The 72089-nt window shown below is 36.1% G+C and overlaps 1 protein-coding gene across 1 annotated transcript; it reads left to right on the top strand.

Moving 5' to 3' along the window:
• Window positions 1–12284: 12284 nt before the first annotated feature.
• Window positions 12285–38973, top strand: LOC139704537 (amine sulfotransferase-like). The gene is made up of 7 exons (XM_071607297.1): window positions 12285–12347; window positions 23455–23606; window positions 25214–25422; window positions 28681–28807; window positions 29627–29721; window positions 36639–36825; window positions 38811–38973. The coding sequence occupies exons 2-7, from the start codon at window positions 23465–23467 to the stop codon at window positions 38930–38932; spliced, it is 882 nt and encodes a 293-aa protein (XP_071463398.1). The 5' UTR covers window positions 12285–12347; window positions 23455–23464; the 3' UTR covers window positions 38933–38973.
• Window positions 38974–72089: the final 33116 nt, after the last annotated feature.

The following is a 72089-nucleotide window of genomic DNA, read 5'->3' as shown; positions in this document are numbered from 1 at the left end:
TTTAAGAACTGTGTCAAAGTGACATTTAAAAATACTGTCAAAAATGTATATTGTTAGGTTTTCAGGTTTCATTTTAAGTGGATTCATGTGAACTTTTGATGAAGTTACTTGTGTCAGAAGGTGGCTGATGGGTCATTCTGTTGGTTAAACTCATAATTGTTGGTTCAAGTCATCAAAAGACTTAAAAAATGGTCTATGATGATTTAATCTTACATCTAAACTTATTTTGCATTATCCTTTCTAAGTGACTGAACCTCAACCCAGTTTTCATTTTTTGGTCCAACTTTTAAAAATTTCATTTTCACAAGCACTATGGAAAGTAAGAAAGATACACACAAATTTATTTTGTTGTTGCTGATTGGGAATGTTCACTTTGAAACATCTGTTGACTAAGCTGACTTATTGAGCCAGTAAGGTGAGCAACTGATTCAGTTAACACTTGAGTGCTACTGGGTGCCAGCTGTCCTTTGTGGTAATGTGAATGTTCTTTCCCTCCCCACTGAGAAAAGAAGTAAAATAATGCAGTTTGGCCCCGTGTTTTCTGACCAGCACTTTATCCACTTGTAGCCACACCAAAATATAGGTTAGGTTCTGTAATAACCACTTTCAAAGACACTCCCCAATACACCACAAGTGAGCACACCAACATAAATGGTATTGTTTAGAGTCCTGAACCACCAAGTTAAGTGGCATTTCATTGTTTCTCAATTCTCTGATTGCAGCTAAATATTTTAGGTATATTAAGCCAACTGAGAAGAGAGCACTGGGTGGAAAAGGAGATAGGAAGGGTAAGAGAAACAGACTGATTCATACTCTAGGAAAAGTGTAGTCTCTGAAAGAGGCTAATGAGAAAAAGGGTTGTTTTCAAAGAAGTAAGAGAATTGTTTCCCATAGTTAACCAAATCTTTTCATTTCCTTAAACATTTAATTGATGTTTTAAAATAATTGTTTTGTTTTCCTGCCTATTGGCTTTTTCTATGAGGCATTTGCTCATCCTAAGCATACTTAAGAATTTGCTCTTCTACTTCCACCTCATCTCTACATTTGCAACAATTTTTCTTTGAAAGAACACTCTGGCTAGTTTTTCTGACTTTCTTTACTTGCACAGAGGTGAAGAGTATTTACTTTTGGAGATGTTTTATTGTTGAACCATTTTTATATGAAAGATGCACCCTGGGATTCATTGAAAATAAGTTGGAAACAAAGTATCTTTAGTTCTCCCCCTTTTTAAAGATAAATTATTTAACCCCCCCCCAAAAGCAGGAGGCAGGGGTGGGCCATAAACTATCTCATGATGCACTTATATGCCAATACTAAAATGAATTTTTATAGCAATAACAAAATCAGTGATTAGAAAATGGGAAACAATAGCTTTGATGAAGTTCATATTTTAAGTAAAATCATATTTGCCACTACTCTCTTTCCTTCCTATTATTAACTAATTTTATGGGATTTTGTTTGGGATAGGAAGTCTGCACATTTGTTTATATTGTGGGAAGGTTGGTGTTTTTCTGTCTATCTTCATTGGAAATCAATTGGTAATGAACTTGCATACTTTGAGCCAGTGCTGAGGGGCTTTAGCACAAGAGAAAACAAGAAATAAGAGTGAAGATTTAGTATTTAAAAAATTAATATGTTACTTCACCAGTTATGTTGGCACATTTCTTAGTGTGCAAATGTATGGTACAGTTGTTTAGAATGAGGGATTGAAATAGTCATGCACAAGTAGTGTGAATTTGAAGAAAATTCACTGAACCTGTCTGATCCTTGTCTCATCTGTAAGGGTGGGGATAATAATATTTAATGATTCATTTTTAGAAATGGAAAATAGTTGAGTTATTGGTTAGTTACAGTAAAGCTTTTCACTGGGCTTTGCCTATAAATGTTTCCTGCTGCATCTTATTCCACAAGCCCTACACAATTGAATTCCATTGCTGTATATGTCTCCATCTTCCTTTGTTATTATATCATCAAAATATCTAAACCCAGAAAAAGTCAAAAGTTTATTTAGCAGTGTGTATCTCCTTTAGTTTGCACAATGTTGCTCTGGGTTCCCACCTGTGGCAGCCAACCTGCCTCAAGTTAGAATAATTCTGAAGAGTAGAATAGGGAGCTCCTTATCTCCCTATTTGATCAACTGTGGCCTCTACTGCAACTGCATTTCAGTTCAGCTTCTCCCTTGCTCAGTCATGCTTGCTCTACTCCCACAAAAATATTGTTCCTTGGAGTTCTTCCCAGCCTATATACAAATCCGTCTCTTCCCTGGGAGAACTCAAACTAAGGCATCTTATACAATGATTTAAATTAAAGAATCATGGTGACTCAATGGCAGATGGTAGTAGATCAGACCCGGCTGAGAGCAGAATTTGGTCAGGAGGGTCTTGAGCTAGTGCCTAAGCTAATTCCCACTGACCCCAGGTTGTGCTAACAAGAGTGGTTCTGGGTGGGCAGTGGAATATGTGGGAGCATTTTTGAGTGTTTGGATACACCAAAGTGGGTAGGAGCCAGTGATACTAGACATTTTCTGATATGTATAGTCCCACAAGACAAAAAGCTCTTCCAAATGCTGCACAAATTTCTGATGTTTCTCTAGACATTTATGACAGTGGAAAAACATGTATAAAATTGAGTGTAGAACTTCATTCCATTTTACATATAAACTCAAAGTTTGTTTTGTAAACTTTTAATATCCATTGAGGGTTTTAAGAGTGTAATTGCCATAAAAATGGAGGAAAGATTACACTTTTTTGTGTTCAGAAATGTATCAAGAGCTTATCAACATTTAACAAAATAGCATTATTGATTCCAAGGCTTTATATTATACATGAATTGTCAAGACAATGTATATATTTTATACATTTGTAGTTCTTGAATTATAGTGATTCTTCTTATAAGTGTAATAATTTGCACCTTATTATGTTAGTAGTACTTGCATATTTCACATATAAATATATGTGAATCAATTTTATTACACTCGTGTTTCTGCTTTTTAGTTATGGTATTGAGTTTTTTCCAAATTGCATATATATATATATTTAGGTCATGCTATCTGTAGATTTTATCTCAGGAGAGTAAAGGAATTAGAACTTTTTGAAAAGTGTAAATGAAATCACAATAAAATACTTCAGACTCACTAGAATGATTACAAATTAAAGACAAATAATCTCAATAGGGTGGGAATGTGGAGCAATTGAAACTCTCACAAATGATTCTGGAAGTGTAAAATGGTATAATCATTTTGGAAAACAGGAGTTTCCTATAAGTAAACAATTCATTTTCTCTAGGACTTGGTGATTTTATTCTTAGGTATTTATGCAAGAGACTTAATGTCTGTCCAAAAACAAGATCTTGTTCAAGACTATTCATAGCAATTTTATTCACGAAAATCCTGAACTAGAAACAACCTAAGCTATCAATGGGTAACTGAACAATTTGTGTTATTTTCATACAAAATTCTACTCAGCAATTACAAAAGAACACCTCCTGGTATACATTAGAAAACAGAAGAGTCTCAATTTTTTTAGCAAAAGATGATTTTTATCCTTTATATGAAGTTTCAGGAAGCAAAACCTATGTTAAGAAAACTGAAATAATGCTTGTCTCCGATATGGAAACTGACTGGAAACGATTTGAGTTGGTGGAAATGTATATATTTTATAAAATCCATAATCCATGTGTTAATATATGTATTTAGTAGTATGTCTATTATACTTCCATTAAAACAGAGTATTGTGGGGAAAATAAAATTGGGAAATACTAGAGATAAGGACTTAACAGGGTGTGAATCATTGTTCTAGGACATAAAGAATTTCCACCAAGCTCCTGTCAAAGGATGAAGAAGGGCTTGGGGTAGGGTAAGGAAGTGACTCAGTGAAGACTTTTGAGATCTTAGACAAGGGAAGGTCCACTGTTCCCAATTGTAGTTGCCAATTTTACTTGAGAGATACCTTTGTTGGATGCCTAGGTGGAAGAAGACACATCTTAGTGAAGGTCAGCAAAGATCAAGGAGACAGAACACAAAATGTGGACACTAAGCTTCCATGTCCTGTGTCATTTATGGAAGGAGAAATAGAAAGGGAAGATTCATTGACAGGACAACAACCCTGACAGGGTGTTTAAATTGCCTGGATATTTACTTGAAGTCACTCTTTAACACTGATGGTGATTTGTGAGATTCAGTCTGTAGGTTGAATTTATTTTTTTAAATGATGATAATGGAGATTTAAGGATAAAATGGGTAGAAAATAACAACTACCCCACTGCTGAGTCATAGAGCTATATAATCCTTACCAAGTTGTAGGAGATTGAGAGAATAATTAAAGCGCTGGGCTTAAATTTGTATCAGTGCTGGAAGGTGCCTCCTAGGGAGCAAATCACTCAGCTAGTGAGTGAGCAGAGCCCAGCACTATTGAAGAGTCCCGTGAACACGGAAATCTTGTAGGTCCTGCAGTTACACTTCAACAATATTCATTATTTATCAAAGACAGGAACTGTGTTGAAGTAAATGCCATAAATTTATTTTTTAATATTGTTTATGATGAAAAAATAAGCACATCTTCAGTTTCTCTGACATGGTTGTGAATGAGAGAAATGAGACTAATGTGACTTTCACTCTCAATTATCATATGAGGCCAATACATTATCATCAAATAAGAAATCTTTTTGTTCATTTTTCTAAGTATAAAATGTACTCATAATAACTGTACACTGGATATATAATTAATGGTAAATTTAAATGCCTCTTTTGATCATATGAAAGACACTAAATAGAGTAAATTTTCTGGAATGGGCAGTGTTCATGAGCACCACTTACAGGTTGAAGTTTTTATTGTGTTCCAGCTGCCAGTACTATTATCTGTGACTGGCTCCTGAGAGCAAAGGGACACAAAAATAAAAAACAAAAAAGGGAAAACTTTACCCTCCCCATTCTAGATTCTTCTTTGAGTTTTGTTTCCCCTCCACAATCTTCCTGCCTTTTCTTACCTTTCTGTATCTTCAGCTACTTGTATTTTTGTTATTTGCCTAGAGTTTACAGATGTTTGACAGAGGGTCTCAAAGGGTGGTAAATTGCCATAATGGTATGGAAAATTGAATGGTATGGTTTTCGTTGTAGGGTTTTATGAATTTTTGAATAACCACATGGAGTTTTAACCTCCTGTAAGCCTGATTTATTTGAGAAAAATCCTGGTCTCTTAAGTGGGTTTCTCTCTTGTATGGTACTTTTTTTTCCCCCACAACTGGCATCTGTAGTTTTTCCTTGGATCCTGTGCTTTCTTGAATTCCCTACTTTCCCAGAATTCCTGATTTTTCCAGTTTACAGTTGTATTGAATTTAAACTTCATCTTCTTCCCCATTTATCCAAGATTCTAGAGGTAAGGGATTCCTTATTTTCTCCTTCAACTCCATTGAAAGGTGAGAAATAGATAGACTCTTGACCTTACCTTCTTTTAAATATTTTTTTTTTTTTACTTGTCAATGGACTATTTATCTTTTAAAAGAAATTGAACCCAGTGCCTCACACATGCTAGGTATGTGCTGTTCCACCGAGCTACATACAACCCCAGACCAGACCTTGACCTTATTAAGGGGTGACCTGAGAGTTTCAGACTTTCCCAGATAAGTGTAAACCAGTGTGTTTACTTTTATGATAAAATAAAATCCATATAAATGAAAATTTATATTCCTTTTCTAGATCTTTTTAAGGGTCCTGTGTATTTCAGGTTCTATACAGATGTTTGGCTTAAGAAACATTATCTACCTCATTCCCTAACAGTTACAGGGAAGATATTCTTTTTTAAATATATATATATATATATATATATATATATATATATATATATATATATATATATATATATATATATATATATTAGTTATAGGCGGACACAACATCTTTGTTTGTATGTGGTGCTGAAGATCGAACCCAGGCTGCACGCATGGCAGGTGAGCGCGCTACTGCTTGAGCCAATACCCATCCCAACATTCTTTAATCCTTGCAATGACATCCATCAAATTCAGTCTATAGGGGGCATACTTGATCCTTCCCTTCTCAAGATTCTCAAGGTTAGGAGACTTCTGCCCATTTTTGAGAGGAAACATTAAAATTAACATTTAAAATATAATCAGTCCTTATTTTCAGTGGTTCTCTAAGAGCCCAATGCTTTGTTCTCTTTCTTTTTTCCTCTGGAACTTTTTGCATCTGAGCACATCATTGAGTATTCCCTAATTTTTAAACTTTTGCTAACTATGAATTAATGTTTTGTCCATTTAATTACTGCAAGATTTTTTCTGCTCTTTGGAAATGTTTTCTTATTTATTTTATAAATCAAATAAATGTATGGTAAAAATCAGAAAAATATACAAATCCTATGTACACTGTCACACAAATATTCCCAAAAGGAACAGTACTAAGATCAAGGGAAAAGAAATAATGCTAACATCCCAGAAGTGCTCTCATTTACCTGTTAAGTTACTGCATTATTCCTTGAAGGTGAACACCCACCTTCTAAAACCATCATTAGTTGCACCTTTTTTCGAATCATATAAGAAAACATGCAATAAGTGTCTGGCATGTTTCCACTGAATATTATATTTCTAAACTTGTGTATGTTTTTCAGAGAATTGTAATTCATGCTTCTTTATAGATAATTTGTTTCATAATGTGAAATATCACAATTTACTTATTTATTTGGATGTACATGGATATTGGTTTGTGCTATGGTTTGGGTAAGTGTCCTCCAAAAGACCCCTGTGTTGAAAGCTCCATCCCTACTCCTTAGTGCTCTTGGGAAGCAGACCACCTGTCGGGTCTAGATGGAGAAAGTTAAGTCATCAGGGCCATTCCATTGGGGAATATTAGGACCCTGGACTTTTCTTCTTTCTCTCTTTTTCCTTCCCAGATGCCTTGAAGGGAGGAGCTTTACTCCACTACACACTGCCCATCATGAAATAATGTTTCACTACAGCCCATAATCCACTGAGTCAAGTGACTGTGTCTGAAAACTCTGAAACAATGATCCAAAATGGACTTTTCCTTTCTTATGAATTTATTATCTCAGGTATTTTGTTATAATAATGGAAAGCCAAGTAACACAGGTTGTTTCCATTTGATGACTTTGTATGGTGCTACCCTTAAAGGCTTATAAATCTACTAAAGTTTTATTAAATATTCAACTGTTCAATTTCTGTGATGTAATTTTATTGAGTGATACATTATGGATAGAACTTTGTTGTTGTGGTGGTAGTGTTACTGTACTGGGGAATAACCACAGGGGAGTTCTACTACTGAACTATATCCCCAAGCCTCCTTTCCTTTTCTAAAACTTTTGACACAGGGTCTCTGTATGTAGCTGAGGCTGGCTAGAACTTGCTATCCTCTTACCTCAGCTTCCTAGGTCGTGAGATTACAAGTGCATGCCATCCTGACCAGCCTAAAAAACTATTTTTTCATCTAGTGCAAACTGTGATCTGTTAAATTATTAAAAAGAAGTACCTATTTATATAGGACTTCTCCATTTATTCTATATCACATTTGAATATCCACATTGATTTCGAAACCAAAGAATTAAAATTTAAGTACAAGAATAAAATGATTTTTAATGTTTAATTGATCCTGAATTTAATTGTGGGTATTGGAAAATACACAATACAGAATTGCTGGGAGCCATTAGCCAAGTAGGTATGACAATTTCCTTGCCAGCGTACCCCATGTTGCAGTGACATTGAATGTAGGTGACCTTGCTCAAGGACCAAGGCGAATTAGGGCGTTCCCGGTTTAGGTTCCAGGTTTAAGGTTTAAGATTATTCCTGCTGGGAATAGGGCGTATCCTGCTGCCTGAGTTCCCCTTGAGTTCTCACGGGATTCAGACAGTATATTTTGGAGATAGAAGCCCAGTGGAGGTGGATTTGGGCAGAGAACGTGGATTTCCCCAGAACGTGTTTGTAGACGGCTGGTGTGAGTTTGGGAATAAAGAGCTGCTGTTTGAATCTACAAGCTGAAGGAGCCGTCAATTGGCTTGGTGTCGTGGCATTTCTGTATCCTCCTCCCTTCTGCTAGTGATGGTCTAAAATTTGGGGGCCAATGGCTTATGCTGGACCGGTAGTCAGTGACGGGTATGATCCAATTGCAGTGGTATCAACCTAAGACAGGAGGCTGACGCCTAAAGGTCAGTTTTCCGATGACGGGTAAGAACCATATGTTGAATTGGACAACCTACCAGGCACGGTCCTTAAGCCACATTAACCTCACTCCCCCACTGGCACCAAGGCCAAATTTGGGGGCCAACAGAGGTGAGGCAAAGAACCTCACCCCCCCCCCCACTGGTGCATAGACCTATCCACAAGTATGGCTGTATGCTGGACTGGTGGTCAGTTACGGGTATGATTCAATTGCAGTGGTATCAACCTAAGACAGGAGGCTGATGCCTAAAGGTCAGTTTTCCGATGACGGTTAAGAACCATATGTTGAATTGGACAACCTACCAGGCACGGTCCTTAAGCCACATTGCTTGTTGTTTAATTAATCAGAAGGGGGGAGATGCTGGGAGCCATTAGCCAAGTAGGTATGACAATTTCCTTGCCAGCATACCCCATGTTGCAGTGACATTGCATGTAGGTGACCTTGCTCAAGGACCAGGGCGGATTAGGGTGTTCCCGGTTTAGGATAATTGGGTTTAGGGCGTTCCAGGTTTAAGATTATTCCTGCTGGGAATAGGGCATATCCTGCTGCCTGAGTTCCCCTTGAGTTCTCATGGGATTCAGAGTATTTTTTGGGAGACAGAAGCCCAGTGAGAGTGGATTTGGGCAGAGAACGTGGATTTCCCCAGAACGTGTTTGTAGACGGCTGGTGTGAGTTCGGGAATAAAGAGTTGCTGTTTGAATCTACAAGCTGTGTGGTGGCTCGTGATTGTGTGCCCAGCCAGACTGCGGCAAAGAAAGAGTATTTTAAGAATCATTTCATGAAGACTCAGTTGGATGTTTAGGGAATTTCAATAATTTGAAATCCTAGATTTTTCAGTGAAAAATTTATACCATGAATGAACCAAACGTATCCTAGAACTTTCTTAGGAAACACCTGTAATATGATTTGTATGTTTAAGTTATTAAAGAAAAACATCATAGCAAGATACATATTCCACATGAGGTACATTGTCATATTTCATTTATGAAATTTAAATCGCTTGGTTATATATTTCTTCACTTTTGCCTTACCTTCTTTTCCACTCCCTCTTCTACTTTCTCTCACCAAATCCAATTTGATTTCTAAATCATGTCGATTCTGTCTTTAAGATGTGTTCGTTTCCTTTCTATCTCATTATTTCAGCCAATTATCTGCTCCAGTGAGTTAAGAACTAGAAAGAATGAATTTCATATTGCAATCTTCAGCCACACATGACCAAAGACAAGGCATCAAATATTACTCCTCTTTATTAAATGTGACATCCCTAATATCTTGTTTTTAAAATACTGCTTTTGGGCTGGGATTGTGGTTCATTGATAGTGTGCTTGCCTACCATGTGTAAAGCACTAGGTTCATTCTCAGCACCACATGTAAATTAAATAAGATAAAGGTCCGCTGACAATTAAAATATATATTTTAAAAAACACTGTTTTTTCTTTCACAACTGAATTAATGAAACTTCCTCTACCCTCTCAATAACTAGTTGCATTTTATACATAAATACTAGTGTATGTTTTTTCAAATCCCAGAATTGCAATGTGAATTTACTTTTAAGAAAAGTCTCTGTCAAAATACTTTCACATTGAAAAGAAACTCTTCTGTTCAGTGTGGATACAGGCATGAATTGCTTTTCTGGTGAATATGCTTTATTATTTCTCAAATTTTGTTTCTAATTATTTGTTCAATTAGACCTTCTGTCCCAGTGAAGTAAATTTAATAAAAATCATTTTCATTCATATGGTAAGAACCAGCTAATAGCCTTTATAAGTTCCCAGTATGTCATTTCTCTCAAAAAATATTTTAAAATCATCTTTATGCTCAAGGACTTACCACTTTATGCCATTCCCAAACAATTCTTCCTTGGTTTAGAGTGGCTCTTTCTGAGAACACTGAATTGCTGCTATAAAATTTTGTAAATTATATATTTCCTATTCAGAAACTGCATTAGGTTCTTCCATGGCCAAGATTAGAATTGTATTTTTTATTTATTTCCTCCTTTGCTAGAAAGAAACAAAATAAATATAGGCTCAATAATTGTCTATTTACTATTAACTGACCTGAGATATTATTTCTGAGTTTCTTCTTTAATGTGTATGTTTATCTTTGACCTTAAGACTGTCATAAGACATTCTGAATTTAGTTGTACAATGTTCCTGATTTCATACACCAAAGGCATGTCCTAATCTTTGTAGATATATATTAAAAATTTTATGATGTTCTGAAAAGAATCAATATAAATTCTTATAGCTTTTATTTAATTATTTTATTCTCCAGTTATTATTCTCCAATTTCTCTTCATAGGGATTATTTGATAATAGCTAATTCTTGCATCAAATATAGTATAGGTAGTGTATTGTTCACATTGGTTATATTCTCATCATTTATTGATATTTAAGGGTCTTCTAAAAATAATTCTTCCACAGTTCCATTTCATTTGAAAGTTTCATATCAAGAGTATGAAACATATAAAATTACATGATTTCTATCACAGAGAATAAAAGAATTGCCTCTGATAATGTTCACAAACAAACATTTATAGGAAGAGATGTTGGCAAGGAGTAAGGATAGCCATAAATTTTTAATATGTTGAATATTTTTAATATGCTGAGCAAACCAAAGCAAGTAAAGTTCATGTCACAGAAAGAGAGAGAGAGAGAGAGAGAGAGAGAGAGAGAGAGAGAGAGAGAGAGAATATGTCACAAGAAAATATGCAGATGCTATTGGCAACCAATGTGAAAGGCAGTTCACAAATCTTATGTTTGAAGTATATGTTGTTCTGTTGCCCAAACATCACTGTTCTTGTTCTTCAACAGGATTGTTTTGACTAGGAGATTCTTTAAAACTTTATCAACCTTGCCTAATTTTTATTTAGTGTTGAAACTCATGGAGAAGCCTCTAGACTAAAAAGATGGTTGTTTGGGGGCAATAGCAGGGTTTTTAAGTAGAGTGTTTGATTTGCTCCAGTTAGGAGCTAAGAAAATCAGACTCCAAGCCCAAAGTCTTATTTTATTTTTCAATATATTTTTAAGTTTCAATATAATGTCCATATGTGCTTTATTCATAGTTCTTCATTTATAAAACTCCCTGGATTTTGTCCTTTCCTTTGTGGGACACTTTTGGAAGTCTGAGCTTAAAGATGATGCACTAGTTTATCTGGTGAAGGAAATTTCAATACAACACAGCATTTAGATCATAGCATTGGTGTTATTGACTGATTTTGATGCATGGGATTGAAAAGCAAAAAGGAAGAGAGCACAGGGATTTGGGAAATTTTTAGCTTGACCAGAAAAGAAAGAGTACAGAAAGTTTCAACTAAAATGGGCATGGCAATGCTTCACACTTGGACAATAAGAAGGATTTCTCAAGAGCAGCCATCACAGGCTCTGAGATATAAAAATGCAAATTTGTTTCAAAAGTATTGCAGAGAAGAATCATTTGAGAAAAGAGCCCTAGGCCACCCTGAATGCCCAGGACGACTTAGAGAATCATTTCTCTATGTATAGCCAATTTGGTAGTCAGAGGCTGCCACATCTGTGGATCAAGCAAGCCAAGGCACAGCTCATAGCAGATGCAGACTTTGGCATTACACACATGATCTCATTGGGCAAGTAGACAGAATGCAAGATGTATCATCATTGTAGCTTCCATTGAAATGTCAGAGGAAATCTTCGGGTGATGTCGGGCAATATCCAGGGTCAAAGTTTTGCAAGGAACTCAGTCTTGTGACAGCTACTCTCTTGAGACATGCCTGTGATTTCCGTGAAGTGTCTTGACACACTAGGACTATGGCTTCCGTGTATGTGCCTGCCTTAAGGCAGATATGGCTTCCGCATGTGCAAACCTAATTCTGCTAAAGCCCTAGCAACAAGGGTGTGCCTTATCTCTGTTGGCTCCTGCTATCTCCTCCATTCTAACCCCTCCTTCTTTCTCTATAAAAAGCCTATGTACACAATAAGAGTTGCTGGGCCAGTTCGGCTGACTCAACTCCGGACTCTGTGTGATTTTTGTCCAGGCGGGGTGGCAGAGGCCGGGTTGTGACACTCATCTCATTAAGCCCTGGGGACACTAGCTGGTCTAGTGCTCTCTGCTAATCTCCATCGGAGGGCAGTTCTGACAGCTGGTGCCCCATGTGAGGAGGGAACTTCGCTGATGAGCAATCAGTCTACGGGTGAGTGTACCCACATAAGTTCTGGGGCAGTCTTCTTCAAAAAATGATCTCTCCCTTCAATCCCTCGGAATCCTCCTTAAGAGTAGAGGTCTCGAGATTTCTGACACTCAGGCGTTTAAGACCTGGGAGACTATGGTTAAGGCTGCTTCCTGGCTACCAGAGAGTAATTTATTTGATTGGGAGACCTGGGATAGGATTGAACAGCTGGTCCGAAAAGCCCAGGTTAATCGGGGTGAAATTCCTCCTCTTGGAGTTTATCCCATCCTGTCAGCCCTTAAGAGTTGTTGCCCTCCTAGTAGGTCGTGTTCCACACCAGAGGTCAAGGGCCCGCAGCTAAGGGAGGCACTCGGGACAAGATCTATTCCCCTAGGAGACCCTGACCACACACCTTCAACTGAAGCCAGTCCTAAAAGGGAAAGGGGCGATGAGGAGTCCGGGGAGAGCCAAAATGCAGGACCCTTGGACCCCTTTGATGCTGCTCCATGGCCTCCTAGACAGGGAAATTCTCTCCACCCTCCATTACCTAGTTCTGAATCCTCTCAGAACCCTTTTAAAGCATCCACCAGCAGCCCTGGCAGGTCACCCTCTGCCCTTCCTCCACCATATCTGAACTCCGGACCGAGGCTGTACTCCCTTCTAAGGGCTCAAAGTCTCCTACCGGTTGCTGGCTCCACACGGAGTCAGAACCCCGCTCACAGCTTAGTTCAGGGCCATATCAATTATTTCCTGTTAATATTAATCCAGGTGGTAATCGCCCTGCAGCCTGGTATCCCTGGGATCCAGGTGATCTCAAGGAGTTACTTCAGGGCTTTGCCCATCAACCATGCACCTTGGCAGATTGGAGGGCTTTGGTCCTGGCGATTCTTCCTGCCCGGACAATGGGCAGCCAACTCCTTGTTGTTTGCCTCACCATGGTAACCATGGGGTGCCTGGCGGAAAGAGCAAGTTTCCTGGTCCCACCTCCCACACTTTGGTGGGCTTCTAATTGATTCTTCCACAGTCACTCAGACAGAACTTCTAGTCCCGCCTTCCAATCACTAACCTGTATTTTCTGTTTCAGATTGCTTCCAGAGCTGCCCAGAGCCCATATTTTTAAGAATGCCTATCTGTAAATGCTAACGAAAGATATTTTTTTCAGACAAAATTTAATTCCACAGGTTTCTATGTTGCAGCCCTAAATTTAAGTTAGTTCTGAGTTACATAACCTGACTTTTGGGGCTGGGGATGTGGCTCAAGCGGTAGCGCGCTCCCTGGCATGCGTGCGGCCTGGGTTCGATCCTCAGTACCACATACAAACAAAGATGTTGTGTCCGCCAAAAACTAAATTCTCTCTCTCTAAAAAAAAAAAAAAAAAAAAAAAAAAAAATTAAAAAAAGATAACCTGGCTTTTCTTATAGTTGTGTTACTAAATAATCTATTAATAAGAGATATCTAACATGCTTGTTTGTATTTAACTTTAATTTTGGAGGTTATGGAGAAGCATTTGCTCGCCACAGGAACAAAGCCAGCAATGTTCCTGTAATGACCAAAAAAAACCCTTATTCTAATTCCTGACTATAAAAAATAAAAATGTATACACAAGGATCTTATTTCAGTTACATCAAGTGACATCACATAAAAAGTGCACTCCTAGGTAAAAATAAATTGAAATGGATCCAAGTATTTTAAAAACCACGTGATTACATAAAGTTAATACAATTATAAGTTATGTCCTTATTCTTAATATAATCTGTAAAATAATTAGTACATGTCTAATTGTTTAGTTAATATATATTTGCCTAATTTTTTTTTTAACAGAAAACTCGTAATTTATGTTTTATACGTACATTCATCAGATACTCTGCCTTTTCAGTTACAGATATTTGAGATAAATGTATTTACTATAAATTTGCTTTTAAGTGAAAATACAATCTTCAAGTAGTTTCTAATTCTCAAAGTTATTGTTCAAACTCAAAACATGATAAACAAATATAATTCTTTTTTATTTATTCATTTTTTAATAATTAGTTGTTCAAAACATTACATAGTGCTTGACATATCATATTTCATACATTTGATTCAAGTGGATTATGAACTCCTATTTTTACCCCGTATACAGATTGCAGAATCACATCGGTTGTACATCCACGTTTTTACATACTGCCATACTAGTGTCTGTTGTATTCTGCTGCCTTTCCTATCCTCTGCTATCCCCCTCCCCTCCCCTCCCCCCATCTTTTCTCTCTACCCTAACAAATATAATTCTGTCTACAAAACATCTAAGGATTTAAACTACATTTTTATTGATATTTTTCTTATCAAAGTACAATAATTTGTTTATAGATTCTAAGGTTTCCAGAAATTATTCCAAAGTATAACCAGAAAAAAAAATTCTAAAAGAAAAAGATGCTTCAACAAAGAGAAAGCACACATTGGATCCGAACAGGCAGAAAGAAATCAACATGCTACTCCTGTAGTTCCCCTTACCATGGGGATGCTCGCAGGGACTGCAGAACAATATGCCTCAGGGATACAACAAGCTGCCATTCCCCCCACTCACTCCTCTCTTCTGTCAGTGCCCACACTCAGACCCACCAGGTCCTCTTGCCAGCTAACTCAAAACTCAAACAAGCTGAGTAGAGCCCTCAGACCCCCGTATCAGAGACCTGATGAAAATGGCCTTTAACATTGCTTTGTCATCACTGAAAACAGGTTACTAAGAATTAAAGTCCCTTACAGGCTTTTTGGGATATTCACTCTGGTCTTCCCCTCTGCTCTACCTGTTCAACTGCTCAAGTTTTCCTTGCTAGGAAAATCCCAAACCACTTTCCCATTATTCTTTTACATCTCCTTCCTCATTCTCAGATCCACCAGAGCTGCTCTCAGCCCTGCCTTCCCCGTCTTCCCCCTCCCTACCCAGGCCCACAAAAAGTCTTAACTGACCTTCTCCAGAAATCTTCACCATGGCTGATTTTAGGACTTTCAGCAAAAGAATCCCTATAAAAGAGTTCAGTGTAGATAAACTTCCTTTTTTTCGTGTTGCCCTGTTTTACTTGGCCACTGGCTGGAAAAATCAGTGCTCCAAAAGCTAGACACTCCCTTACTAGTTTTTCACAAAATATGTAAATAAGGCCTCTGGCCTTGAGCTGGGCTTCACAGTGATGGCTACATTTCTAAGATAAGGGAGTTATCAACTAGGCTCCATGGTAACAGCTGGCAGGATGAGGAAAGAAAGGAAAGAAAAAGCTCTCCCCCTCCCAGGTGTCCTTGAAAAGTTAACTTGCCCAGAACAGAAATAAAACAAAAAACAATAAACAAAAACTGCTTTTTGTCAACAGAGTGATATTGTTTTGTCTTGATCCATCATGGCCACAGAGTGGTCTTGTCTAATCCTAACGTTATGTAAGATTGATTATGTTTAATAGGAGAACAACCAGACTTTGTCATGAGTAGCAGAACAGTTTGTCTGATAAAACTGGCCTCATACTCACAGCAGGGCCTGGCTGACAGGCCCCAAAGAGGAGACAAGATACTGGAAGATAATATACTTTCTTTAATATGAAGAGAAAAACTGGGCACAACCCCAGGACATCACATAGGGCAGGTATTTCCCCAGAAGTAAGTACTACAGTCTTAGCTGATGTTGCTGATGATTCTCAAATTACATCAAGGACACCCAGCACCATGAGTGATACAGAGAAGTGAAGAATCTCCTTACATAAGAAGATCCAATTGAAAAACTTGAAATGTGAAGGATGAACAGCTTAAAAAGAAACCATGAAACCTTGATATGGCATTCCTGCTCCGTTAGATGGCTTTTTGCCACTGTGATAAAATGTTTGACAAGAACAGCTTAGAGGAGAAAAAATTTATTTTAGGCTCATATCTTCAGAAGTTCAGTCTATAGTCTCTTATTTAGTATGAGAAAACTGGTGTAAACTCAAAAAACTGTTGCAAAGGGCAGAGGTTATTTCATAAAATGGAATAGTCTAGTGAATAGGTTACAACTCTCATAATCTAATCATTTCACCTCTGAGCATTCCTGTATTGAGTACTGCAATGAGCTTATTGGGAGACACCTTATATCCAAACCGTAATACCAGCCTAGGAATTTTGCTTCAGTTTAAGTAGGATGGAGTGAGGGAGAAAGGAAGCTCCAAGTGTCCTCTATAACATAAAAAGATTGCAAGCTAATCATCATATTTGTCATAGTTGATGAACCAATATTGATACAGCATTTTTAACTAATGTCCACTGTTTACATTAGGGTTCATTGTTCATGTTGAATTTGTTTTATAGTCTGGACAAATGCATCATGAGTCCAGCATTCAAAGTTCATACGGAATAGTTTCAGTAAAAATCCTATGTGCTCCACGTGTTAACCTCTCTTCCTTAACCCAAACCTTGGAAACCACTAATCTATTCACTATTTCTATTGTTGCCCTTTCCAGAATATGCTATAATTGGTATTACACAGTATTTAATCTTTTTGGACTGATCTTTTTGCACCTTTTGCATTTAAATCTCCTCCTTGTCTTTTCATGATTTCATAGCACATTACCTTTTTCACTAAATAATATTCACATTATTTATGAACAGAACCAGTTTTATTTCTTTCTTGTCAACAAGTATACATTTCATTTCCTTTACTTGTGTAATTGTATTATCTAGACCACGTAGTACAATAGGAGTGATAAAGGCACATTCTTACTTTTCTGTTAGGATAAAATAATTTATTTTTCTACCATTAAGTACAATGCTAGATGTAGGCATTATTTTTTAAAGATATTTATCATAAAATAAAGTCCCACTCCAATATTAAGTTGCTGGAGTTTCTTTTCAAAATGAGCGAGCATGAGATTTTGCGAAATACTTTTTCTATATTTACTGATAAAAGCATAATTTGTCTTCATAAAAATAAAATAAAGGTATTATGTCTACCTACAACTAAAAACTAAATGTTTAAAAAAATTTTGAGACTAAAATCATGTCCTTTTATTTCTATTTACTTATATGGGTATTTCCGTAGAATAATGACATTATCTAAAATAAACATAATACAATTATCAAAAGCAGGAAATGCAACATTGATGCAGTCCTATTATATAAACTACAAATATATATTTTAAAATGTTCAGTTGTAACAACAATATCCTATAGATTTTTTTTCTGTGATAGGATCAAATGCAACATCATGCATATTTATTAATTTATTTATATTGTGGTCTTGGGTATAGAACCCAGGGGCACTGTAACACATAAGTACACCAGCAAGCTCTTCTATTTTTTATTTTGAGACAGTGTCTGACTAACCTTCCTGACTGCCCTCAGTCTTGCAATCCTCCTGCCTCTGCCTCCCAAGTCACTGAAATTACAGGTGTACACCATTGTGCCAGACTATGCTTTGTATTTAATTGTCATGTCTAGCTAGTTTCCTTTATTCTCAAATCATTTCTGTCCTGCTTGCTTACTCCTTTTGGCATTGTTAAAAATAGTATATGGCATAATGGGTATTAATGAGTTTTTCTGATGTTTACTCATGATAGAATAAGGTTGAACTTTTTGACAGGAATGCCCTGAATTCAATGTGCTCTCAGTGGTCAACAGGAGAAATGTAGGTTGGCTTAATGTCAGTATTAGGGATGCTACTTTGATTAAATTGGTTAAAGTGGTGTCTATCTGGGTTTTACCTAGTAAAATGACTCTTCTGCACTTTATTACATAAAAATTAATTATTTGACAGTACATGCTTTGAATACATGTAAATAACCTTTTCCTCATTCAAGCATTCCCTCCCATTATTTCTTCTATATTTACTTCTTGATATTTCAGTCCAAAGAGATATTTTTCCTTCTCACATATTTAATCATGCCTTCATTTTTACCAGTATCCATCAGAGATATTTTATCTACAGATGTGAGGCAAATCCATCCCATCATCTGTTTCTATATAGTCTGTGAAGGAAGAATGATTTTCCTTCATGAATGGAAAAGAATTAAAATAATTTTTTTCACATAAACATTATATGAACTCTAAATTTCAGTGTAATTTCATGAAGTTTCATTTTCAAAATGTTATGGTCATTCATTTAATATGTCTCTGATCACTTTTGTATTACATAGTCAGTTTGAGCAATTGTTGCAGAAACTACACCTGGCTGTCTACATGAACATTGCTTTGCACTGTTGCCTATCGCACTACAAGTCACAGTGATGTCATTGTAACACAACAGTGCTTCATGTGGCAGGTGTTTTGTCATACCCTGGTAGTTAGTTAATGTTTTAAAATCACCAGTGCATACTCAGTGTGTAAAAGCTAGAAGAGAAAGGTGTATTATGAATATTTTTAAGGAAACACGGAGTGTGGATTACCTCTTATTAAGGAAGTTGGCAAAGCACCCATTTGGCTACCAAATGCTAAAGAACATAGTGTATATCACCATTATCAGATTAAGCAATCATCACAATATTCCCAAGTCACAAGAAAGAAATGTTTAGAAACATTTAGAAGCTTAAAACCCATCAAATTCCAAATTCTTAGTTTTGCAAATATTTCAACACAGGCTACTAAAGTTATTGAAAGTGTTATATTTTTTGCTCCATTTAAGCTTTTATAGGTGTTCCACATCTGATAGGATGGGACAAAATATTAAACATGGTTTCATAGATTCAACATCAGAAAATAGTCTGCCCTGCTTGACTATCAAATGAATCACTAAGATGTTGACTTTGATTACAGATTCATTTTTATTTTTATTTTTATTTTTTATTTTTTTGGTAAAAAAAATTTAATGAGATTTAATGGGTGAGGCCTACTAAAGAGTCTAGTCTTTGGAAAGAGGATATAGTAATACTTTTTAAATGCATGTTTTTTTACAAAAAAAAAAAGGAAAAATGAAAATGATGCTGTAAACAAACTTCTCAGTATTCATTTGTGAGTCAAGCAAGGTAGGCTGTTTCCTGCTGTTCATTCAAGTAAATGAACTTTGATTAAAGCAGTTGAACACATGTGCCCAGAGAAAATAAAGTTGCCTAACATCACACTCCCCTTCCAAAATGAGTGCACTCTAATTTTACTACACATGTATTGACAAGAACTGTTATAAATTAGTGTTATCTTTGCATCTGTTAGAAAAAATTAGGGACTTTTTTCTTTCTTGTTGATAACATCTGAATACTATTTTGTTCTTGCCCCTTGTCCTGAAAGGCCTAAAACTTTTAATGTATGTCTCAGCCAGTAAGGTTTGTCTTACCTTTATATAAACTCACATTTCCTTATTGTACTGAAAAGGTTGTGATCTATTCTATGATTATGTATTGCAAAATTCGAATTGTTCTTGAAGTGGTCAGATGTGATACCTGCAAGCTGGCTCTGGTGTCCTTTTGACTTTTTCATTATTCTTTGTGTAAATCTTTACACTGTGGTACAAGATGTCCCACATCTATCCTTTCCTGCCCCACCTCTGCACTCAGCCATTGCTCTGGATTCCTCTCAGGCCGCCTTACTTGCTAGATGCACATAACATCTAGCAAGAAGGGAAGAAGGGAATCAAAATGCTGCCTCTGCTCATGGAAGCAGCTGTCTTATTCACTTGGCTGTTATTACTGACTGGTCTAGATGTCTCACAGCTGATAATTATTGGGAGTCAGGGAGAAAAAGAGGGAAGAGAGGAAGGCAAAAGATTCCAAGAACCTCAAAAGACCCCCTTATACATTCGGTTCATTAAAATTTGTATAATAAAAGAAATTCTTATTGAGCCTGTCATAATAATAAATAGAATACTCCTATTGATTTCTACTTTTCATGCTGTATTTATTTTCACAAAATGGACTATTTTAGAAACTCTAATTTGACAAATATCATGAGGAATAAGAGACAGGTTTAATATTTATAAACTGAAATTAGCCTCAGATTACACACTACTTTCTAACCAGAAGGAATTTTATTTTGAAAAGATTCAAGATCTCTCCTAGGTTCAAATTCTGTATGTAGTGGGAACTTGAAAATCAATCATTAGATAATCATTATCTAAGAGCAGATTTTATGAGCAACAAAAGACTGAGGAATGACTCAATTTTCCATGAGAAATGTTAGAAAGACCTGAGATGAATCATAGTTATTTGTGGAAAACAAAAAGCTAACATCTATCATTAAAATGAATAAAGGCACATTGATTAGAAAAGGCAAACTCTATGTGCACTGGAAAACAAATTTATGTTCTTTTCGAGTTTATATAACCCACTTGTAAGTTTATATAACCCCTAGAGCCTTCTGTAGCCACTGCCAGTCAAACAACAGAAGAAACAAACTGGGTGAGATTATGCAAGGAAAGATCTTAAGAATGATCACCAGCCCCTGAGATGGGCTGGAAAGACAGACTTAACCATCATTCAGGTACAAGGAAGCTGTCCTTGAAGATTTCGAATGTGTTTTTTTGTTTGTTTCATAATTGCTGTAATTCAGTAAATGTGCCCTCTCTTATTCTGAAATTTTTAAAGTATCTCCAAAGGTTTGATCCCTTTAAAAAAAAACCTGGGATAACCTGATATGCTTTCCACAGTGTCAACAAAATCTTACCCAATTTATAAGAGCTGAGTTACTCAGTCAGGTTCTAGAACACTACTCACTGGCCAAAACAAACTCCATAGGACTATTTATTCCTCAGTGACAGAGCAGTTCCTGTCAGCTTAAAATTTTTGTGAGAGCTGGTTTTCCTTCAGCAGCTGATCTCAACAGTGAGTAACAGAATAGTTTCTGAGCCATTGTCAATTCTCATCCTGTTTTGCATGAGAGACAAATATCTGTATTGACCTCCTTTTCTCCATAATTATCTATGAACACCCTCACCCCTTTTCTTTTGGACTTCCATGAAGGAATAAGAAGGAGACACAGAAAGGCTTGCTACTTACACAATTTCCTTCTCCTACATGCATCAAAGACATGCAAACTATACTGGGTAGCCAGACGGCACCTACCTGAATCCTCTTCACATGCAGCTTTTTCCTTTGCTTCTGTGATACCAGAGCTCTCAAAATTTTCTCTCCCCTCAGACTGACAGTTGAGTGACTAAATAGAAGAATTCGGAATGTTTGTAGATGCTGCCTGATGCTCTTTCTCATCACTCATAGTTTCTGGAACCCTTTGTGAAATTTCAAAGGGTGTGTGGATGGTGTTACTAGCGGTTAGGAAGGATGTGGTAGGGATCACACTTCACTTTTGGCTTTCTCCTCAACTTATATCTCCTACTATGCGCTTCTCCGTTTATCCATGTGATGCAGTATAAATTCTCCCTCACTACAATTTGAAGGCTGAATTCTCCAAGGTTTTTCCTAGGAAATGCAGGATGTCAATATCAAAATAGCTCTCCATCTGCCTGCATTGAAAACAATCTTTTGATGCATCAGCCCAGCTCTTCTGTCCCCAGGACTCAATATTTCATGTTTCCTAGATGTCAACTTAATGAGGGGAAACCTCTAGCAGCTTAGTAGGGCCTTAATTTTATCTTTCATTTGGTAGCCAAGAAACCAGTCATGAAGGCATCACCCAGGTGAGTCTAACATTAATCATTTTCTGTTCTTATTCTGGAAAAGACTAAACTCTGAATTCCTCCTATTGATCAGTTAACTTGGATTGTTTGTAAAGAACTCAATGTTATTTCTTGACATACAATTTAAACAAAGCCATATTTGCAGCTTTTTAGCAAATTCAGTTTCTTGGCATGCACAGAATTAAAAAAAAAACCTGAAATCTATATTGATTCTAAATCTACTATTAGAACTTATGGGATTGTCTCAATCATGTAACCTTCAAGAAAAGATTTCTCAGGAAGAGCAAATAGAAATGCTTGGCTGGTCTGAATTTTGTAGGTATTTTGACCATGGAAATATACATGGAAGCATTCCTCTTGTGAGCACACTCAGAGAGGGTAACTGGAACTCTGTTTCCCACCCTTAGAATGCCCTGAAATTTCTCCTAGGAACTAGTAAGATAATGAATACATGTGCAATGTATAGCTGCTGTGGCAATGCCCCTAGAGTCTTATTAGCCTAGACCTTGATCTCAGGCACACAGCTCCTGGGACAAACACAATGTTTCACTGAGCCTAAACCTCTCCACATAACAATAACTTTATACAGTGGACTTTCTTGAGAGCTACATAAAACACCTAACATTGCACATTGCAATTTAGTATGTAGCTGAGGATTAGCTGCATAATGTTGCTAAGTCTGTAATACAATGAACAATATGTACTAATGATGCCAATGACCTGAAGTAACCTATGGATATAAATAAATATATATGGCAGCTTGGCCATTCTGCCATCTTTCCTCCCTTTGCATCTTGCCTCTATGTCTCCCTTTTTGTTCTCATTACAAAATTTTAATTATATTTGTCTTTACATTGTTTGCTTTCCATTTTTGTTTTAGTTTATTATTGAGATTCATATGATTTCTGATTTTAAAATCTCCTACTGTAAACTAGGATAACTTTCATGAAGTAACTTGTAACTACGAGGGCAGCATTTCTGAAGTAACAACAATTTAAAGAGCAAAGCATTTTCATTTTTCACTTTCAACAGCATCTCAGATCCCTAATTCAGAAGTTTCTTTCAGACGCAATGAGTTATGCATACTCTAGAAAAACATTAGAAATAAAAGAATATCCATTGAAGAATTTCTTATTTCTACAACAATCAAAAAATATAAGCAATAAAAATGTAAAACACTAAGAATTTCTGGATAAAAATTATGAATTCTCTGGCCAAATTATCCCTTCTCCAATCTTTCCAGTTCAGCTAGCTGGACAAGTTTAAATAATTTGGTTGACTTCTCTGAGTTAATTCCTCTTCTCTATGTTGAGGATCATGGTATCTGTTCCTCATGGACCTTTAAGAAGAGTTGTCTCACTTTTCAGCATTTCTGCTGCCTCATCTTTAAAACACTGATGCTAGCAACACAGCAATGTTGGTGTTTTGTGAAGTTTTAAATCATTCATATATGTGCTGTGGTTAGTGTCATTAATATGTTCATACACATCAGTCATTGCAATAGTGCTAGGCATATGTTGACCACTCAATAACTATTATTCACTTCTAAAATAACTTGATATTATATGTTTGCACTTGTAGGTGAAAAATTATGGACAACACAGAGGAATACTTATTTGAATTTAAAGGCTACAATTTTGAAAGGTCTTTAGTTAAAATGCATATAGTACGAAGTGCAGATGATTTTGAAATTAGAGATGATGATGTCTTCATAGTTACCTATCCAAAATCTGGTAAGTGTAAAGAGTGGCCTCATGAGAGTAGATTTTTCCAAAGTTTGGTATGTGTGTGTGTGTGTGTGTGTGTGTGTGTGTGTGATTGTGTCTCTGTGTATGTAAATGTGCTCAGACATCAACAGCAGCCTGACCTACATTTATATATCCATTAGGAATCAGAAAAAAAGTTAGCTAAATCTCAAATCTATACTACCAAAGCTCATTTGCAATAGATATATTGTCAATTCTGTTAATATATATATATATATATATATATATATATATATATATATATATATATATATATATATATATATATATATATAAAGAAACCAAATACTGAGCCATGAGCAGGTACTGGGTAAAGGCTGACCTGTTGGCTTGGTCTGTTGGACAGACCTGAGACAGTCCAAACTCATCTTTTCTCTAATTTGTAAATGCTTCCTGAGTTGGAAGATTTATCTTCCATAATTATACATGTTTTAAGATGTTTCATTTTCTTGAGAAGTATTCCATGTCAGCTGAGTTCCACTGAAGATTCTCAAAAACGTTTTCAACCAGTAAGTTCTACTAGAAAATGAAATAAGAATGATTTTGAGATTTGTGAAGATAATCATTACAAAGAAGTGGTAAAACACAATCCTGTTGGGCTAAACAAGTACTAATAATAGTAATAGTGACTTCTACTTCAGCAGGGCGGGATGCTTGGCTTGGTTTGAGTTTTTAGAGTGGCCCATGCAGACTAAGGAGTAAAGCTGTAGTTATTAAGATTTTACATACAATGTTTTGCTTATTTATAGTGTGGTTTCCCCAGAACACCACAAAGAAGTTGATCATACATGATTAGGCCAAACAAGTGAATAAAATGATATATATATATATATATATATATATATATATATATATATATATATATATATATACACTCATGTCAAGTTCTGCTATTTCCTGACATCCTTGGATGCTTAAATAGTTTACAAAACCACCTTACATGGTAAAGAGAAAAGGAGGGGAAAGTGAACTCGCTATAATTTTGTTAATTTGTCTATAATTCTAAAGGGTAAAGTTCTGAAAAAGGAATTTCATGAAAGAAAAACAGGTACCCACAAAATATAGTCAAAAGGGACTCAGTAACCAATAACATATTGTAAGAAAGTACAGAAGGAATAAGCTCGAAGACTCCAAACAGAAAGAAATGACACAGAGAAGGAAATGCTAATTTCCCTGATGTGATAGTACAGGGTGTATGCATGTGTGGAATACCACACTCTACCCCATCAATATGTAGAATTATTATAAGTTAAGGGAAAAGTTAAAAACACGAAAAAGGACCTAACATGGAGCAGGAAACAGAGAAGGAGAGGCAGAATTAATCTAAATCATTACTATCATGGAATCAGAACAAACACAGCTCTTCAAGTGACAAAGGAATTTAGAGTCTTTGATTTTATCTTTATTAACTTTAAAGTTTCATAGAGACAAAAATGAAAGTTGGACAAAGTTGTTAGCATACTTAGAGTGTTTAAAAGAAAAGAAAGCTCAAATGATTATGGTGAATGACACTATTGTTGAGTTAATTTTTAATGACTAATTGAGTTTGAAAACAAGATGATTTATTTTTTCAGGTACCATCTGGACTCAGCAGATACTAAGCTTGATTTATTTTGAGGGGCATCGTAACAGAACCGAAGACATCAAAACAATAGATAGAGCTCCCTTCTTTGAATACAATAATCATAATTTGGACTTTACCAAAATACCATCCCCTCGAATCTTCAGTTCTCATCTTCCATATTATTTAGTTCCAAAAGGTCTGAAGAACAAAAAAGCTAAAGTATGTCATAGAGCTTAGTCTCTCTCTCTCTCTCTCTCTCTCTCTCTCTCTCTCTCTCTCTCTCTTTTTTTTTTTTTGCAAAAGCAAAATAACCTGCTTTAAGTAGATTCCCCAAATTATGTTTAGGATATTGCCTTCCACAATAAAAATATATGAATGTCCTAAAAACTATGCCTGTAATAAGCAATTGTGGATATAATTTGCAATTTATTCTATAGCATATAACAAAAATTCTTTCACATTGGCCATAAAATGCCATTCTTTTTTATGATTTCATAGAATTTTATTGTGTGGCTTTGCAATAATTAATGTGTATTTGATGGACAGATAAGTTTCAGCCAATGGATGTCTTGTGTTGTCATAAACATTCCTATAAAGACTTGCACTTTATTTCTCATGCCATGTTTCAATTAATTTGAAGTTTTCAAATTAAAATGTCTAATATTTTAAGTGTTGACAGGGATTACCTACCTGCTTTTTATAATATATGAATCATACTTCATCAAATACCATGTAGGAATGCCTCTGTCCTCACATGCTTACTAATAATGGGAATTTTCAAATTTGCCTAATATGCTAAGTAAGAAAGTAATCTCATTTTTGAGCGAATTTCACTTTCAATTTTAATAAGATTATCTTTTTATATATTTTATAGGCCTTTAAATATCCTTTTTATTTTTTGCCCCTGTGTCTTTAGGTTGTCTTATTTACTGTTTTGTGGAATATTTACTTGGGGCAGTCTTCCCCTTTAAAAAGAAAAGACTTTTCTGAAAAACGGCTTAAAACTTTTAACCTTATGTAACCCAACTGTTAATACTTCTTTCCTGACTTCTGGTTCTGGTGATTTACTAAGAAAACACAACACCAACAACAAAGATTATGTAAATACCCTCCTAGCTAACATTATTTTTAACCTTTTTGGGGGAGGTACATGGGCTTGAACTCAGGATCACTCAACCACTGAGCCACATCCCCGGCCCTATTTTGTATTTTATTGAGAGACAGGGTTTCATTCTTTCATTTCATTTCTGTGGTTATATATTTTCAGCACCTCTCTTTTTGAGGCTGGCTCTGAACTTGTGATCCTCCTGTCTCAGCCTCCCAAGTAGCTGGGACTACAGACTTGAGTCACCAAGCCTGGCTATATTAAAACCTTCTTAGGATTATAAATTAAATCTTATACTACTTATTATATGAGATATGAATATTGCATTATACTTGTCCCAAGAGATACTAATTGACACAGAATATTTTCTTAAATCTTTGACTTGAGTATCTCCACTATTTTGAAGTCTATATATTGATATGCTAAATTTTCATTGTCTCTCTCTTCAGTGTGCAATCTTTATTCCAAAAATAGGTACTTCTGCTGATTATGTAGCAGTTCCTCCCTGTTTTGTACATTTTAACTGATAAGGCAAAGTTTTCTATCTACTTTTTACAATATAGCGTAGTTCCACAACGCTTATCAAATGTGGATTTTAATTTAAGAGAGATTTTTTTCTGGGAAAACAAACATTGCAATATACCAACATTCTTGGAGCTTCATTCTATGTCTCTATTTTATCAGGTCTACTTTAATACCATCAATATGTACCTTTTATTATTCTTTTTACCCACTTGTAGATATTTAACATTGAAAAAAGTATAACTTTTTAATAATCTCGTCAATTTACTCCAATTTTGTGGTTATATATTTGCATTCATGCTGCAAAGATAAAAATTTTATATTCTCTTATTTTTAGAGTTTTCAGGATATAACGAGTTTTCTATTTTACTAGGTTTTCACCCTCTGAGGAACTAGCTTTTTTTCTGGATGTATACTTTCATTTTAATTATTATCTCATTTTAGTATATGTCTTTCTATCTTCTTTAATTAAATGTTCAGTTTACCTATTTCCAGTGTTTATATTTGTCAATATTAACATTTTAAAATGAATATCACTTTTAGTATAACTATGGATATGATTTTGTTAATGTTTAAAACTCTGTTATTTCAGTTTTACTTTTATAATTGGTTTCAGCTCTCTTGAGACTTTTTTAGTTTAAAAGTGTTTGTATAGTTTTCTATCATGGGCAATGATGTTTACATATTCTAATTTTTGGATTTTATTTAAAAGTTAATTGTCAATTGCATGATCAGTTTTCAAACATGTAATATGTTTCATACATGAGAAAAGGAGATAAACTTTCTGTGTTGGGTACTTATACAAATTTTAAAAACTAAATAAAATAAAATTTTAATAATCAATTTTATAAATTTATTTTTGCTTTTATTGTTATGTTAAAGACAGTTCTCTGTAAGTGTTCTACTATGATTGTGGCTAAATCAAAATACTTACAGATTTACTGGAACTTTTCCATTGAAGTTTTTCTATTATGATCATCAGTGGACAAAGGTTCCTTTTCTGTTGGTCTTTGAAAACAAATTATGGGCCATCATGTTAAATCATTTGGCCTACAATTTTACTTAATTTCATTTTGTTCCTTATTCTCTAAATCTCTGGGATTTTGCCACATGCTCTTGTTTGTTCTTGATTTGAAATGCCATTTTCACTGCTGCATAATATAACTTCTGAAAGTAGTTCTATCAGATCTGTACTTTCTCTTCATAGAAAAATTAGAATATTCCAGCATTTGCATATCACTACTTGCTGCTATGAATGTTCTTGAGAATGGCCTTTGGGCACATATGCAGGAATTTTCCTATAATATACATCCAAGAAGGGAACTGCAAAGCCAAAAGTACAAGGATTTTCAGTTCTATGGGATGGGGACTATATTTTCTTAAGAAAGCAGGTGTATCAGTTCCTGCTAAATTGCTAATGGACATGTTTTGACTTCCTCCTAGTAATGATACATATCAGACTTTTAAATTTTTTCAATGTGTTATTTATGAAGAGGTATGTTAAAGTGATCTTAACCTACATGTCCATACTCACTAATGAGATTAAGCCTGTTTTGATAGGTTATTGACAATAATTATTGTGTATTCTGTGAAAGGCCTTTTTTTGGTTCAACTTTTCATTAGTGGTATTTTCATATTAATTTTTTTATACAGTTTCTGTCCTATAAGTAAAAGAATTTATTTCAACACTTTTTGTAATAGAGAAAAATTGGGGGAACACCTAATTTTCCATGACTAGAAGAATGGATTAAGATGATTATGATTCATTCAGCTAATGAATATGATGCAACTGTTAAAAACTTGAAATAATATGCTGGAATTGTTAATATTATTTCTAATTCTTCCTGCAGATTCTTTATATCTACAGAAATCCTAAAGATGTTTTGGTTTCCTTTTTTCATTATTCAAATTGGGTGGCTATATTAAAGAATTCTGAAACTTTTGAGAATTATATAAAAATGTTTCTAGATGGACAAGGTAACTATGAGTTTATTTATCAAGAAACTTAGGAAAGATATGTAGAGAGATGGAAAAGGGCAATTGTACAATGCATGCTCTTGAGTAGTTACTATGACATATCAACTTAGTCTGCCACCCAGTGGCGTTTCCATTCCTTGCCAGGACCATGTGGGTTTTGTCAAGTTTTCAAAGGCATGTTGTTTGGAAAATATTTTGACCAGTCCATAAGAGGCTTACACGTATTCTATCAATTTAAACTAGCTACAAATATAATTAAAACAATACATTCCAGAATCACTAATGATCAGGGTGTTTGTGTACTCTCTCCTGGACCTGTGGTAAGCCTTCTAGGGCCATGGTGGAGTTTATCACTCCACTACTGATGAGGATTGAAGGTTGCAAGGGACTTGTAGTGAGAAGTATCAGGATCTCACTCATTTAAAGATTACATTCAGGTTTTGTCTCATTGTAAACAGGTAGCTTTGCTATCCAGAAATCTTAGAGAATGAGAAGAAAAATGGACATGTGTGTTTTCTGGTGGATATAGGAAAGTGGAGGAAATTGCTTTAAAGAAATCTGATTTAAACTTAGACCCAGGGGCTTTCTCATTTCTTCATTGCTGCCTTCCTACATCCATAAAGTCACTTTTCATGATCACTTCTCTATGAAAACCATGATTGTTCCCCTAAGCAGTAATCATTTCAAAACAGTAATATAGATGTTCAGTGGTTGGGGCCTTTATTTTTGTTTTTGTGACCATAAGGAGGAAAAGACAGAATACTTTGCTATTCAATAAGTGCAACATCTTTACCTTCTTACTAATTATTTTTTGCACAGTGGTGGGAAGTCGTTGGTTTGATCACATAAAAGGCTGGTATGAACACAGACATGACTTCAATATTCTGTTCATGAGCTATGAAGATATGAAAAAGGTAAAATAAGAAGTATTTTTTAAAATTCTATTTTTAAACCTTTTTTCTCCTGGTTTCAGTAAAACTCATTCTCCTAGTCATTTTCATACATATTTCGTAGGCTTTTGGGGGGTAAGTGGGGGGTCTAATTTCCTGCTTATCCATTAATTATTACTGGTTTTCCTCAAGGGTGTCTTCTCACTACACACAGTCACCATGGTTATCATTTAAAAACTGTAGAAATAAAGGCAACCTCAAATATCTAGGATACCAATCTTGTAAATCATTTTTATTAATATTAATTACGTATTAATGGGTTTTGTTATCTGATTTCTATATGACCATGCAACATGCACTGATCATATACAATCTCCCTTCTTCCACTCTTACTTACCCTTCCCCCTGGACCCTTCACAGGCACTAGTATTCATGATTCTAGTTTCAGTCCATATTTGTTGTTGTTCTCACGTGTGCCTCTTGCACTACTTGTCTTTGTATGTCTGGCTTATTTTATTTAACATGATCTCCTTCAGTTCATGAATTTTGCTGGAAGATTTCATTTTTTATATCTGAATAATAGTCCAGTGTGTGTGTGTGTGTGTGTGCACCATGTTTTCTTTATGTGTTCATCTTTGATAGACACCTAGGCTGAATCCTTATCTATTGTGAATAGTGATACAATAAACATGAACATGTGAGTTGTCTCTTCTATGGTGACTCTATTTCTTTTTGATATATACCCAGGAATGTAACAGTTGGATTATACAGTAGTTCTGTTTTTAGTTTAGTGGGTTTTTTTTTTTTTTTTTTTTTTTTTTTTTTTTTTTTGAGGATACACCATACAACAAACTTTTTTCCATGGTACTTGTACTTAAGAAAGTTCATCAAGGAACACCATGACAATGGGGGAAGAAGCCACTTCAAAGACAGGATAATTGTTGCTATAGATGAGGGTGAGGCCTGTGAGGCATGTTCTTCCTGTTTTTTAAAGAGAATCTTCATGTGAAGTCATAGGATGCTTATATGCTGGTGAAAGTTTCAAAACTGCCTGAAAACTTTGTGTAATTCAAACACAAGATAGTTGAAATTTATTGTTCTGTGGACTCTGGTTGGTATGTGGATTCATTAATACATCATATATTCAGTTACTTCAACAATCACTGAATGATTGCTCTGTGACTGGCACTGAATCATGAGTAATAGATGACTGAATTTTTTATAAACAGAACTCATAATCTATCAGGGAAAACAGGTACTCACCAAGCTAGTATATGTAGTTCAAAAGTAATAAGTGAAATTATTAAGGAAAAGTCTAACTATAATGTCAATGTGCATATGTACTGAGAGTATCTAGTATAGTTGAAAGTGAAGGTCTTTTTTTTTCCTGAAATAAATAAATAAGAGCGAACAGAAAGAAAAGAAATGGGAGAGACTTATAAGAAAAAAGGAAAATGCATGAGACCTTTGAAGACCTAAGGGAAGAACTTGAACAATGTGGAAGAGATGAAATATTAATATAGAGGGGTTTTGTAGGAGCCAGATTTTATAAGATCTGTGGACTATGTTAATGAGAGTGATTTCTTTAAAGTTAAAAGTAGTCAAGAGCCTCTAAAAGAATTATTAAGAGGGGTAGCCATAGAATATGATTTATATTTTTGAATGTTATTCCCATTCATGAATTAAAAAGAAAAAATAGTGAGTATAACTAATCCAGTCCAGACACAGACCAGTGTGTTAATCCACTGAACATCAGTGCTTCCTTGGATTGGAGTAATGTCATTATGAATGAAGAGAATACAGAGTTTTGAGGCACAGTTAAGATGTAAAAAGAAAAGGGATTGTACAAAGTACAAATGATAAAGAGAGAGGTATCAAGGATGCTTCCTTTATTTCCAGTTGGTGCAGGTGTGCAGATAGTGGTCTCATTCGTGAAGGTGTTTAGGGCACTCTGAGGCAGGGTTGGGTTAGAGGGGGATCAGAGGAGCTTGAATATGACATTGTTTTTGACCTGTGAAGATTAAAGTGATTTAGAAGAAATCAAATGAATAGAGTGAGAAACAAATGAAAAATACAAATCAAACTCAAAAAGATTTCTGCCTTTAGATATTAATGCCATTAATTTGAACATCATCACTATAAAGAATATAATGGCAGTAGCCTGGGAGGCTGAAGCAGGAGGGTTGAGAGTTCAAAAGTAGCTTCAGCAATTTAGTGAGGCTCTAAGCAACTCAATGAGACCCTATCTCAAAATAGAATATAAAAAGGGATAGGGATGTGGTTCAGTGGTTAAGGGGCCCTGGATTCAATTCCCAATACCAAAAAGAACAAAAGAATGTATGAGAAGAATGAATGTGGATAAAATTGATTGGGGTAGGATGGAGTAAGGAAGTAAAGGAGAGAAGGAATATAGACATTGGTCAACTCAAGTTTTCCGCTTTACAGCTCTTTCTAGAGAAACCTCACAATGTTGTCAAAAATTAGATATTCAGGGCTGGGGTGGTGGCTCAGTTGGTAGAGTGCTTGCCTAGCATGTGTCAGGAACTGGGTTCTATTTTCAGCAACGTATTTAAATAAATGAATAAAATAAAGGTCCATCAACATTCAAACAATATTTTTTTTAAAAAACCATTAGGTATTCATCAAAGTTGGAATACGTTTTGGAGTCTTCCTTTGTCTGTTGCTTCCCTTGGAAATGTCTTGGCAGTTTTACGAAACACTGCCCATGCCTGCTTCTCCAGTGATAAACCCAGCAAAATGTATAAACTCAGGGCAGTTTCTCTCAGAGGATTTTTCACATTTCTCACTTAATTAGTAGTAGTAGCCCTAGAACCTTAATGACTATGCAGGATTATTTTCTACTTTCCTGTCACAAGTAGAGTCGAGTGGTATATAATTGAACTAGAAGCAATTATAACTATAATGTTTAAAGATTCATATTTAGGTGGAAAAAGTCAAGTTAGAAGACCAATAATTCATTATCATATAATGAGGATGGAGGTTACCATTAGGGGAAGGACAAGGTTTAAAATGAGGAAAGGGTGTTTATTGGGGGATTCTGGAATGCGTGTCATTTTCATATATGTATTTTATTTTAAAATGTAAAAATTCTGGAAATACTTTATCTTAAGAGAAATGATACTCCCCTTTGGGGGGAGTCTAATATGAGAGATTTAATCATTCCCATCCTGTTATCTTTTCCTTCAACATATTGGAACTGGCTGATGCCTCTAGGAAAGAGATGCATATATACCTGAAGGGTGTGGGGCAGTTGTCTTTGGAGACCCCACAAATACAGTGGTAAAGAAGAGAGCTGCCCGTTGTGTTACATGAAAAACCATTTTGTGGAATATGGCTCAGAATTTTGGATAGTAATTGGTAGTAGAATTAGGGAATGGCTGGTGTTCTGAAGAACTGGCCAAAGTACAAGACTGTAGCAAGACCTAGAAAATAATCTCTGAATCCATGTTATGGTTTAATTATGACTTGTCCCCCAAAAGATCATATGTGAGACTATGAAAGAAAAGTTTAGGGATGATATATGATAGGATGATAAAAGGCCTGATCTAATCAGGGCATTAATATCCTAAGTGGTAATTTTAGGCAGGTAGGTAGGGTAGAGCTGGAGGAGGTAGGTCATCAGGGATATCCCTTTGTGGTATAATGTCATGAGCTGATTGGAGCTCTCTCTGCTTCCTGGTGTGATGTCTTGAGTTGCTTTTCTCCACCACATTCTTCCACCGTGATATTCTGACTCACTTCAGGCCCTGTGGAATGGAGCCGGCTGTCTATGGACTGAGACCTCTGAAACCGCGAGCCACCAAAAAAACTTTGCCTCCTCTACGTTTATTGTTGTCAGGTTTTTTTGGTCACAGCAACGAAAAACCTGACTAAAACAATCTGTGTTTCATCTTCCATTAAAATTATTCACTAAAGTCTACATTTCGATTAACAAGCTGGGGGTTTATCTGATTCTTTGGTTAATAATAGTTGGCTTTGAGGGAAAGACTTTAATTTTATCTCTTATTTCCTTGTATGTGACAAGTATAGCTGTTTTGAAATTCTTTCGGATAATTTCTACATTTGTGACATCGATAGTTCTATTTTATTGTCTTTTTTATGCTAGAGCTTGTTCACATTTTCTTATCCCTTTGTATTCATTTATATCCTAATTTTATTATTTTTTTCTGCACCCAAGTTTGGTGTAGAAATAAGTTAATAACTGTGGTGTGGGAGACCAACCTTGCACATGACTGAGTCACACTCCTCTGCTGGGTGCTGAGGCACTCAATCACAGAAATGTGGCAGAGCTTTCCCCACCCTTCTTGGGTTCAAGGGTTGGTGTTTCGTGCATGGGTGTGTCTTGCTACAGCCCCATGGGTGAAGCTATGCTCACCTGTTCTTTTGTAATATAACCCCTTGCCCTGTTTAGGATAGAATCTTCCATGGAAGTGCCTTGTGTGTGTCCCCTTCTCTTACTCTGCCCTTGGGTGTGGCCTACCCAGGTGTCAGTAAACCTGCTGACAGTGGACATCATGAACATAGACTCAGCCCCCTGAAACCTGACCCGTTGCCTCATTTGAATAGCTTCTCCTCAATAAAAGGGGTCAGGGCATGTGCACTCTCTCTCTTCCTGCGGACCCTTAAGGTCAGAGGAGCCATCACAGCGACCCCAAAGAAAAAGGTATTTGTGTCCCTTGTGTGGTTATTTTGCACAGCCCAATTAGCCCAGTTCAACTGGAGTAACCCCTGAGCATTTTCTGTGGACCTGTTATTTTTATTCATCCTCTCACACTACATTTTTTCCCCTACAAGAATACAGCTAACATACTCAGGAAGTTAGCAAGGCCCTGTATCCTCTGTCCCCAACCTGCCAACCCATCTCCATTTCTTGTGAGCACATAGTGTATCAAGCACTTTGAAGTTCACATTTCATAGGGTTAGGGGTTTCAGGTTTCTTTAGTTGGGGGCTCATTTTTTAAATTTTATCCAGAAAAGAAATCTTTGCTTCTTGAATTGAAAGAAAAGTTCCTTTCTCATGAAAATTGTTATAACCTCTTTGAGATACAGTTTTTCCAGTTAAAGTACTATTGCCTATAGTAATTCTGTTTAGGTTTTATCCTCCCACTGAAGTTTTTACTTGTGATAAAATATCGATGACATAAAGTGTATTTTTTACTTGTGATAAAATATCCATGACATAAAATATGCCACTTTAACGACTTTGAAGCGGATACCAGGGATTGAACTCAGGGACACGCAACCACTGAGTCACATCCCCAGCCCTATTTTGTATTTTTTTAGAGACAGGGTCTCACAGAGTTGCTTAGCCCTTGCTAAATTGCTGAGGCTGGCTTTGAACTCACCATCCTTCTGCCTCTGCCTCCTGAGTCCCTGGGATTACAGGCATGAGCCACCGTTCCCAGCCTGCTTTAACCATTTTTTAAGGGAACAGTTGTGTGTCATGAAGTATGTTCATATTCTTGTGCCAACATCACCACTCTCCTACTCTAAAATGAATTCATATTGCAAAACTGAAACTCTATATTCACAAGGCTATAATCCCTCATTCTCCACTCTCAACCCCTTGTAGGCCTTGTATAAAAACATTCTACTTTCTGTGTTTAAGAAGTTGATTAGTCTTAGACTATCATATCAGAGGAATCATACAGTATTTGTCCTTTTTGACTGGCTCATTTAACTTAACTTACCATAATGTCTTCAGGGTTCATGCATTTGTAGCATAATTCCTTCCTTCTAAGGCTGAATAATATTCCAATGTACATATGTACTACATTGTATTTGTGTATCTAATACATATACATACATACACATCACTTTTATATTCTGTATTGTGAATAATGATGTATGAACATGGTGTACAAATCTCTCTCTGAGACTTTAACTTTCAATTTTGGGGGTACATACACAGAAGTGGATTTGTTGGGTCATATTGTAATGCTGTTTTTAGGTTCATACTATTTCCATTGCATTTGCAGCATTTTTACATTTCTACCAACATGCATAAATCTTAATTTTTCTGATTCATTGGTCTTATTGTTGTCTGATGTGGTTTATTTTTAATAATAAAAATATTGAAATAAAAATAAATAAAATATTTAAAATTTTAAAATAATAATAGCCTTCCTAATGGGTGTGAAGTGGTACCTTACTGTGGTTGATTTGCATTTCCCTAATGATTAGTGATACTGAGCATCTTTTCATGTACTTATTGGACATGTGTATATCTACTTTGAAGAAATCCTTTGCCAATTTTTAATTGGACTGATTTTTTTATTCTCGTTGATTTGTAAGAATTCTTTATGTATTCTGGGTAGTAGAACTTTTAAGATATTTGGTTTCTTATTCTACAACTTAAATTTCTTTGTTCTAATGTCTTTTTTGTTTTATTTTTTGTTTGTTTTGGTGTGTGTGTGTGTGTGTGTGTGTGTGAGTGTACTTGGGGTTTTTAATGTAAAAGATAATCTTATGCGCTAACAGGGACCACTTCATTTGCTTTATTTTCTATTTCAGTACCTTTTTTGTTTTTATTGCTTAGGTGCTGCAGCTAGTATTTCTAGTATCATGATAAATTAAAGTGGAAAAATGGAGTTGAACTTACTCCACATCTCAGATGAAAATCTTTCTCTCTTAGTTGAGTTTGCTGTTAGCTGTTCCATATAAGACTTTTTCATGTTGACGTAGATTCCTTCCATTGCAGATTTATTGAGAGTTTCATCATAAAAAGATGTTGGGTTTTGTTAAATGTTTTTTGTGCATCAATTGAGATAATCATGTCAGTTTGTTTCCCCATTCTCTTTTCATAACAAACTGCATGGTTCATATGATGACACTTCTTTGCATTCCAGCAATCAATTTCACTAGAATATGAAAATGTTGTGTGTTTGGCTGTAACTCATGCATACTCATGACTCTTTCAGGACCTCAGAAGTGCAGTGTTGAAAATCTGTAGATTTCTTGAGAAAGAACTTAGTGAAGAAGTCGTGGATACTGTTGTGAAACAGGCTTCATTTCAGAACATGAAGACTAATCCACAAGCAAATTATGATGATATTGTAAAACAGGAAATGGGAGTGAGAAACAACGAAGGAAATTTTCTGCGGAAAGGTACTATTCAGTAGTTCTTAGTAGCAAGATGTAAGCTGTCATTCAAGTCCTTGATACCTAGGAGAAATAATAAGTGCTTCCATTATGTCTCTCCAAGTAACAGTGACATTTGGAACCTAGAGAAATTAAGCATCTAATTGAGAGTAGGTCTGAAGAGGTTTTCAGGAAACCTAAGTGTTTTAGTATACAAACTGCTTAATTAATATTGCCTTATTTCTAAGTCACATGAGCCTCGTCAGGTATATTAAATGAGAAGAACAATAATCCTTATTTTCCCTTTGTTCTTCTAGAATAATCTAAGGAGTAAACTTAATGTGTGTTTTGCTGTGCTGGGAGGAGGTTTGGATTACTGTGTTACCATGTGTCATCACAAAGAGTGATATCTTATTAGTGCTATCTGCTATGAATTCAGTTACTTCAAAAAATCCTTGAAATCGTTTTTACTGTGATCTTATTACATGCTTGAAGTAGTTGTCAAGAATGAATATTATTTCCCTTGTAACTGATACCCTTTAAATTCAAAGTATTATTATTATTAGTAGTAGTAGTATAGTAGTACCAGGGATTGAACTCGGGGGCACTCAAGCACTAAACCACATCCCCAGCTGCTATTTGGTATTTTATTTAGAGACAGGGTCTCACACTGAGATGCTTAGAGCCTCACCCTTGCTGAGGCTGGCTTTGAACTCAACATCCTCCTGCTCAGCCTCCTGAGCTGCTGGGATTACAAGCATACAACACCACACCTGGCTTCAAATTGTTAATTTTTAATTTAATCATTTAGTGTATAAACATTCTAAACATTTCACTTCTACTTTATTCACATTTTATGTCATAATTGGCTCATAATTTACCAATAGGATGATGGATATTAATTTATGAACAATTGTATAAACATCCTATGGAAATTGCCCTAGATATTGATATATTTTTAAATTCCTTTTTTTGATGACATTTATTATAAATTCTCCCTTTTAATTCCTCAGCTACAGTAGATAAAAAGCAATTCTCATATCCCTAAGAGCTTGTTATCTTTTCCAAAGGCCAATAATAATGTCTATACATGTGAACCTGATAGCTGGAAATGCCAAGTTATTTTTCACTTAAGAAGAATGGCATAATGTAATCCCTGCGGTTCAGGAGGCTGAGGCAGAGGAATGCAAGTTCAAAGCCAGCCTCAGCAAAAACAAGGTGCTAAGCAACTCAGTGAGATCCTGGCTCTAAATAAAAAACAAAATAGAGGTGGGGAGTGGTTCAGTGGTCGAGTACCCCTGAGTTCAATCTCCGGTACTCACCCCCACGAAAAAGAATGGCATAATGATGGTTTAATCTTGTATAAAAAAAAAAGATGCAGAAAGAGAAGCTCTGGTGCTCTATATGACTTTGATTTTATAGGTTGAAAATACTTGAGTTTTTTTTTTTTTTTTTTCAAATTGAAAAAGAAAGAAATACTTATCTTGGAGGGTTTTAGTAAGAATTATATTACAGTTGATAAATGTGGTGCACTTAGTATGAGGTTCACTTAGTATATATACAGGAGTATATATATTAAAATACTTTTTAAATTCTAATGTATTCATATCTTTATAGTTTTTTTATTCCTAAGGATCACAGAGTGGGAAAGGCTAACATATGGAGAAGTAAATTTTAAATCTCTTTACTGCATTATTTTGTTCCTAGATTCTTTATTCAATCATTCCTGTGTAAGAAAAGATGAGGTCTCCAATCCTGTGGATCTGAACAAATATTTAGCTTGGTTGAAAAGAGATTAACCCATTAATTTCCAATTTTTAAATTCTGTGAACACAATAATATTCACATATTATTAGAAAGTTAAAAAATAGGTATATTGGTTGCTCCATTTAAATTTGACAGGGGTTCCACATCTGGGACAATGGGACACATGGGTTCAAATGGTTGAGGCAGTCTTTAACATGAAGTGTTCTTTATTCACCAAAGTGACATTCATGTTCATATCCCATTAGGTACCATTGGAGATTGGAAACATCATTTTACTGTGGAGCAGAATGAAAGATTTGACCAGATATTCCAAAGGGAAATGAAAGACTTTCCCCTCAAGTTCGTCTGGGATATAAATGAGGAGTAGAATTCTAATCAAACTATAAAAGAATCATGTAAACTCTAATCAAATGCTATAGCTTAACATACATAATAATAATAACATACATAATGCCTACTACTAATTATAAAACTTCATTAACAAAATAAATAAACTATGCTTAGATCAGATGCCATGAATTCTTTAAAATTTAAAAAAATTAGTTTTACTTTAATAATTAAAATTACAAATCAGAAATTAAAATGCTTTTGCAGCTTTGGTACCCTGCATGAATATGGCAAAACAGGAAGCATAAAACATAACTTGCAAATATCTTCAGAAATTATTCTGTATTGTGTATTTTCCAATACCCACAATTAAATTCAGGATCAATTAAACATTAAAAATCATTTTATTCTTGTACTTAAATTTTAATTCTTTGGTTTCGAAATCAATGTGGATATTCAAATGTGATATAGAATAAATGGAGAAGTCCTATATAAATAGGTACTTCTTTTTAATAATTTAACAGATCACAGTTTGCACTAGATGAAAAAATAGTTTTTTCAGGCTGGTCAGGATGGCATGCACTTGTAATCTCACGACCTAGGAAGCTGAGGTAAGAGGATAGCAAGTTCTAGCCAGCCTCAGCTACATACAGAGACCCTGTGTCAAAAGTTTTAGAAAAGGAAAGGAGGCTTGGGGATATAGTTCAGTAGTAGAACTCCCCTGTGGTTATTCCCCAGTACAGTAACACTACCACCACTACAACAAAGTTCTATCCATAATGTATCACTCAATAAAATTACATCACAGAAATTGAACAGTTGAATATTTAATAAAAGTTTAGTAGATTTATAAGCCTTTAAGGGTAGCACCATACAAAGTCATCAAATGGAAACAACCTGTGTTACTTGGCTTTCCATTATTATAACAAAATACCTGAGATAATAAATTCATAAGAAAGGAAAAGTCCATTTTGGATCATTGTTTCAGAGTTTTCAGACACAGTCACTTGACTCAGTGGATTATGGGCTGTAGTGAAACATTATTTCATGATGGGCAGTGTGTAGTGGAGTAAAGCTCCTCCCTTCAAGGCATCTGGGAAGGAAAAAGAGAGAAAGAAGAAAAGTCTAGGGTCCTAATATTCCCCAATGGAATGGCCCTGATGACTTAACTTTCTCCATCTAGACCCGACAGGTGGTCTGCTTCCCAAGAGCACTAAGGAGTAGGGATGGAGCTTTCAACACAGGGGTCTTTTGGAGGACACTTACCCAAACCATAGCACAAACCAATATCCATGTACATCCAAATAAATAAGTAAATTGTGATATTTCACATTATGAAACAAATTATCTATAAAGAAGCATGAATTACAATTCTCTGAAAAACATACACAAGTTTAGAAATATAATATTCAGTGGAAACATGCCAGACACTTATTGCATGTTTTCTTATATGATTCGAAAAAAGGTGCAACTAATGATGGTTTTAGAAGGTGGGTGTTCACCTTCAAGGAATAATGCAGTAACTTAACAGGTAAATGAGAGCACTTCTGGGATGTTAGCATTTTTTCTTTTCCCTTGATCTTAGTACTGTTCCTTTTGGGAATATTTGTGTGACAGTGTACATAGGATTTGTATATTTTTCTGATTTTTACCATACATTTATTTGATTTATAAAATAAATAAGAAAACATTTCCAAAGAGCAGAAAAAATCTTGCAGTAATTAAATGGACAAAACATTAATTCATAGTTAGCAAAAGTTTAAAAATTAGGGAATACTCAATGATGTGCTCAGATGCAAAAAGTTCCAGAGGAAAAAAGAAAGAGAACAAAGCATTGGGCTCTTAGAGAACCACTGAAAATAAGGACTGATTATATTTTAAATGTTAATTTTAATGTTTCCTCTCAAAAATGGGTAGAAGTCTCCTAACCTTGAGAATCTTGAGAAGGGAAGGATCAGGTATGTCCCCTATAGACTAAATTTGATGGATGTCATTGCAAGGATTAAAGAATATTGGGATGGGTATTGGCTCAAGCAGTAGCGCGCTCACCTGCCATGTGTGCAGCCTGGGTTCGATCTTCAGCACCACATACAAACAAAGATGTTGTGTCCGCGTATAACTAATATATATATATATATATATATATATATATATATATATATATATATATATATATATATATATGGCTGGGAATAGATTTCACCTCTGCTTATGCTCATGGGGAAGTTCCAGTTAAGTAGGCTGAAACCCACTGTCTCTGCAGAACCCACTGTGGAGGAGGTAAGTGGCTTTTCCTTAGTATTTGCCTGGAAGAGATTGGGAAAGGGTGATAAAGGATTCTGTTCTGCAAGATCTCTTTACTGCCATCCACTTGTTGAGAGAGCAGACCTGTCTCACAAAAAAATTTTTTTTTTTTGTACTAGGGATTGAACTCAAGGGCACTCAATCACTGAGCTACATCTCCAGCTCCATTTTGTATTTTATTAAGAGACAGGGTCTTACTGAGTTGCTTAGTACCTTGCTGTTGCTGAGGCTGGCTTTGAATTCACGATCCTCCTGTCTCATCCTCCTGAGCTGCTGGGATGACAGACGTGTGCCACTGCGCCAGGCTCAGAAATTTTTAAAGTATGTGCCCATTGAAATTTCTGGGTATATATTGTCCTTGTATCCAGGCTTGGATATATAGAAGGGGGAACAGACAGAACTTAACACTGGGTAGCTACTGAAGTCCTTAATCTCTGGGAAATCATCTTTTTTTCCTCCATCTTTCAACATCATCTGATAGTTGCTTTGATCAGTTTCTAGTTGTAAATAATAGGAATAACAATTCAGCTATCAAGGAGGTGGAATCGTCAATGAATGAGAGAACTGAATCAAGTTGGTTGATCTCTATAGTAAGAATGGATAATGGGTGATATGTGGACATAATGTAACATTCAACACTGGGTTGAGTCTTTCATGAAGGACAATGGGCTAATTATATGAAGTTAGCAATAAAAAAGAAGGACTGTCAAACACCACTCATGAGACAGAAAATGGCCACAATTGGAAAAAAAATACTACAAGGAGAGCATTATTTTCATAAGGAAGATAAATGTTTCCTATAATAAAAAGTTGAAGGACAGGTTCCTAGAAGATTGCTGATGTTAAAGAGTATTTGGTTGATAGTTGCCCATGATTTCAAAAGGCATAAGATATAGGGCTTCAGAAGCAGAGGAGGCGTAGAAATTTGGCCAAGTTAGAGCAAATAGGTGAAGGACAGGTTCCCAGAAGACATAGATATTATAGAATATTTGGTTGATAATTGACTATGGATTTCAAAGGGATAAGAGATAGGGTTTCAGAAGCTGGGAAAAGGTGGACTGTCGACTCAGAACAAAAAGGTAAAGGGTATGTTTCAAAAGCAAACAGAGATTTCAGAGTATTTGATTGATAATTAACAGGGACTTCAAAGGGCACAAAAGTTAGGTCTTTAGGAGACAGGGACGGGTAGAATATGCACTCAGAAAAGGTAATTTTCAAAGCTCAGTAGAGCAAAAAAGGAGTGAAGACTTCTGAGAATCTAGTTATCTCCAGGTAACCAACAGGTAAGGGATCAAATGTGAAGTAGTGGAGAGTGGAGCTGCTGAGAGAACTGAGTGAGGAAGGGACTGTGGGAATCTTTCTTGGATCCTATAGCATCCTGGGTTCCCACTGGGGTCCTACCCATTAATGCATATTTGCCTGAAAAAAAAAAACATGGTTATTCTGAGTATAGAGAAATAACAACATCTTATATCGATTTTTCTGGTCCTAACTTGAGAGAGACCTGCTGGTGAATGGTCTCAATTAAAATGTGCATCTTTTAAGTTTTTACATGTAAGAATGGAAGCAAAGAACTAAGCATTTTTCTGAAGAAGCTAGAAAATGGGAAAAGAGGATGATGTTGACAAAGATAAGAACTAAAAGTAATATTTTGAAAATGGTCTAACAATTGGAATGACAATAAATACAAGTGTTCCACATTCTTCTGTTTTTTTTTTTTTTTTTTTTTTTCTGAAAATGTGAATAACAAAACCTGGTAAGCTCATTAAAATGAAAAAAACACAAACAGGAAATAGAATGCTATATGACCACAGTTACAGAGATGATTAAATGAGACTACCTTTTGCAATACCTGTTTACTGAGCTATAATATACTGATGACATGAACCTTTTTTTCTGAGCAAATATGAATGGCCAAAATGGAAGTAAGGATAGAAAAATAGCAGGACGTGATTAAAAGGCATGGAAAATATTGAAAATATTTTATCAAAAATATTATTTTCCTTAGATTTCTGTAGCTTAGTACCACAAAACGAGTGGCTTAAAACAGTAGAAATTGCGCTGGGATACAGCTCAGTGGCAAAGCACTTGCCTCATATTCTCAAAACCCTGGGTTTGATCCCCAGTTCCAAAAAAGACAAGGAAAAAAACAGTGACAATTTATCCTTTATACATTTAGAGGCTACAAGTAGAAATTCAGGCGTAGACATGTGGGGCCATGTTCTCTCTGCTGCTTCTAGGGGAGAATTCTGCTGTGGTTTGGATATGGATTTTTTTCCTCAAAAGTTCATATGCTGACATCTTGATCCTCAGTATGATGGTAGTAGGCTTAGTCCCATTTTGTTTAAGAGAGAGAGCCTAGTAGAAGGTGTGTTAGTCAGTTTTCTATTGCTATGACAACATACCCAAGAAAAACAATTTGAAAGGAGGAAAGTTTGTTTTGGCTCACAATTTCAGAGGATTTAATCCATGTTGCTTTGGGTCTGTGACACAACAATGCATCATGGTAGGAATGCATGTTAGAGGAGGCCTGTTAACATCATGGTGACAAAGAAAGAGAGAGAGAGAGAGAGAGAGAGAGAGAGAGAGAGAGAGAGAGAGAGAGAGAGCAGGGGTGGGGGGAGGGGCCAGGGTCTCAATAACTCCTTCAAGTGCATGCCCCAAATCATGTTTTTTCCATTAGGCCTCATCTTCAGAAGATTCACCCCCTCCCAATAGCACCACAGTCTGGAGACCAAGTGTTGAATACATGAACCTCCCAGTGGTCATTCAAGATCCAAACTACAAAGTCATGGGAGTCCACCATTCATGAATGGATTGATGCTGCCTCAGGAGGGATGGTTGTCATAAAGTGAGGCCAGTCCTTGCCTTGGCCCTTTCTATACACACCTAGGTCCATTTCTCCACTATGTTATGACTCCGCCATAGTCCCCTCACCATGATGTTGATGACATGATGCTTGCACCATACATTTACTGTAATTGTGGAAGAAACCAAGTATGAGATATTGCTTTCAAAGATACTTTAGTAAAGTTCTTTTTAAAAAAGTTTTAAATTACTCACATATTTAAAAAGAAATCATAATTTCTTTTCATATGTAGTAGTGAATACATGTCAATAAACTACATGTCAAACTTGCAGCTGCAGCTAATGCTGAACTTAGATATTTATAGCTTTAAAAAATGTTCATATAAAAAAAGTAAAAAGTCTTATAGTAAATGAGTTAAACATCTAATTTTTAAAAAATTAGAGGAATAACAGAATAAAACGAGAGAAATTAGATGAAATAATAAAGAGCAACAATTGATAACATAGATAACAGATATTTAAAATAATCAGAAGTCCCGTTTCTGAAAGGTTGAAATAAATTCCTAAAAATATATTTGACAAAACTGAACAATAAAAAGGTTAAAAGACCCAAGTACATAATACTATGAATAAAAAGGAAACTTCAACTACAGATATAGTAGAAAATAGAACAAAAGATGTTATTGAAAACTTATTTTTAATATGTTTTAAATTTAGTTAAAATTGTTAAATTACTAGGAAAGATTATATTACAAAAGTGATTCAAGAAAAAGTAGGAAAAAAGAAAAAAAGAATGCCAACACTCTTCAAGTTATTCCTTAAAATATAAAAAAATAAAATTTATTCTATGTAGCTAGTATCATCCTAATACCAGAACCAGGTAAGGACATACCAAAGAAAGAAAACTCATAGACCAAAATCACTGATTAAATTATATTTAAAAATCTGCAATAAAATATTAGCAAATCATATTCAACAATATATTGAGAAGATTAGATATCTTCACCAAGTTGATTTCAACCCAAGGTTACAAGGATGGTTTAACATTTGCAATTCAATTAAATGTAATTCACTTCATAAATAGGATTAAGGATATAAATCACAAATCATCTCCATAGATGTAGACAAATCTTCAACAATGTTCAACTCTCTTTCATGATAAAAACACTAAAGGAATGAGGGGTAGGAGGAACTTACCATAACATCCTATAGACTATATATGACAAACCCAAAGCCTTATAGTGAATGGGGAAAAGCCAAAAACATTTTCTTTAAAATCCAATATAAGTTAAGGATATCCACTCCTACCACTCCTATTCTATATAGAATTAGAAATTCTAGCCAGAACAATATGGCAAGAGAGGGAAATACAATGGATAACAGGAAAGGCAAAATTTAAATTTCCACTGTTTATCAGAATGTGGAAGATGGCGGCGAATGGAGTGCATCACCCCCGTGTACCGCGTCACTGCGCTGGTGAATGACGAGTTAGAACGGCCAAAAGCTATCTTGTTAGGAATTTCCAGCAAAATTGGGGTGCACCAAAACCTAGAGGAAGGATTTCCATCGCCCAAGGATCGGTTACTGGGGCTCAACCATGAGTGAACTGTCCGCCCAGAGATTCAAGCTGTTTATTCAGTGGCCCGCCCCGCTGCTAGAGACTGTGGCGTGCTGGGAAACGGCGTCCCTAGAAATGGCAAGCTAGCAATGCAGAGAAATGGTGCTGCAGATTCTGTGGGCTCCTGCCAGCTGTGCCCTCACTGTGCTCCGGGCTGAGTTCTGGGTTTGAGACGGGGGAAGGAAGAGGTTCAGTTCTATCCTCCACACTGGGGAGCCCACCTAGGAAGCCAGCGGCCACCATCTTGGAGAGCTGACGTCACCATCGCCAGTTTTCGACAGATTGCAGCTCATTCAGCGATAGAACAGGTCTGTGTCATTTAGACCATCTCCCATACAGTGGGGAAATCACATAAAATCTCTCCCCGGCTTTCTGGGGGTGTGATTAACAGAGTGAACGTGAATAGACCTGTGGGGAAAGGTAAAGGCACCTGACCTCCAACTCCCGCCCCCAACAGCGGCGAAAACAAAACCTGTAGCGCCAGGTCTTGGAGGAGGGGCTAGCGGAGGGCATCAAAACAATAAGGTGCCAGTTCCCAAAATCTGCGCTCCATGTCCAGGAAACTGCAGGCACAGAGTGTAGCTTGAACTGCTGAGAGGTATCACACTGGGAAAGGCCTGGCTGACAGGAGAAGTCAAGAGACTAGAAACCAGTAATAAACCTAAGCTAACAGGATTTGAGAGACATCAGGGGGGGGAGGAGGTTGTGGCCTCACATGGATTGTTTCCTACAGCTGGAGGGCAAAATCTTGGCCCAGAAGACACAGCACCACCTACTGGAAGCGAAGAAAATAGAAGCCTAACAGTGTCCCATTTTTCTTTCTTTTTTTTTTAAATTTTTTAAAAATTTTTAATTTTAATTTTTTTTTTCTTTTCTATAATTATATTATTATTTTTTAAATGTAATTTGTATTTTATTATTATTTTTTATTATCATTTCTTTTTCTTTTCTATTCTTTTCTCTTTCTTTCCTCTCTACCTCTCTCTTTCTTGGATTGCTTCCTTACCTTTTCCCCATCTTTCCTCTTAAGCATGACCACCCAGATTACGTACAACTTACTAAATGCAAATAGATGAATACTACAAATCGGTCCATAGTCCGCCTAAGCCCTTAACTACTCCCAAGTACTCCTGTCTTTTCTCTTGTTAATATCCGCCTGCATTTGAGCAACACCCCAAAGAAGCTAACATATACTAACCTCCATACCATCAAATCGCCCGACCTCAACATAAAATCCTAAGTTCAAACCTCAATTCTATACATGCCATCAAATTCTGTAGGCCTTTAATGAAACTAATGAATTTACCTTAAATCACAATTAAATCCAACATTTCTAAACATTGTCTCCCAACACAAAGGAGAGATATTGGAACTATAAAAACCAAAACAAATTTAAAGAAGAAAACAGAAACAGAGTAGTCAAACAGAGTTGGAAAGTAACATGAGCACCATGAAAAAACAAGGGAAAAAAGGATTACAAACAATGCAGGACAACTTAAATTCACAGGAGAACCTAGAGGCATCAGAAAAATGGACAGAGAAAGAACTCAAGGCATACCTAACTCAGATGGAACAGAATCTTAGAGAAGACATTAGACAGCAAGTCCAAACAATGAAAGTATACTTTGGAAATGAATTAAATAGGCAAATTCAAATGGCAAAAAACGAGCTCTACCAGGAGATAGAGATTTAAAAAAAAATCAAACAGTAATCCTAGAAATGCAAAAAACCATAAACCAAATTAAAAACTCAAATGAGAATATTACAAATAGACTAGATCAAATAGAAGTCAGAACATCAGATAATGAAGACAAAGTTTATCAACTTGAAAAGAATATAGTCAACACAGAAAGGATGCTAAGAAATCACCAGCAATCTATCCAAGAGATATGGGATGTCATAAAAAAACCAAACTTGAGAGTCATCGGGATAGAAGAAGGTATAGAGGTTCAAACCAAAGGAATGAACAATCTACTGAATGAAATAATCCTAGAAAACTTCCCAGATATGAAAGATGGAATGGATTGCCAAATCCTGGAAGCCTACAGGACCCCAAACATACAAAACCGTAATAGACCAACTCCAAGACACATAATTATGAAGATATCCAACAGACAGAACAAGGAGAGAATGTTAAAAGCTACGAGAGAAAGAAGGCAAATTACATTCAGGGGTAAACTAATTAGGTTAATGGCTGATTTTTCATCACAGACATTGAAAGCAAGAAGATCCTGGAACAATGTATTTCAAATGCTGAAAAATAATGGATTCCAACCAAGAATACTGTATCCAGCAAAATTAAGCTTCAGATTTGACAATGAAATTAAAATATTTCATGATAAACAAAAGTTAAAAGAATTCGCAGCCAGAAAACCAGCACTGCAAGGCATTTTGAGCAAAACACTACAAGAAGAGGAATTGAAAATCAGCACCCAAAACTAACAGTGGGAGGTAACTCAGTAAAGGGAAGAAAAAAAATAACCAAAAAGGAAAAACGAGCCATATTAAAATAAATAAATACATAAGCATGACTGGAAGTACAAACAATATATCAATAGTAACCTTAAACCTTAATGGCTTAAATTCACCAATCAAGAGACAAAGGCTAGTAACCTGGATTAAAAAAACAAATCCAACAATATGCTGCCTTCAGGAGACTCATATGATAGGAAAAGACATACACAGGTTGAAAGTGAAAAATTGCGAAAAATCAAACCACTCGCATGGTCCTTGGAAGCAAGCAGGAATGGCCATACTCATATTGAATAAAATCAACTTCAAACCCAAGTTAATCAAAAGGGATAAAGAAGGACACTATATACTGTTAAAAGGAACCATCCACCAACAAGACATAACAATTATCAATATGTATGCACCAAACAATGGTGCTGCAACGTTCATAAAACAAACTCTCCTCAAGTTCAAGAGCAAAATAGACCACAACACAATAATTATGGGTGACTTCAACACACCGCTCTCTCCATTGGACAGATCCATCAGACAAAAGCTGAATAAAGAAACTATAGAACTCAATAACACAATCAATAACCTAGACTTAACCGACATATATAGAATATATCAACCATCATCAAGTGGATACACGTTCTTCTCAGCAGCACATGGATCCTTCTCAAAGATAGACCATATATTATGCCATAGGGCAACTCTTAGTAAATATAAAGGTGTGGAGATAATACCATGCATCTTATCTGATCATAGTGGAATGAAACTGGAAATCAATGATAAAAGAAGGAAGGAAAAATCCTGCATCACCTGGAAAATGAACAATATGTTACTAAATGATCAATGGGTTACAGAAGACATAAAGGAGGAAATCAAAAAATTCTTAGAGATAAATGAAAATACAGACACAACATATCAGAATCTATGGGACACAATGAAAGCAGTTTTAAGAGTTTAAGAGGGAAATTCATTGCCTGGGGTTCATTCCTCAATAAAAGAAAAAACCAACAAATAAATGAATTCACACTTCATCTTGAAACCCTAGAAAAGGAAGGAAGAGCAAAACAACAGCAAATGTAGTAGAAGGCAAGAAATAATTAAAATCATAGTGGAAATCAACGAAATTGAACAAACAAACAAAAACCATTAAAAAAATTGATAAATTAAAAAAATTGTTGGTTCTTCGAAAAAATAAATAAGATCGACAGACCCTTAGCCATGCTAATGAAGAGAAGAAGAGAGAGAACTCAAATTACTAACATACGGGATGAAAAACGCAATATCACAACAGACACTACAGAAATACAGAAGATAATTAGAAATTATTTTGAAACCCTATATTACAATAAAATAGAAGATAGTGAAGATATCGATAAATTTCTTAAGTCATATGATTTGCCCAGATTGAGTCAGGAAGATACATACAATTTAAACAGACCAATAACAAAGGAGGAAATAGAAGAAGCCATCAAAAGACTACCAACCAAGAAAAGCCCTGGACTGGATGGATATACAGCAGAGTTTTACAAAACCTTAAAAGAAGAATTAATACCAATACATTTCAAGTTATTTCAAGAAATAGAAAAAGAAGGAGATCTTCCAAATTCATTCTATGAGGCCAAGATCACCCTAATCCCGAAACCAGAAAAAGACACTTCAAAGAAAGAAAACTACAGACCAATATCTCTAATGAACTTAGATGCAAAAATCCTCAATAAAATCCTGGCGAATCGAAAACAAAAGCATATCAAAAAAATTGTGCACCATGATCAAGTAGGATTCATCCCTGGGATGCAAGGCTGGTTCAATATACGGAAATCAATAAATGTTATTCACCACATCAATAGACTTAAAGATAAAAACACATGATCATCTCGATAGATGCAGAAAAAGCATTCGACAAAGTACAACATCCCTTTATGTTCAAAACACTAGAAAAACTAGGAATAATAGGAACTTACCTCAACATCGTAAAAGCTATATATGCTAAACCTCAGGCTAGCATCATTCTGAATGGAGAAAAACTGAAGGCATTCCCTCTAAAATCTGGAACAAGACAGGGATGTCCTCTCTCACCACTTCTATTCAATTTAGTTCTTGAAATACTAGCCAGAGCAATTAGACAGAAGAAAGAAATTAAAGGCATAAAAATAGGAAAAAAAGAATTTAAATTATCACTATTTGCGGCTGATATGATACTATATCTGACAGACCCAAAAGGGTCTACAAAGAAACTACTAGAGTTAATAAATGAATTCAGCAAAGTGGCAGGATATAAAATCAACACACATAAATCAAAGGCATTCCTGTATACCAGTGACAAATCTTCTGAAATGGAAATGAGGATAACCACCCCATTCACAATATCCTCAAAAAAAATAAAATACTTGGGAATCAACCTAACAAAAGAGGTGAAAGATCTTTACAATGAAAACTACAGAACCCTAAAGAGAGAAATAGAAGAAGACCTTAGAAGATGGAAAAATATACCCTGTTCATGGATAGGAAGAACTAACTTCATCAAAATGGCGATATTACCAAAAGTTCTCTATAGGTTTAATGCAAGGCCAATCAAAATCTCAAGGGCGTTTCTTGTAGAAATAGATAAAGCAATTATGAAATTCATATGGAAAAATAAAAGACCCAGAATAGCAAAAGCAATTCTAAGCAGGAAGTGTGAGTCAGGCGGTATAGCGATACCAGATTTTGAACTATACTACAGAGCAATAGTAACAAAAACAGCATGGTACTGGTACCAAAACAGGCAGGTGGACCAATGGTACAGAATAGAGGACACAGAGACCAATCCACAAAATTACAACTATCTTATATTTGATAAAGGTGCACGCAATGGTGGCAGGATAGCATCTTCAACAAATGGTGCTGGGAAAACTGGAAATCCATATGCAACAAAATGAAACTGAATCCCTTTCTCTCGCCATGCACAAAAGTTAACTCAAAATGGATTAAGGAGCTTGATATCAAAACAGAGACTCTGCATCTGATTGAAGAAAATGTTCGCTCCGATCTACATATTGTGGGCTCAGGCTCCAAATTCCTTAATAGGACACCCAGAGCACAAGAGTTAATAACAAGAATCAACAAATGGGACTTACTCAAACTAAAAAGTTTTTTTCTCAGCAAGAGAAACAATAAGAGAGGAAAATAGGGAGCCTACATCCTGGGAACAAATTTTTACTCCTCACACTTCAGATAGAGCCCTAATATCCAGAGTATACAAAGAACTCAAAAAATTAAACAATAAGAAAACAAATAACCCCATCAACCAATGGGCCAAGGACCTGAACACACACTTCTCAGAGGAGGACATACAATCAATCAACAAGTACATGAAAAAATGCTCACCATCTCTAGCAGTCAGAGAAATGCAAATCAAAACCACCCTAAGATACCATCTCACTCCAGTAAGATTGGCAGCCATTATCAAGTCGAACAACAAGTGCTGGCGAGGATGTGGGGAAAAGGGTACACTTGTACATTGCTGGTGGGACTGCAAATTAGTGCCACCAATTGGAAAGCAGTATGGAGATTCCTTGGAAAGCTGGGAATGGAACCACCATTTGACCCAACTATTCCCCTTCTTGGACTATTCCCTAAAGACCTTAAAAGAGCATACTATAGAGATACTGCTACATCGATGTTCATAGCAGCACAATTCACAATAGCTAGACTGTGGAACCAACCTAGATGCCCTTCAATAGATGAATGGATAAAAAAAATGTGGCATTTATACACAATGGAATATTACTCTGCACTAAAAATGACAAAATCATGGAATTTGCAGTGAAATGGATGGCATTAGAGCAGATTATGCTAAGTGAAGATAGCCAATCCCTAAAAAACAAATGACAAATGTCTTCTTTGATATAAGGAGAACAACTAAGAACAGAGCAGGGAGGAAGAGCATGAGAAGAAGATTACCATTAAACAGGGACGAGAGGTGGGAGGGAAAGGGAGAGAGAAGGGAAACTGCATGGAAATGGAAGGAGACCCTCATTGTTATACAAAATTACATATAAGAGGAAGTGAGGGGAAAGAGAAAAAAACAAGGGGGAGAAATGAATTACAGTAGAGGGGGTAGAAAGAGAAGATGGGAGGGGAGGGGAGGGGGGATAGTAGAGGAAAGGATAGGCAGCAGAACACAACAGACATTAGTATGGCAGTATGTAAAAAAAGTGGATGTGTAACCGATGTGATTCTGCAATCTGTATATGGGGTAAAATTGGGAGTTCATAACCCACTTCAATCTAATGTATGAAATATGATATGTCAAGAACTATGTAATGTTTTGAACAACTAATATTAAAAATTAAAAAAAAAGAAAAAACACTACAGAAGATACTGGAAGGTGGAAGGGACTTTCATGGGCAGAATTATTGTTAATATTGCCATATTACCAAAAACAATGTACAGATTCAATGAAATTCCCATCAAAATACCAAGGACGTTCTTCACAGAATTGCAAAAATATTCCTAAATTTATTTTGAGAAATAAATGATCCCGAATGGCCCAAGCAGTTATAATTCAAAAAGCAGTGCTGGAAGTATCACAACACCTAATTTCAAATTACAATATAAAGCTCTAGTAACAAAAAAACACATAATACTGGCATAAAAACAGACATATAGACCAATCGTACAGATAGATGACACAGTGACAAACCCACACATTTACAGTCTTTTGATCCTTGACAAAACATACATTGAAGGCACCAAAAACATACATTGGAGAAAAGATAGCCCCTTCAACAAATGGTACTGGGAAAACTGAAATCCATATGTGACAAAATGAAATTAAACCCCTATCTTTCACCATGCAACTCAACTCAAAGTAGATCAAGGACCTAGGAATTAAACCAAAGACCCTGCATCTAATAAAAAGAAAAAGTAGGTACAAACCTCCATCATATTAGATTAGGCTCCTATTTCCTTAATAAGACTCCTATAGTGCAAGAATTAAAATAAAAAATTAATATGTGGGATGTATTTAAACTAAAAAACTTCTTCTCGGCAAAGGAAACAATCAGTGAGGTGAATAGAGAGCCTACAGCTGGGGAGCAAATTTTTACAACTTGCACATCAGATAGAGGTATCTCTAGGGTATATAAAGAACTCAAAAAGCTAAACACCAAAAAAAACCAAAAAAACAAATAACCCAATCAATAAATGGGACAAGGAACTGCTCTCAGAAGAGGATATACAATCAATCAATAAATATATGGAAAAATATGTTCAACATCTCTAGCAATTAGAGAAATGCAAATCAAAACTACTCTAAGATTTCATCTCACTCTAATCAGAATGGCAGCTATTAAGAATAGAAACAACAATAAGTGTTGGTGAGGATGTGGGGGAAAAGGCACACTCATACACTGCTGGTGTGACTGCAAAATGGTGCAGACAATACAAAAAGCAGTACAGAGATTCCTTGGAAAACTTGGAAGGGAACCACATTTGACCCAGCTATCCTACTCCTCAGTCTATACCCAGACGACTTAAAAACATCATTCTACAGTGACACAGCCACATCAATGTTTATTGCAATACAATTCACAATAGCTAAACTGTGGAACCAACCAAGATGCCCCTCAGTAGATCAATGGACAAAGAAAATGTAATACCTATACACAATGGAATATTACTCAGCAATAAAAGAGAATAAAATCATGGCATTTGCAGGTAAATGGATGTAGTTGGAAAATGTAACGCTAGGTAAAGTTAGCCAATCCCCAAAAACAAATGCTGAACATTTTCTCTGATTTTAAGGAGGCTGACTCATAGTGGGGTTGGAAAGGGGAGCAAGGAAGAATTAAACAAATTCTAGATAGGGCAAAGGGATTGGAGGGAAAGGGAGAAGGCATGGGGATAAAAAAGGCGGTGGAATGAGATGGACATCATTACCCAAAGTACATGATTAAAGACATGAATGGTGTGAATATACTTTGTATACAACCAGAGATATAAAACATTGTGCTCTATATGTGTAATATGAACTGTAATGCATTCTGCTGTCATAGATAACAAATTAGAATAAAAAATATATTGAATAAAAGATACCCTTTTAAACAAATGGTACTGAGAAAACTGGTCATTCATATGTAGAAGAATAGGACTAGATCCTCATCTCCCACCCTGCACACAAGTGAACCCAAAATGGAATAAAGACCTAAGAATTGACCAGGAAGTATGCAACTCATAGAAGAAAACATAGGTTCACCATTCCAACATATAGATTCAGGCAACAATTTCTTAAATAGAACTCCTAAAGCTCAAGAAATAATATCAAGGGGCTGGCTTTGTGGCCCAGTGGTAGAATGCTTGCCTAGCACACGTGAGGCACTGGGTTCAAACCTCAGCACCACATAAAAATGAAATAAAGATATTATGTACACCTACAACTAAAAAAATAAATATCAAAAAGAAATAATACCAAGAATTAATAAATGGGATGGCATTGAATAAAAAGCTTCTGCATGGCCACAGAAGCAATCACAAATGTGACGATAGAATGTACATAATGGGAGAACATCTTTGCTAGCTACTCTTCTGACAGAGGATTAATATCCAGAATATATAAAGAACTCAAAAATCTGAACACAACCACCCACTGAAAACCAAATAACCCAATTAATAAATGGGCAAAAATGAACGAAACAGACATTTCTCAAAAGAAAGAAATAGTTCAAATGACCAACAAATACATGAAAAAATGTTAACATTTTTAGCAATCCGGGGAACTGCAAATCAAAGGCAGACAGAGCTCTCATCTCTGGTTAGAATGGCAGCCAGAAAGAATACAAGCAATAATAAATGCTTGTGAGAACGTATCGGAAAAGGAACATTTTTACATTGTTGGTTGTATAGTAAATTAGTATGATCACTATGGAAATTGGTATGGAGTTTCCTCAAATGTCTAGGAATGGAACCACCACCATATGACCCAGCTATACCACCACTTAGTATTTACCCTAAAGCATTAACGTCTTCATACTATAGTTATAAATGCATATCCACGTTTATAGTAGCATAATTCACAATAATCAAACTGTAGAACCAGCCTAAATATCCATCAATGAATGAATGGATAAGGAAAATGTGGTATATATCCCAAATTGAGTTTTATTCAATCCAAAAAAAAAATAAATTATGTCATTTTTAGAAAAATGGATGGAACTTGAGAACATTATGTTAGGTGAAATACGCCAAACTCAGACAGCCAAGGGCCATATGTTTTGTCTCAGATGTGTAAACTAGAGAGGAAGAAGCAAAAGAAAAGATAGTGGAGATTTTATGAAAATAGAAGGGAGGCCACTAAGTAGAGAAAAGGGACCAGAGGGAGGGAGAAGGGGAGGGAGAGGATAAACGGAAATGATATTGAACCAAGTGAATTGTTATATCATGTGCATGTACAAATATATAACGAAAAATCCCTTTATTATGTATAATTATAATGTAAAAATAAAAAAAACAGGAAAGAAAGAAAAAGTGGAATACTTAAATGGTTTGATATTTATAAGCTATTTAAGGCCTTCCCAAACAGAGTTACTGGGAGTTATATTTTACATGTGCTATCAGGGAAATAAGAAACCTAAGAGATATTTAAATTGAGTTCTGAGTTAGGTTAGAGAGAAAGAACCATGCACCTATCTAGGAGAATGCCACTTCAAGCAGAGGGAACACCTACTGCCAAAGACATGGTTGAAAAATAGCATGGGACACCTGAAGAGAATTAAGTACTAGTATAGCTCATGTGTGGTGATCTTGAAGACAAGTCGGGTAAGACACGGGAGTGTCAGGCACAGCTTTACTTGCAGTAGTTTACACAAGGATAAATGCTTTCCTTAGGAATGTGGTTTCATTCTGCATGCAGCAAAAAATTCTTCAGAGTATATTAAGAAAATAAATGATGTAGTTTAATCCTATGTTCAGAACACCAGTAAGATAGTTCGTGATTACTCCCTAATTTTCACTGGAAATTATGGTTACTAAGGATTAAAAATTATATCTGTAATTTAAAGTACTAATATTATAAGAGAAACAACCATGTATACAAGGAAAATACATGTATTTTCATGTATTTACAAGGAGAGTTATAAGTTATGATGATGTGTTTTTGTTAAGGGGAAAAGAGAGCAATTAATTTGGGTTTTTTTTTGCATTTTTTATTTGTGGGTTTTAGGTATACATGACAGTAGGGTGTATTTTGACATATTGTACATACATGGGTTGCAACTTATTACAATTTTCATCCCATTCTTGTGGTTGAATAGGATGTGGATTTACACTGGTCGTGTGGATTTACAATTTTCATCCCATTCTTGTGGTTGAATAGGATGTGGATTTACATGACCATTTACACTGGTCGTGGATTTACTTTCCTATATATGAGTATAGGAAAGTTATATCTGATTCATTCTACTGTCTTTCCTAGTCCCATCTCCTGTCCCTTCCTTTCATTCCCATTTGTCTAATCCAATGAATTTCTATACATCCCCTCATTACCCTCCCTTGTGATGGATTAGCATCCACATATCAGAGAGAACAATTGAACTTTGTTTTTTGGGGACTGGCTTATTTCACTCAGCATTATATTCTCCAGTTCCATCCATTTACCTGCATATGCCATAATTTTATTCTTCTTTATGGTTGAGTAATATTCCATTGTGCAGACATATCATATTTCTTTACCCATTCATCTATCGAAGGGCATCTAGGTCAGTTCCACAATTTGGCTATTGTAAATTGTGCTGTAATAAACACTGATGTGGCTGTGTCACTGTGGTATGCTGTTTTTAAGTCCTTTGGGTATAAGCTGAGGAGTGGGATAGCTGGGTCAAATGGTGGTTCCATTCCAAGTTTTCCAAGGAATCTCCATACTGCTTTCCATTTTGGCTGCATCAATTTGCAGTCCCACCAGCAGTGTATGTGTGACCCTTTTTCCTCACATCCTTGCCAACATTTATTGTTGCTTGCATTCTTGATAATTGCAATTGTGACTGGAGTGAGATGGAATCTTGGTATTTTTAATTTGCATTTCTCTAATAGTTAGAGATGTGGAATATTTTTTCATATATTTGTTGACCGATCATATTTCTTTTTCTGTGAACTGCCTGTTCAGTTTCTTTGCCCATTTGTCGATTGGGTTTGTTTTTGATTGATTGATTTATTGATTTGTTTTCTTGGTGTTAAGTTTTTTGAGTTATTTGTATATCCTGGAGATTAATGCTGTATCTGAGGCGCAGGTGGTAAAGATTTTCTGCCCTTCTATATGCTCTCTTTCATGTTATTGTTTCTTTCCATTGCTGTGTAAAGCTTTTTAGTTTGATATCATCCTATTTATTGATTCTTCATTCTACTTCTTGTGCTTTAGGAGTCTCATTGGGGAAGTTTGTTCCTGAACCTATATGATGGAGAGCTGGGTCTACTTTTTCTGCTAGTATGTGCAAAGTCTCTGTTCTAATGCCAAGGTCCTTGATATACTTTGAGTTGAGTTTGTGCAGACTGAGATATAAGGGTTAAATTTTAATCTACTATATATGGATTTCCAATTTTCCCAACACCATTTGTTGAAGAGGCACCTCAGATAGAGCATTAAAGTGGACCTGGAAGAGAATAAACGAGGTATCAAGAGAGAGTCCAATTAATCAAAAAATATCTAAAATTAGAACTCTGATAAAACAAAACATTTCGAGACACTGGAATTGGTTAATAGCATGCAGTAAGTGGAATACCTATCATATATGGATTCCTATTTCTTCTTGCTAATGTATTTTAAGTAGAACCTTTCTTTTTGAGATTTCAATTGTAGTGTATCTTAACCATAAGAAAGTTTATGTTACCAGATATAATGCTGTTTGTTTCTTTTCAGTTCTGACTCAAACCTGCCAAGCTTTTTAAGAGAGTAGGTATGCTAGGATCCACCCTCTCCTTGACTGGCAGCTCAGGTGGTGGAGTATTGTCTTCTTTAAAGGAGACTTATCCCTCAGAAAGCTTTGTTATTGTGTCTGTGGTTGGAAGTGCAACTCTGGCAAGGATGCTTGCTGGGCCTCTCACCTACTCCACTTGTAGAACATCTTGGTTTTTTTTTTTTTTTTCCCCACATACCTCATTTCAAGAGCCTCAGTTCATGTGCTGGGGGAGATTGTGTAGGATGCATCAGTGTATGCATGAGACCCTTCTGCCTTCAGGGAGGCTATGCAGGGATCAGTGGTTTCCATCTGGTGCTTTGTTCCCAAAGCTCCTGTGTTAATGCTGTGCCAATTCCCACACCCTTTCAGCTGTGTTCCTTATCCCAGATCTCAGACTGCCAATTTCAAATGAAAATGCTCTTCACTTTTCTCTGCTCTTCAGACTGCTAGAACAATAGTTACAGCTCCTTTCACCTTCCTCATCATCTCCCCAAACTGTGTCACAGACCCATTCTTGTGCCCAACCTGTCCCAGCATGAACACTCAGACAATCCATTGAAAATTTAAGCCTGTGTCTATTTTTTTTTTTGAGTATTCAAAAAACTGGTGTCTTAAAAATAAGCCTAATTAAAAAAAAAAAGGAAAAGAAAAGAAACTGGGTGGGGGAGGTGAGAAATAAAGTTATGTATGAAAAATGAAAGCTACAGGAATTCCTAATTCATTAGAAGAATCCAAAAATGTGTCATTTAAAGCTGTCTTTACTTTCTACTTTCAACTGCCTCTGATGGAGGGTGCCAGGGTTTTTTCCTCTGCTATTTCATCTCTCTGCTTGTGACTCTATTTTCTGCTCAGATTGCAAATTTACTGGACAATGGCATTTGTTTTTCATAATCTCAGTGGGAGAATTTCTTTTGTCCTATAGGGGAGCTTCCCATCCACATTGAGCCACCACATGCTGGATGCAGCTGCCACCTGATGCTGTCACTAATTTTCTATGATAGAAGATATTTTTGGTTTTCACCTGGGTGCTAGCTCTGTGGGTTGCCTACAGGCATTTTCCCAGTTTTTCTTCTCCAGTTTGCTGCTACAGAAAGTCTGTTTTTATTCATACTCAGAGAGCTGGTATTAAATCATGGGTTCCTCTTATCTGTCATTTTCTCTTTCTCCTCAAGAAAACCTTTTTCCATTTTTTTTCTCTCAAATAAATGTTTGCTTACACAATTTGGTAATATATACTATAATAGTTTGGATATGACTTGCTCCCAAAGCTCCTGTGTTAATGCTGTCATATTCATAGGTAAATAATTAGGTTATGAAAGCTGCAAACTAATCAGTACATTCTAGGATTAATGGACTACTTGGAAACTGTATACCGAAGGGTCATTCTGGAAAGGGGCACGCCAGAGTCATGCTCTGGAAGGATTAATCTTCCCTGCACTCCATTCTCCTTGCCTTCTCTGATTTCTGACCATCATAATCAGAATAGAATTATTCCATCACACTTCTGTCCCATCTTGGATCCAGAGCAATGTAGTTAACTTACTGTGGACTGAGACTCTAAAGCTACAAGCCAAAGTAAATATTTACTCCTTTCAGTTGCTCTCGTTAGGTATTTTGGTCACAGCAATGAAAACCTAGCCAACACAGAAATTGGTACTGAGAGTAGTGTCTTTGCTAAATGAACCTGACCATGTGATTCAGAAGCCTTTGGAAACAGTCTGCAGAAGTTTGGAAAAGTTTGAGATACAGGCTACATAAGATTTAGAATGTTGTCAGTGGAGCTAAATGCATAATTATGGTGGAAGCTCAAAAGTCCATAATGCCAATAGGGATGCAGACAGTAAACACTGTGCTCATAAGGTCTCGTAGGGAATGAGGATTCTAGTGAGAACTGGACTAGAGGTCACTTGTATTTTATTCTTTCAAAAAACGTTTCTACACTTTGATCACATCCTGAGACTTTCTTTGAGGCTGAATTTAAATGTGGTGGACTAATTAAACTGATGGAGTAAATTTCAAGGCAGCACAGCACTCAGACAATCGCATGAATGTTGATATCAGATTTTAACTAGCTTTACTTTGAGAATTGGAGCAGGAAGTACAGCAAAAAGATTTTAAAAGCCTTCATTTGGAACAGAATAGTGCCTTTAAACTGAGGTCAAGGAAGTTGTGACTGTTGAAAGATTACAACCACTAAAAAGATGCTAAGCACTTTGCATGGAGACCATAGGAGATAAGTTGAAGCATCGCAGGAATTGGCAAAACCATACCCACTGTAAAAGAAAAATGTCCTTTGAAAAAGACATTCTGGCATCCTACTTATACATGGGAGGGGGGCTAGAAGTTGTTCTACCATGATCAGCCACCCAGACACTCAGAAGCTACTATAGTCATTGTCCTAGGATGCTCATCTATTGCTCAACCTGGCAGTCCATCTTGGTGTCATCCACATTATGTCAGTTCATAAGGAATCCAGATGCTAGAGTTTGGTCTTGTTGGTTTCTGCAGAGAGAGTGAGTCCTTAAAATCTCCATATGGTCAATGTGACCTTCAATGAGCAGAGTGTCCTGGACATAAGAATGAACCTTCAGCAGGTAAGTGGGGAAATTGGCCTGAATCCCTCACAGCTAGTGATGTTGCCTTTAAGGTATGGAATGATTGAGAAGAGCAGAAATCAAAACCAATATAGGTTTTTTGTCAACCCTTGAAAAAAGATTCTCAAGAAAGTTAAGGAAAAGAATATAAAGGGCCATTTCCATTAAATAACAAAATCAATAATCTTATTAAAAAATAAACACCCCACAGAAGCCCTGGGGTATAATTGACAGTAGGAACCCAACTAAAAATTAATAACACCATATCAGTCAGTGATAGGAGTGACAAGGCTCAGTGACACCCATTGCTATAATCCCTTACATGCAACCAGGAAGAACAAAAACTAAAACAGAGATTTTGGTATATGTCAGATTGTTCAATCCTTCTCCTGAGATGAGAAATTTTGTGTAAATTAAATGTACAGATAACCTTCTTGCCCCAAAAGCAATGGCTTCATTTGCAAGTGCCACAAGAAAATGTGCCCTGGTTTCAGCTTTTACTTGCCAACTAGGTTAAGAGAGAGAAAGAGAGAGAGAGAGAGAGAGAGAGAGAGAGAGAGAGAGAGAGAGAGAGAGAGAGAAAAGAAACTGAATCCATTCTGCTGGAGATCTGTGAAAAAAAAATCAGTCAAGCCATTGGGTCAAAAGGACCCTGGGAAGGGTTCTCAATGATACCCCAATCTAGATTTTACCCCAAGAGGTTGTAACCTGCCCCATGAAGAAAGAACATCCCCTTAGGAGAGATATTTATATGTATCCAGCCTCTTCTAGACAAATTTTTAAACCACAGATTTAGTTGGTTTTGCCAGATTCCCTATAATACCTCTATCCCTCCGCTAGTAAACCCACTTACAATTACCAATTTGTTCAAGACTTGAGAGCTATAAATGATATTTCCCAGAATGTTTACACCACAATATCAAATCTCTATTCCTACTGAGTGTGATGTCAGATAACCATGGAGAGTTCACAATTCTGGACTTAAAGGATACATTCTTCTCCATCTCACTGAAAAGGAAGTCCCAATTATTGCATGCTTTAGAGCAACAGGACCCCAAATTCCAAAGTTACCACCCAATATTGCTGGACTACCTCTGGGATTTAAAACTCTCCTATTCTATTTAATGCGAGTTTAGCAAAAGACATGCCAGGATTATGGCTGAATCAAGTAAATTTTTTTGCAATGTATGGATGACCTGTTTATAGCTAACCCTGATGGTAAACATTGCTTTCCAAACACCATTACTGTATTAAACTACCTAAATGATAAGTCACCTCTCTGGGATTACAGATTTACTAAGGAACCTGAAGTTTGATATCAGATCATATGCAGGTTATTTTGAGCCTTAGAGAACCCAGGAATGGGAGACAGTATATGGGTTCCAGGAATGACAAAATTCTCATGTATTTGGATCACTAACTTGACTAATAGCTAACCACCTATATGAGACCTTTATAGGAACAGTAATAGAGTATTTGCTTTGGATCCAAGAGTGCCAATCCACTTTTGAGACATTAAAACAAAGCCTCATAACCACCCCTACTTTAAGCTTGCTTGATTTACAAAAGGATTTTGGATTATATGTGCAAGGAACCACCTGTGGAATTCTCTTACAGACATTGAAAGATATATCATGACCATTACCTTATTTGTCAAAGCAGCTTGACCATACAACAAAAAGATAGTTCTTTTTCCTGCAATCAGACAATTCATATCTTATGAATCACTACAAGAGGTTGAGAAGTTCACTCTAGAATAATCCAGTGCTGTTTGTTCCTCACCAAGTCCTGGATTTACTAAAACAAAGGGTGGCTACTGACTAACTGATGGGGAAATACTAGGCCATTCCACTAGAGAACCCAAATTTCAACCTTAAATCCATGTCCACCTTAAATTCAACAACCCTGAGCAATCTTGAAGATTATTTACTCTAACAGGTTGGATTTGTCAACTCATGAAAAAGGATTCTCAAAAGAGTTAAGTGCCGGGTTTCTGTTCTCACAACTAAAAGGCTCAGGGGTCACTCTAGTTAAACTGGGCTAACTGGGCTGCACAAAATAACCACACAAGAGACACAAATACCTTTTCCTTTGGTGTCACTGTGATGGCTCCTCTGACCTTAAGGGTACGCAGAAAGAGAGAGAGTGAGAGCACGCGCTAATCCCTTTTATTGAGGAGAAGCTATTCAAATGAGGCAAGGGCTCAGGTTTCAGGGGGCTGAGTATCTTCATGAAGTCCACTGTCAGCAGGTTGATTGACACCTGGTAGGCCACATCCAAGGACACAGTAAGAGAAGGGGACACACACAAGGCACTTCCATGGAAGATTCTATCCTAAACAGGGCAAGGGGTTAGATTATGAAGGAACAGGTGAGCATAGCTTCACCCATGGGGCTGTAGCAAGACACACCCATGCATGAGACACCGACCCTCAAACCCAAGAAGGGTGCCACATTTCTGCGACTGAGCGCCTCAGCACCCAGCCAGGGAGTGTAACTCAGTCATGTGTAAGGTTGGCCTCCCACAGTTAAGGAAAGAATATAAAAGGCCACTTCCATTAAAAAACAAAACCAATAAGCTTACAGAAAGAGAAATACGCCACAGAACCAGACTGGGACTTCTTTATCAATTGGAGCAGCTTCATGGACAATGGCCAGTGGATGACTAGATACAGTGATCCAGAGCAATAGACATTGGAAGCTGAGGCATTTCCACTGGGAACATCAGTCTAGAAAGTCAAGCTAATTGCTCCACCAAGAGCTCTCAGACTGGGACTGAGAAGGTAGCTCAGTGGTAAATTGCTTACCTCATGCTTATGAGTCATTGGGTTCAATTTCCAGAACCGGCAGAACAAAAATGATTAAGAATTCTCAGGCTTTCCAAGAAAAGAAGGTAAACATTTACACTCACAATATGTTGTCATGATAGTATAAGCCAATAGTGCTATCTGGAAAGAAAGAGGGTTCCTCATTACCTAAAAGAAAAATAAACATGCTCTTGAAATATTGATATTAATGCAGACTGAGGCCAAACCAAAGTAGATGATGATCATGCGCTGATTTGACCATCAGAAGATTAACACTTATGTAGCTCATGTACAGCAAACTGTGCATTGGAGCCCTAGTGGTGTGGCTTGAGTTAGATCAATACAAACCTCTTTGTACTGAGATGAATGAGAAACAGGCCAAAAAGTGGAGTTTTGACTCCTGGAGTAGCTCAAGATGAAATTCCCATGGGTTCATCCTCCTGCCTGAAGCAGTGGTCTGGCCCTACCTGAGAGTACTCACTATGGGAGGTATGTCTTGATAAGTTTCATCAAGCCCCATTTTTGTAAGGGCCGATAGACAAGGAAAGCAAAAGCTGAAAACTATGTGAATCACTGACTGTTTCTTACTGCCTGGTTCTAGTTCTTCATAAGTTCAAGAAAAATCCTTTTCTAATATTCTATGAATCATTTTAATGAGCTACCATGTTTTCACATAAACTAGTTAGACATAAATTATTCTTTTTTTAAACAAAATATTTGACTAACAAAGCTGTACTAAGAGTTTCAAAAATGAAAGATTTATATTCCCTATAGCGAGCCATCCATGGACTGTGTGTGTGAGCTATGTGCATTTGAGCTTATAAGGGGACTGGACTGGCGTTCTGTGCTTCTTGGGCTGTGCCACAGAATGTATGACTTTCCTCTTGCTCTACCTGTGATCCAATACAGCACCTGAGATGGGTGTGGCTTCCCAAGATGTCAATCAACCTGCGGGACCACAAGACATCACCACGCAAGCCTCCACCCAATCCCTTGTCTTATTTGGGTGGAATATTCTATGAACGGCTTTTCCTCAATACATAGGGGGGTTTCAGGTGTGCTCTATCTCTTGCCTCTTGCCTCCCTTTCTCCTATTTCCCCCCAACATAGGAGCTGAGGTCTCAGAGACGCCTCTGACCCCCAAAAGGGTACTTCTGTGTTTGTGTGGTTTTTTTGTTGCTAGCCTGGCCAGCTGGTGACAGTTCTCCATGGAGATATAAGTAGATGTTTTATCTCCAAATTAAAAGTAATCCAATTGTATTGGATATGTAAAAGTATTCTATAGCTGAAACAATAAAAAAAATGTAGTGAAAGAAAAATTGTTACAGAAAATTGAGTTAATGAAATAGTAGTTTAGAAGTTTCTGAGAAATGAAATCACAGGATCATAGAATATGGTTATTTGATACTTTTGCTTTTGTTCTAAAGTAATGAAGTGATTTTCATATCCACAAAAATATATGAGAATATTTATTTCCCTCCACTCTCTTCAACATTGAATATTCCAGTTTTTAAACTTTACCAACTATGAATTAATGTTTTGACCACTTAATGATTGCAAAGTCTTTTCCTGTTCTTTAGAAATTTTTCATAATTATGAATTATTTTGTAAATGTTATAAAAGTATTACAAAAATACAGAAAACCACACAAATCATACCTATGAAGTTAGATGAATAATCATAAAATGTCTAGCACTGAGCAAGGAAAAGAATATTCCTAACATTTCAGGAGTTCTCTTATTTATCTGTCTAGTTACCACACTGTCCCCTAAAGGTAAATATTCTCCTGACTTCTGAAACCATAGATTAGTTTCATGTGTTTTTGAGTCTTATGTAATGAAACTTGAAATTTGTGTCAGGGTTTTCTTCTACTGAATATATGTTTCTGTAATTCTTTAATGTCTTCCAAGTATTTGTAATTCACTCATCATGACCGATATTTAGTTTCATCATTTGAAATGTGATAATTTACTTTTTTGGAGTATACACAGATGTTGCATTGTTTAATGGCTTTGATAAGTGTCCACCAGGGACTAATGTTTCAAGGCTTATTCCCCATCCCTTAATGATATTCAGAGATAGTGGCACTTTTAAGATGTAGGGCCTAGTGCACTAAAGTTAGGTCATGGTGGCTTGTACTTGAGAGGAATATTAGGACCCTGGCCTCTTCCTCTTCTTCTCTGTATACTTTCCAACTGCCTTGAGATGAACAACTTTGCTCTACATGTTCCCCACCATAATGTAAAGCCTCGCTACAGGTCCATAAGCACTGGGCTAAGACATCATGACTGAAACCATTGAAATCATGAACTAAAATAAAACTTTCCTCTTTATGGGTTGATTATCTAAGGTGTTTTTTTTTTTTGTCAATATCATAAATCTGAGTAATGTCGGAGTCCAGCTCCAACAGGGGATCTCAGGAGACAAACAGATGGTGAGGAGTCTGCGAAAGGGGGGTGGAGAAACAACACAGACACCAAAGTGAAGGTGCTGAGTCCCAATCTTTACTTATGAAGTTAATCATATATACTTTTCATTTTGGCAGGCTCACAGTACTTTGTGGTTACAAAACAGGAATTATTATTCAAAGAAACAAAATATTACATAGCTACAATTAGATAAGAAGAATGTATCTTGGCTTAGGCATAAGCAAGCATTTTTACTTTCAATTCGCGTTTTGCTTTGAGCTGTTTCTGCTTAGTTAGCTTTTAATAATAGGAATGTCCCATACTATTGGCCTATACCTTGACTATTCTTTCTTGACTTACTGACTAGAATTGGCGCCATGGTTATAGCAAGTGGTTAACTTGAAAAGAGAGGCTACTAATTTTAATCAAACAAGAGCAAGAGCACAAACCATTGTGCACAGGAACAAGAACAAGTTGCCCAGTACTAAGCGCTAATCTGTCTTCTTAACATTAAGTCTTCTTCTCTAGATTTTAATTTAATTTCTCAAAAACTTCCTTGACTGTTTTTCCTACAGGGTTTTTTTCATTAAACATTAACAATTTACGTTCCACAGATGAATCTTTGCATTTAGAGCAAACAGATTTATTCTTTAGAAGTAGTTGCATTAATTGGGAAAGTCATGTTTTTTCCTTCATACTTAATGGTCATATGAGAAGTCTCAACTATACTTATTAAAGGAATACAAAAACATACCAGCCATTCTGAGAAACATACTGTGCTCCTCCAGAGGATGGACGCCTTGTGCCATCCACCTCAGTAGGGCCTTGCCATTGCCTGAGTCAGGGGAGGAGCGCAGCAGAGTAACATAGTTTGTTCCCATTTGGTGTCCGTTATGAATGGTGCTACTCTTAAATGTTTATGATTTTAAATTCATTAATCTTTTCCTTTTTGGTTTCTTTTACTGCTTTTATGCTTTATGTTTTTCTCATTTTGAGAATTATAAACATACTCACCAGTAGTTTTCTAGGTATTTAAAGTAATTTCATCTTAAATATTTATTAAATTTTATGTTGCATAGATTTAATGAATGACACACTATGGTTATAACCTTCGTTTTCATACAAATACATAATGGCTGAACCAGTAAATAACTAGTCCACTTTGAGGAGTGGATGAGCCCTGGTTATTGGCTGTTCCTGTGGCAAAAGTCAGACCTGGGAAACACTCCTTGCCAAAAGGCAAGGATGTGCACGGCTTTGATATCTTGCTCTGACACTAATAGTTATCAGATGTTCCAGTGAAATAAGTATTCTGGGTACAGCAGGATAGTTACAAAAATGTTTCTAGCTCTGTTATGTTTTAGTGCACACAGAAGCCATTTAATAACTCAAAAGCCTTGAACAATTACAGAACTTCTGTGGTTTAACTTCCTGATAATGAGACCTGATAAAATAAACATGCTGAGCTAGTTCTGAGCTAGTTCCTCCATCAGAGGGCAGTGTCCCACCTGGCCCCAGCTTTGTTTAAAAAAAGTCTTTGTGTTTTTCTTTGTCTCCCATTGCCCTTACTTGAGAACCTTTGTTGTTGCTGCATGGATTGCAGCATGACTTCTTCAAATATTCTGCTTACTATTACATTTCAATATTCACAAAAATTTTTTAAAAAACAAATATTTTTAGATGTATGTGGACACAATACCTTTATTTATTTGTATGGGGTGCTGGGGATCAAATCTAGTGCCTCACATATTTGAGACAAGTGCTCTACCACTGAGCCACAACCCTAGACCCCACAAAACTTTTGAAACCAAAGAATTGAAGCTTAATTGCAAGAACAATAGATGCAGGAAGCCACCCATGTATTACTTGCAGGTCTTCACTCAGTATGAAAGCCAGGGAGATTTCAGTTTTTCCTTGGGAACTATCTGTGACTCCTCCAACCTATAGATTGCCCAAGGCACATGATCTTTATCTCCAGTCTACTAGGAAGATCCCTCAGTAGCTCTGCAAATGAGCATAATCCATTAGAAACTGTATAGCCCATCTTGTACTTTTTTCAGCAAAGAACATTCCATGGAAAGCCTTTGAAGTTCCCCAATATAAATAAAGCAATCAAGAGTTCCATTTTGCTCTTTTTAGTGTGGAAGCTTGAAGGGTATGATGGGTTAGCCCATCCTGTCCTTCCTCTTTAAAAAATATTTCCTGTGTTCTGTGTTTTCTTTTTCATCAATCTATTTTCCTAAGCCTTTATTCCAGAGCCAGCCCATTCCACTGAGGAAACCCATTTCTACTGCCCACGTGGGATGTGGGTGGGAGATAGACTTGTTAATGTTTAGTTGATCCTTAACTTCATTATAGATAAAGACAAAATACACACTATCAAATACTCCCTGAAGACTTTCAGAAACAAGTCATGTTTTATGCTTTCTATTTTCCTGTTTTCAAGCAGGTGATCCAGGTAGTCTACCTCCCAAATCAATTTAAGCTTTGATATGTCAAAGCATTCATCAAATTAATGGCAACTAATCTAAGCATAGTTTACTCATTCTATTCAATAGCTTTAGAATTAATAATTAAATGATAGGTAGAAAGTTAGTGTATAAGTTAAATTTCACTCTCTGATTAATACATTTTTATATAATTATTTTATACTTGGTTACAATTCTACTCCTCATTTATATCCCAGATGAACTTCAGTGGAAAATCTCTCATGTTCCTCTTGAATATTCTATCAAATCTTTCATTCTGTACCACAGTCAAATGATGTTTCCAATCTCCAATGGTACCTAATAGAATAAACACATAAAGAGAACACTTATGAATAAGGAACACTCTCATGGCAAAGGTTATCCCAATCCATCATAATATCTTCTCCAATCCAAGATAAATTTTTAACTTCTCCATGGGGTTGGATACCTTATCATTCCTTAGGAATGAATCTAAAAAGACCCTTAGGAACACAACAGTTCAGTAAATTTAAATTTCAGTTCCCCATATTAGACTTTCACCACTTAATCTTATCCATTCTTTAGGAAGAAAAAAATCTAAAAGATATGAATATATTAGGATTTTAAAAAATATTTTGACTATATGACCGACATCATACTTAGCAAGTTACAATTATCTAATGTAATATGATTTTCAATGAAAACCTAGAAGATACATATTTCTTCATTTTTACATTATAAAAATGGAAACCCAATGATCATCAACTAAAGAAGTCAATGTCACTTAGGCTACAGACCTACCACTATTGCAGTTTAGCTTGATAGAAGATAAAAAACCATTATTATGTAAGGAGTGGTGAATGAATTACAGGTTTCTTTGAATTATCCCAAGGCAGAAGTATGCCCTTCTGAGAACTCTTGGTGGAAAAGCACCAATAGAAATTGCTTAGTCACTGGTGATGCTCTGTTCAAAGGGGATTCTGTGCAGCTCACAGCATTTATTGGTTCCTGGCTTTGAGTTCAAACACCAGGTGCCCAGAGGTAGAAGAGATACGGGCACAAGTTGATAAACTCTAATTAGACTGTTGTGCTCACAAATTTCAGTGTCAGACTCTCTCTTATTAGGAATTTAGTTGATCCACTGGGTCTTGCTTTCTCTATATTTGTGTTTGCTTGTCTTTTCCCAATCCTCTCACTGGGATGTTTGGAAAATGGAAGAAATGTTGCATAGGCAGCAACATTATTATACCATTTTTTAAATAAAAAATAGTAACTTGGCCTCTTTACCTTCCAGATATGCTTGTATAAATTGTTGACATGTGGAATGGATAGCAAGCTATTATGGACATGAGAATTGCATTGTATCTCTTTTATTGTAGGAATGAGGAGTGAGAGCTGATAATTTTTTCATCACAAGAGAAAAAGACCATGATTTTTTAAAAAAATAAATATCCAGGACCATATGTATTCACCACTGAATTCTATAAGACCTTCAAAGAACTAATACCAATACTCCTCAAATTATTCCATGAAATAGAAAAAGAGGGAACAGTTACAAACTCATTCAATGAGGCCAATATCACCCTGATTCCAAAATGAGACAAAGCCACATCAAGGAAAGAAAACTTCAGATCAATATCTCTAATGATTATAGATGCAAAAACTCTCAATAAAATTCTGGAAAAATCAAATACAGAAATATATTAAAAAGATAGTGCACCCTGATCAAATGTGGTTCATCCCAGGGATGAAAGGTTGGTTCAACATATGGAAATCAATAAATGTAATTCATCACATCAATAGACTTAAAGATAAGAAAAGATGATAATCTCAATAGGTGCAGAAAAAGCACTCAACAAAATATAGCACCCCTTCATGTTCAAAACATGATAACAGGAACATGTCTCAAGATTGTAAAAGTTATCTATGCTAAGCCCAAGGCCAACATCATTCTAAATGGAGAAAAATTGAAAGCATTCCCTCTAAAAACTGGAACAAGACAGGGATGCCCTTTTTTACCACTTCTATTCAACACAGCCCTTGAAACTCTAGCCAGATAATTAGATAAAATTAAAGGGATGCAAGTAGGAAAGTAAGAACTCAAAATATCACTATTTGCCAATGACATGATTCTCTACATAGAGGATCCGAACAATTCCACCAGAAACTTGTTGAACTAATGAATTCAGTAAAGTAGCAGAAATGCAAATCAAAACTCCTCTTAGATTTCATCTCATTTCAGTCAGAATGGCAGCTATTAAGAATACATACAAACAACAATAAGTGAAAGGCATTTCTGAACATCAGTGATAAATCCTCTGAAAGAGAAATGACATTTACAATAGCCTAAAAAAAAAGGCAAAAAACTTTGGAATCAACTTAACAAAAGAGGTGAAAGACCTCTACAATGAAAACTACAGAACTCTAAAGAAAGAAATTAAAGAAGACTTTAGAAGATGGAAAGATCTTCCTTGTTCTTGGATAGGCAGAATTGTTATTGTCTAAATGACCATACTTCCAAAAGCACTACGCAGACTTAATGCAATCCCAATCAAAATCCCAATGGCATTCCTCATAGCAATAGAAAAAGCAATCATGAAATTCATCTGGAAAAATAAGAGACCCAGAATAGCCAAAGCAATCCTTAGCAAGAAGAGTGAAGCAGGTGACATCATTATATCAGACCTTACATTATACTACAGAGCAATAGTAACAAAAATAGCATGGAATTGGTACCAAAATAGACTTGTAGACCAATGGTTCAAAATAGAGGACACAAAGACAAACCCACATTAACATAGTTATCTCATACTAGATAAAGGCACCAAAATCATATATTGGAGAAAAGATAGCCTCTTCAACAAATTGTGCTAGGAAAACTGGAAATCCATATGCAGCAAAATGAAATTAAGCCCTCATTTGTCACCATGCACAAAACTCAACTCAAAGTAGATCAAGGATGTAGGAATTAAACCAGAGACCCTGCAACTAATAGAAGAAAAAGTAGGCCCAAATCATTCCTTAACAAGACTTGTAAAGCACACAAAATAAAATCAAGAATCAATAAATTAGATGGATTCAAACTGAAAAGATTTTTCTCAGCAAAAGAAACAATCAGTGAGGTGAAGAGAAAGTCTACAGAATGGGAGCAGAATTTTTACCACACATACATCAGATAGAGCACCAATATCTAGGAGATATAAAGAACCCAAAAAACTTAAGCCCCCAAAGCAACCTAATCAATAAATGGGACAAGGAACTGAACAGACACTTCTCAGAAGAGGATATACAATCAATCGACAAATATATGAAAAAACGTTCATCATCGCTAGTGATTAGAGAAATGCAAATCAAAACTTCTCTTAGATTTCATCTCATTCCAGTCAGAATGGCAGCTATTAAGAATACATACAGGAGACTAGCAACATGGTGGCGGATAGGGAGGTAGCACTACCATGACCTGCACCGCTGCGCTTACAGTAAGGGAGTTCAGAATGGCTGGATGCTGTCTTATCAGGAACATTCAGTGAAGTTGGGCTACAGTGAAACCTAAGGGAAGCATTTGAATATCTCAGAGGCTTCAGGGTGGCTCAGATTCTGAGCCACCCCGATCGTGGAGGTATGGGAGCAGAGAAATGGAACTTGGGATCCTGTGAAGAGCTGCCAACCATGCCTCCACAGGCCACCAGACCAAGATCTGAAGCTGGGACTTAGGAGAGAAATGGCCCAGACCCATCCTCCCCACCGAACACCCTGCAAGGAAACCAGCGACCACCATATCAGAGAATTGACATCATCAGAGTTCGGCGGAAAAGATCGC

This window comes from Marmota flaviventris, unplaced genomic scaffold (assembly GCF_047511675.1).
Source record: "Marmota flaviventris isolate mMarFla1 unplaced genomic scaffold, mMarFla1.hap1 Scaffold_973, whole genome shotgun sequence".
Classification (NCBI taxonomy): domain Eukaryota; kingdom Metazoa; phylum Chordata; class Mammalia; order Rodentia; family Sciuridae; genus Marmota; species Marmota flaviventris.
Note: the sequence above shows the minus strand (reverse complement) of the source record. Positions and strands in the feature narration are given on the sequence as shown.

Excerpts from the sequence above, each read along its gene's own strand:
- LOC139704537 (XM_071607297.1), top strand. The coding sequence starts at position 23,465 with ATGGACAACACAGAGGAATACTTATTTGAATTTAAAGGCTACAATTTT. Across the intron at positions 28,808-29,626 it reads AATGTTTCTAGATGGACAAG|TGGTGGGAAGTCGTTGGTTT; the intron begins GTAACTATGAGT and ends TTTTTTGCACAG. Across the intron at positions 29,722-36,638 it reads GCTATGAAGATATGAAAAAG|GACCTCAGAAGTGCAGTGTT; the intron begins GTAAAATAAGAA and ends TGACTCTTTCAG.